Source organism: Nelumbo nucifera, chromosome 5 (assembly GCF_055504915.1).
Source record: "Nelumbo nucifera cultivar China Antique chromosome 5, China Antique-T2T, whole genome shotgun sequence".
Lineage (NCBI taxonomy): Eukaryota > Viridiplantae > Streptophyta > Magnoliopsida > Proteales > Nelumbonaceae > Nelumbo > Nelumbo nucifera.
In genome coordinates, this window is record NC_142653.1 from 36,638,451 (window position 1) to 36,690,435 (window position 51,985).

General features: G+C 36.2%; 3 protein-coding genes across 3 annotated transcripts; 2 read left to right on the forward strand and 1 right to left on the reverse strand.

Moving 5' to 3' along the window:
* Positions 1-4,203: 4,203 nt before the first annotated feature.
* LOC104606758 (bidirectional sugar transporter SWEET1-like) lies at positions 4,204-6,522 on the forward strand. The gene is made up of 6 exons (XM_010272122.2): positions 4,204-4,498; positions 4,598-4,634; positions 5,064-5,159; positions 5,465-5,744; positions 5,837-5,956; positions 6,068-6,522. The coding sequence occupies exons 1-6, from the start codon at positions 4,465-4,467 to the stop codon at positions 6,263-6,265; spliced, it is 765 nt and encodes a 254-aa protein (XP_010270424.1). The 5' UTR covers positions 4,204-4,464; the 3' UTR covers positions 6,266-6,522.
* Positions 6,523-8,898: 2,376 nt separating this feature from the next.
* On the reverse strand, positions 8,899-9,645 carry LOC104606757 (uncharacterized). The gene is made up of 3 exons (XM_010272121.3): positions 9,512-9,645; positions 9,360-9,422; positions 8,899-9,206 (listed from the first exon to the last, which is right to left on the reverse strand). Exons 1-3 carry the CDS (start codon positions 9,599-9,601, stop codon positions 9,075-9,077), a joined length of 285 nt encoding a protein of 94 aa, XP_010270423.1. The 5' UTR covers positions 9,602-9,645; the 3' UTR covers positions 8,899-9,074.
* A 6,548-nt stretch (positions 9,646-16,193) lies between these two features.
* LOC104606756 (BTB/POZ domain-containing protein At2g13690) lies at positions 16,194-22,367 on the forward strand. The gene is made up of 2 exons (XM_010272120.3): positions 16,194-17,198; positions 21,293-22,367. The coding sequence occupies exons 1-2, from the start codon at positions 16,452-16,454 to the stop codon at positions 22,223-22,225; spliced, it is 1,680 nt and encodes a 559-aa protein (XP_010270422.1). The 5' UTR covers positions 16,194-16,451; the 3' UTR covers positions 22,226-22,367.
* Positions 22,368-51,985: the final 29,618 nt, after the last annotated feature.

Genomic DNA, 51,985 nt, shown 5'->3' on the forward strand with positions numbered 1-51,985 from the left:
CCCAGTTACAGGAGATTTTGAAAAGGGAGATGTTTTCACATTGGCCATTTTGTAAAACGGCAACGGGAATATCCGGATCCGGATTCTATTGCAAACTTTCCACGAAAAGAGGTGTAATTAGATGTGATGTGATTGATTAATATACTTATGCTGAATGTTTAATATAGTTTGGTCGATTTTGGGTTGGAGCGTCCAAATAAAATCAATTTAAACGGATTGGACAAATTAATAAGACATATTGAATTGGATCAGTCTTGGGCTCTTGGTTTAATGGTTATTGATAGAAAATAAGAATATAGGTGTCAATGAACCGGGTGTGAATTATCAAAAACAATGGACCAGGTATGGATTGTACAAATCTAAATTAAAATTAATTTGAACAAATTAGATTGTCTAAATCAAAATGATCCAAAATATCCATTGGATTGGATTGGATCTGTTTTATTTGTAATGAATTCATATTGGAGTGGATCGTATCATTTCAATTAATCTCATGAAATGGAATTTTATACTACTTGATTACAGTTTGGATAGCATTTTTTATATGCAGTTTGAATAGTAATTGAGGCTATATATTGTATTAGAGCTTGGCTAGAATTTTGGACATGATAGAATCGGGCCTTTCGTAAATCGACTTCAAGGCCCATTTGGTTTCCAGGAATAGGGGTCTGGAATCAGAATCGGAATGGGCCATTGTGATTCTAAATATTTGGTTGGACGAAATCAGAATCCCCTGCTCATTCCTGGTGGAATGGCATTCCCCCTCCCTTAGAATGAAATCTCATTCCAATTTCCACTTTGATTCCTGTATGAAGCAAACAATGGAAATAGATCATTCCAATTTCGAATCCAAAGGATTATCCACCCTTATCTAAAAAGCCCGGCAGTTGACAGTTTTCATAGTTTATATGTTACAACACTGGTAGGTATAAGTGAAAGTTCAATCATACCAATTTATATATTTTAGTGTACCCTTAAGTTTGTTACAATGCTTAATAAAAAAGTCCATAAATAAGGGTCCGTTTGGTTCATAATCGAAATTGGAATTAAAATCGGAATGGTCCATTCCCATAGTCTGTTTGGTTCAGGAATGGAAATGAGAATTAAAATCAGCAGTAATGGGATTTTATTCCCAAGAGAGGGGTAGGGAATGGCCGTTCCCTCAAATGGGGGAATATCATTCCTGCAGGAATGGAAATGAGATTCCGATTCCGCCCAACGAAATAGTTGGAATCAGAATAGTCCATTCTGATTTCGATTCCAAACCCTTATTCCTGTAAACCAAACAGACCCTAAAACTTTATTTTTATGAGATAGGACTGCAACTGCAAACTGATTTAGAATATTGAATCGGCCAGACAAAAATTCAACTTTGTATGCAATTCTGCTGCCCAGTGCCCACAACCTTGCTTACAATGCTTGTAATATAATGTAAATGAAATTCTGTTACTCCTGCTTGATATAATGTTGGTAACTATTCGAATTCAAATTGAATATATTAACCCCTGGATCCAGAAGAGGTCAAAATTAAGTGGAATTCCTCTTCCGTGACCCAAAAGCGTGCTAGGGTTTTTTCCCTGTTTCTATTTTGAAAAGCCTTTGTCAGGTGATCAAACTAGTCCATATTCTGTGGAGCTATTTTTTGGGGACAGACGAGCTTACTTGGGAAAAAAACCTAACACAATGTGTGGTATAGGACAGTATAGGGCTGGCATGGACCGGACTGAGAAAACAACCCTTTGTCTGATGGACGATACGCAACTTGAGTGTGGCAAAAAAAAGAGTGGGTTATGTAGAAAAAGAAATGAATTAATATGGCAGAAGAAAAGGTGCTAGGGAAACATGGGAAGCATCCCAATAAATGGACGACGCTTGTCCGCCCAGAGTTTTCCAAGGTATTACACCATTTCAATTTGTGAATAACCCTTACCAAATTTGATGTTGCCATCCTGGCCCATGTGGGAGACCCTTATGATGTTGGTATCCCAAATTCCCAACTATCCCCATTTGGGGAGTCTTTCCCTTTCTTTGGACGGTTGCTGTCCTTAGCCCTACGTGAGACTCCAGTCCACTGCCCTTGCCATTGTGGGTACTTTGTCCTTTCCCCGAAGTAAGCCCACCTCAAGCTAGAAGCCCATCATGTATGGGCCCAATACGAGTCCAGCTCGAGGTGGAAGTTCCTCCACCCTAGAACAAAAGGTCAATAATATCTTGGAAGAAAAAAGAACACAGCCCAGCTTCAGTAGGCTTTTTCTACACATACATTGTAATTAGCTAATGATCCCATCCAGATATCGTGGACCAAACCCCAATATTTACGGGTAGAGTAAAAATGACATTGAAGTAGTAAGTTTTAGACAGTGGATATAATTTTAAATAGAATGAATTGGCGAAACCATATTCATTATTCATGTAGCCGATCCCATACAATTGGGATAAGACATTGATGATGATAAAATTTGGTCCAGCCCTTGGGCTATTTTTATTGGCCTTAAAACTAAAGTAGGGACATATAATCCATGCGGTAAATGCTCTTTTTTATTTGACTTACAAAACTATATTTGATTAAATTTGTATTTAAGGCTCAGTTTGGAAAGGAGTACAAACACAAATTCAAACCGATTTCATCCACCATTCTAATTTGAATTAACCAATTAGGAAATAATACATTTTTTGGTGTATATGGGATCCACACACCATTTTATGTGGTACTCAAATATTTAAGTGCTACTTGTTGATGGTTGAAATGGCTTAACTGAATGACTTGTTGATTTATAGCAGTAAATCATTTGATTCAGACATTTCAGTTGTTATCACACAGCCCCTTAATCCCTTTTTCTTTTTTTAACAGGGAGTCCTGGCCATATGCATGAAGCAGAAGCTCTCCTGTTTGAGGGTTTTGTTTATATAAAGAATAAGAAAGAAGAAAAACATTTCTCTGGTCAAGGCCTGACCAGGACCAAGCTGCTCAGAACTTCAGGTGGGTGGATTTGGTTCGATTTGAACCAGAACCTAATTTGACTATTGTAAAAGGATGAAAAGATTAAAGCCTAATGGTTTTATATTGGTTTTCCATAAAATCTAGGTTGGCAATTTCTGTAAACATTCTTTACTTCTTATAAATTAACTTGCTTTCTTTTATATTTAATTTTTTTGTATAATTATTTTTAATAGTGAATGTGATTTATAAGCAATAGTTCCATTTAAATTATCACACTATGGAAAGGAATGATAACTCTGTTTTGATTGATCGATTTCAACATTCAACAGAACAACATCAATTTAATACCCTGTAACCCTACGCTCTTCATATTTTAGTCCCTGGTTAGATGATTCCATAACCCTGTGTTTGGTTTCAAAGAAAAGGTACCGTTCATTTCCTTTCCCTACTTTTTCTTTCAAACCAAACACAGTTTCTTCTACCTGCTACAAATCCATCGTGGCAGGGGCAACTAATACACTGCATAGACTTAATTACTGAAAGGACTGAAGTATCCCCACTAGTCACCCTCCATTTAGTTCTCTGGAAATTCTGCTGGTGTCGAAATCCCTTATTAGATTGCTTCTTATCCTTATATCATACTTGATATCTAACCCTAACGCCCTAACGCAAGGCATTTACACAACTCCTCAACGTGGCCATTGAATGGTGTAAAGACCTGTTCATGTCTGCCACGTTATCTACCCAAGAGATTAAAATAACTCAACAAATCTTGCACTTGGCAGCTTAGGTTGTTGAGTGGCCCAAACGGGCCCTAGATAGAGTCACTAACATATATGATAATGTGCTAGCTAGATATGACTGAAATTCGCCTGTTTTGAGGGACCCAATAAGCCCAAAGGGCCCCTCCATAGTCCATTCTTGCAGAATCAGTCAGTAGGTAAATGCTAGACCAATAACTTAAACCCAAAACATGTTAGAGACTTGAGGTGACGAGGCTATTTGATAATGGTTAAACTGACTGAATTAAACGACTTATCAAAAACAAATGTGTAGTAATCAACCCAATATCCCATTCAGACATCAACGAGCTTGCAGCGTTCTTAATGGCTTTTAAACCAGAGGACAAAGTAAAAACCCATTAATTAAGTTAAGCAACTTCAGCTATCAAGCAGAAAGATAGCTAATTCCTTTTCAGCTGTTTCTTGAGTGAACTCCTTTGGATTAGAGTCTATAAGAAAGAAAACTTTTTCTCTACCAAACCCATTTGCTTTTCTCCACGAATCATTTGTCAATTCAATGCAGTTTGCAGAGAAGAAGCGGGGAGGGTGAGGGGAGGATTCTCATTACAGTAGTTTTGGATAAGCATGACATCAACATTGAATGCCATAAAGCAACTTTATTTGGTTCTTCTGTTCTCTCTTCTGTATAAATACCACCTCAGTAGTTCAACTCTCCTTTCAATCTAGTTTCATTCACTTCTGAACTTGCTTGACCTTCTAAGTCCTTGGACTGCAGTAGTAATGGACATTCTTCATTTCTTGTTTGGAATTTTTGGTGGGTTTTTGTTTCTTTCATCTGGATCAGTGTTTCTCTTTAATTAATTAGTTTCTTTTCACTGATGGGTTTCTTTGTTCTTCTGAGTTTCTGAAACAGGGAATGCCACTGGTTTGTTTCTCTTCCTGTCTCCAACGTAAGCTTCACCCCTCTTTCCCGTTTAATACAGATTAATGAGTTCTTCAGTCAGCAAGAAAACGCAAAGAAGTATATTAACATATCTGCTTTCCTTTTTTCTTTTCTTCTGAAACTCCTGGATTTAAAAAATCACTAACACCATTTTTCATTTCTTCTCTCTCTTTCCTTCTCTGTAAAGCTACAACAGTCTTCTGATAGTTATGTTGCAGGAATTGCTGAACTGCAGAATTTCTATTTCTTTATTGTTTTGATTCTTTTGGACAAACTGTAAAAAGAATCCATGCATTAGCTGAAATGCTGATACTAACCCATCTAGAGATTTCATTTCTGCCTTTCTTCTTTTTCTGTTAATTAACCAATAAATCTATTAATACTTCTCTTTGGTCATTATGTTGCTTGATTTTGAATTATGTAATGGTGGTCACAGAATAACATTTCGTAGGATCATAAAGAGCAGATCAACAGAGCAGTTCTCGGGTGTTCCTTACGTCATGACCCTCCTCAACTGTCTCCTCTCTACGTGGTGAACATTCTGACTGCCATTATTGCCCTTCATTATTTTTGTCTTTCTCCCTAAATACTTCCTTTTAGTGGTTTTCAAGGAAAAAACGGAGGGCGATACAGTCATTTAACTTTTTTGCACCAAGATTTGCGGGCGCTTCCAGCTCCAGCTCCGATGGTTTTGTAGTTTCAGACTATAACCAGTTGAAATGACATGAATAGTCCTGGTCTACATGCAACTTCGGACTAAACTGAAACCTATCGCATTCATTCCTGATCGTCTGATCTAATTACTAAGCTGAATTGGATTATCTTCTCACTTCTCAGGTATGGACTTCCGTTTGTTTCCCCACACAATATCCTAGTCAGCGTAATCAACGGTGCTGGAAGCGCAATCGAGTCAGTCTACGTGATGATCTTCCTGATATTCGCCTCAAAGAAGGAGAAGGTCAGGGTGATGGGACTCCTCTTTTTAGTTCTGACCATCTTCTCGGTCGTGGTCTTGGTTTCACTCTTTGCCCTGCATGGCAACGCCAGGAAGCTCTTCAGTGGCTTTGCTGCTTCCATCTTCTCCATTATAATGTACGCCTCACCTCTATCAGTCATGGTAAGCCCCAGATTCCATTTTGTAATTCCCGTTTTGCCCCTTATTTGTATAATTTATTTACAAAGCTGGGAGCTGTGCTGTACACCGTACAGAGATTGGTCATCAAGACAAAGAGCGTTGAGTTCATGCCGTTCTTCTTGTCGCTGTTCGTGTTCCTGTGCGGGACGTCCTGGTTCATCTACGGTCTTCTCGGCCGAGACCCGTTCCTCTTTGTAAGTCGTAATTAGTTAGTTATCTATCTTAATCACAGGGAGGTTGGTGTAATCAAAGTTATCGACAGCCGTGTGATCTTGATCTAACGGAGCGATGGTATGGTGTGGCAGGTTCCGAATGCGTTTGGATGCGTATTGGGGACAATGCAGCTGATACTGTATGCGATTTACAGGAAGAATGAAGGTGGAGCCGACACAGCAACCAAAGGTGGAGATTTCATCGAGATGGGACTTGGTAAGCCGCAACATGAAGAGATGCAACGGTCGAGGTACAATCTTGCAAATCATGAGGAGCGTCCTCGTGTTTAGACAGGTGGACGGAGGAAGTTTAACCTACGTCACCCTATGACCTATCTATCATCTGGTTGCCTCTTGAGGATTTAGATCAGTAAAATAAGGGGAATACTAGTAAACAACTCGTTTATGCAAATCTTGTATTGCGAAGCATCCAAGAGTTGCATAAATTCGTTTCCCAAAGGAGTTTTTGTAATTTTTTTTTTCTTTTTGTTTTCTCTTTGATCTGCGAAATCATGGAATGCACATCTCAAAATTCAAACGCTAAGGCTCATCCTTTTTTTTGGTAATTAAAGTGATACGGCTCAGTTTGGAAAGAATATAAAATAAATATGTACGGTACAAAATCTTGTGTATTGTATTTGTAGTTTGTAGTTTGTACTGTATAATATTTATATTTTTTTCCTAAACTGAACCTAAACAATTGTGTATTGATTTAAATACAAAACACCTTATATTAGTTTTTCCGGTCCAATGCTGAATCAACTACAAAAATTGAGATTTCAACCCACCATGGTATCAAATACCATTAAAAATGCCAATAAACCAAAATAAATGATAAAACTTAAGAAATTTTACTGGATTGGAGTTTTCTTGTAAGGCTTAGTTTGGAAAGAGTACAAAAGTTTGAAAGTAGCATTATTGCTACCAATGACGTCGAGGGCAATAAGGTGATTTTATTAGTGTTCAAGGCCAATAGGTACGAACAGGAAAAGAGCACACGTCAAAGGCCTTGAATGTTATCCCAAGGGCGAAAGCTCCGACGATTAAGTTAGCCAAATACTTAAAGAAGATTGGACCAAGCAAAAGACGAGGGCTTTGAGTCTAATCCTTAATAGCTAGGAATGATTTTTCTTTTATTTATTTTTTTTCTTTTTTATGTTGAGGTCTTTTTATAGCTAATCTTGCCTTGGGAGTGGTTGAAAACAGTGGTCTGCCAACGCCACATGGTGTGGTGAAATCCACTAAGTATCCCTACATCAAGTACACATACAAATATGTAGAATGTAAAACCCTGTATTTTGTATATAATTATATTGTACATATTTATATTTATACTCTTTCTACAAGACTGTGTTTGATTGCATTGCAAATTAATTTGTATTGATACAAAATTATGACAATGCAAATTATTTGAGTGTAAATTCTAACTTATTTTTGTTTCAAAATTAAAGTATTTTATTGGATTGAATACAAATGAAGTAAATTAAAACACAAAATAAAATAAAATAAAACCCAAAACAAAATTAAAAGAAAATTTACAATCCTATGCATTCATACTAATACAAATAAAATTGCACTGCAACCAAATACAGCATAAAGTTCAGTTTAGGAATACAAATACAAATATGTAAATTACAAAACTCTGTATTTTTGTATTACTAAATCTTGTATTTTGAACTTTGCATATTTATATTTATATTCTTCCTAAAAGGCTTAGTTTGAAAAGACTGCAAATACATGGTTTAAAAATATAATATATAAGGTTTTGTACTATATTCTTTCCAAATTGAGCCTAAATTTTTAGGTAAATAACGGTTTCATACCAAACACTGCCCCTGAAAAGATGCTCCAATGCTAGGTCAGAGAGGTTCCACCAGGGGTTGACCCACTGAAAAGATCAAGTTCGTTCAAAACCAAGTTCCAATGAGTGTTCGGGTCAGCAGTTCATCAACTGCCGGATGAATGACAATTTGGAAGAACTGTGACAAGTGACCCACTGCTGCAAGAGGTGAGGTGGGTGTGATGTAAGGACCAATTTTGTGAGCAGTAAATCTCATTTTTTTTTTTTCTAAAAATCGGATTTGTTAATCATACGCGCCTCACAGCCCTTGTAGCCATAGATGTTCATGTGAGGTGGGGATGTGAAGACCCATATTGTTAGGAGCAAACCCAATAAAGTTCTGAGTTTGTTAGGAGCAAATCCTCTTAATCAGTGCTAATGTGGCATTGTAGGAGTTCAACTTCTTAGTTTAGATTTAATATATATTTGATTTGGTGGACGTTTATAGATAAGTTATTTATTGGTTTAAACGTTTTTTTTTTTACAATTTTTTTTTACTTTGAAAATTTCTTATTTTTCTTGTTTAATTGAATGTTACTTTAAACATTTTTTATTTTTCACCTTATATTATAAACATTAAGGATGTTGGAGGAAAAAAAATTGGCATTTCCCTATGAAAAAAATTTGGCATTTCCCCATTTGCCCATATACATATATCAAGGCATTTTTTTTAATATTTAATATGTAAATGTAACTGCGTTCAGACCCACATAACCAAACATAGCCTTATTCAGCCATGTTTCTGAAGATATCCGATTTCTCGATTTGTTTACAAATAAATCGTTATTTTTCTCTGCCACTAAAACATGATGACAAACTCAAAAAAGTGTTCAGCTAGCTTATTTCACTTTTCAATGTGCACAAGGATCGGCGTTGCTTCAACGCACCCCCCCTAACATCATATTTGTGTTTCTTTTTGATCATTGATCATTCCCTGCACACAAAACTAAGCAACTCATAACTGTGTTAGTGTTTTTTTCATAAACAACTTGGATCATGTCTGCTTCTGCTAAAACGCTGACGTGGCAAATTATTTAAATGCAAAGGCCCAGAAACATCAATATTTATCAACTAGTTACATACATACATCTAAAAATTTTGGCGGTTCTTTTAATATTTTATTTGAAATTTATTTTGTTATATTTACAAAAATTAAAATAGAAAACAGAAGAACATAAAGAACGAAGGCAAAATTCCATCCTGTACATCTGTGAAGAAAGTAAGCAAGCCCAGAAACAGGAAGTGAACGACCCAACCCACTCAGAAAGGTGCTGAGACTACATCTCTTAACCGTGGGAGTTTCAATTGAGTTGCAAAGCACTCAAATTCTTCATCTGAATCCTTTTTTATACTTCTCTTTTGACACGCAGAGCTCACCACCGGCTTCAAACCCTACAACCATGAAACCAATGAATCTGTACAGGTGAATAGCTTGCGCAAATACTTTGTAATTCATTCATTTCCATTAACCAATCCAAAACCATTCATCTCTTAACTCTCACTCAGTAATAACATTCAAAAATGTATATATCCCAGAGCTCTTACCTCTGTGAAAATGCGAATAGCTTCTTCTATGCCCCTGGTATTCAACACACAGAGCGCTTCCTCCTTCAATCAGAAAACAAAATAGAAATCAGCGAAATGAAACAAACCCAGAAAAGAAAAAGCATATATACGTACGAATCGGTTGGTCTTACCCTTGCAAACTGAAGTTGATCTATCGTAAGCGTCCGAGGCTCATTTTCAATTGAGGACTTCCTCTCAATCTGCAGAGAACATTTATCCATTTTTTTCCTCTTCTTTCCTGATATTTTTTACTGGGCTATTTTGAAGTGGTTCGGAGGTTACGTCCAACGTCCTTTAAATATGGGGTTCCGGTGATCAAGTAGATCACGGCTGAGACACGTGAGGAGGAATGGACGGTGGATATTTGTTCGCGCGGCAACATGGGTACGGTGCTATGAGACACGTGGCAAGAAAAAATAATTCCGTCGTGATTTGAGGGGGAAACACTGGGTCAGAGTACGTGATGTGGAGCATTTCCTCGACATCTGGAACATTTGGCCGGTCTACTTTTCCGTGTTCGTTTGGAGCTGCCATGGAAATTGGAAACCAACCCCACTAGGGTAAAGTCGTTTACGGAAATTACCACTTGATGCCACGTCTCATACACTGTTTTCATTCATCCTTCAATTAACGGTTTGGCGGGTAGGCGGGTATCACCTCCTCCTGATGACTCGAGCCGGTTCGGATCAGGTAGGCGTAACGTTGTAAACACGTTCAGTGAGCAATTGAATATTTTTTTTTTACATGTTTTTTAAAATACCCTCAGCCCATTAAAAAGATTAAAATTCATTTTTGACAGTTAAAGTGCTCATTTAATGTGCTTATTTGTATCAACCCGTTTTTAATGTGATCTGCCTTGAGTAGCAAACGGATTCAGAACCGTTTGGGAGGATTTTTTGGATTTCTTGTATTGATTGAGCCGCATCGAAGAAATTATCTAATATCATTGAGGTTTATGTTTTTTTTTTTTTTTTCTGGATCTTGAGAGGGGAAATTTTCTATTAATCAAGATATTCATGTTTTTTTTTTTCCAGTTTATGTAGGGGTCTATAGAAAATTTATTTTCTCTAGGATATGTCTTAGTAATTTTTTCACCTGGAGGAAAAATTGCTAATACTTGAATGCATAAAAGTGTTGATCTTAATAATGGCTTCTTATAGCTAAAACAGTCATTAGTCATTATTTACCTAAAAAATAAAAGAATATAAATAAATGAACTTACCTAGGTAAATGCTTTCTAAGAAATACTTAATTGGATAAATACATTTATCCAAATAAACAACTTCCCAAAATTTGAAAATTTGATTTTATGACTTTTTTAAGTCCAATTTTGATTTTTTAGATTTTTTATCAAATACATTTCCATGAGTTCCAGATTCCATAGCTCATATAACAGTAGAAGCCGCTGCATAAAAGCCCTCCCAAACGGAAACTTAGATCACCAGATTCAGCACAACGAGTAAAGCAAACTAAAATTCGGGTAGTGTAGGATCTTCCCCAATATGATCCAAGTCCAACCCATATTTGTGCCCTCGAACAACTTATGGTTTCCATATCTCACATAAGTAGGTATGAGCTCGACTGAGAAAGGATAAGCACATTAGCATACCCAAGGTGAAGATTTGGGAATAAAGTTTGGAGATTATAGTTGGAGTTGTTTAATCTGTGATATCACGGTCTCTATTATATATATAATTGAAGATGCTACCTAAACTTGTAATTTGGTAATTGGTGAAAAGTGGTGGGGATTCTCTAAATAAACCTACCTACATCTGCAGCTTTGGTGAGTTTTATAAGGTTGCTTAACTCTGACATTATGGTGTTCTTAGTTATACAAACACATACACAACTGACATTATGGTGCACATGAGGCCCACCAGTTATACCTTGGAGAGTTTGTGGTTATGCAGTAATGCAGATTGGATTCTATTTATATATATATATATATATATATATATATTTTATAATGATCTAAATACTCTTATCCGAAGTTGATGGGAACATCTCTTTTAGGATAAATCCATTTACATATCAACTGAACCACCACTCATGAGTCTCCACTACAATCAGCCAAGTCAAAAAGTTGAGGTGATACAATTTTGACATTTAGTCTGAATTAATACACAAAATGTGTGTATTTTAATAAGAACCACCCACCAGCTGATGATGGCTCGGTTGTGAGGTCTCTGGCTAGCTGATTGTAGTGGGGACTCATGATCAAATCCCATTGCCACTATATTCGGGTATGGGACAGGTTACCCCAATTGTGTAGCCCCATGAAGCCATTAGGTGATAAACGAAATAAAAGTGTCACCCCAGCAATCCTAGTCAAGATTGGTCGAGATATTCACAAGACCCATGCAAAAGAAGGCCATTAAAGCAGAAACAGAAGAAGGTCATGAATTCGTTCTTTGATATGTGGCAGCACATTTGGCAGTATGAAAGGGGTCCATTAAGTTTTGCCATCTCATCTCTAAGAACCCATTTTCCTATAGATGCCAAGTTTATTGAGTTAGCTCATAAGAAGAAATTTTCCAAGCGGCCCACATCGGACAGCCAAAGGGGTGGTGGCTGTTCCAACAGGTGTCGAGAAGAGGGCCACAAATCTTTTAGCACCTGCAGTTCCTACAAATGAAAAGGAAAGGCCTCGGGGCACCATCACTCCATTTCCAGGTTTGTGTTTCCTGTGAGTAACCCTGACTTTAAGGTCAATTTTGCCGCCAGGGCTGCCTTCACAAGAACCCATGGCTGCCCATTATGAGGGTATGAAAAGCATCTCTTGATGTGCTTTCATTAGTGAAACATTCCAAAGCTAAGGGTGTGTTCATATCAATGATCAAAGCACATTCAGTAATGCCTTTTTCACACTATATGATTGGGAGTTCACATCTGCGCCTCACATGCATCGGGGTCCTCCGGTCCTGTTTGGGAGAGCTGAAGTTTTCATTAAACTGCTTCAGCTTTAATTGAGTTGTATTGATTGAGATGCTTTGAAGAGGCTACTAAAAATCAAGGTTTTTAAAAATAGATCGGGCAAGGAACCATTTAGGGGTTTGGTTCCTGGGTCGAACGGTCCGACTGTTTGGACCAAACAGACGGCCCATTCTAATAAAAAATTAAAAACAAATAACAGAAAACGGCCAAAAACCATTATCCGGTTCAACAGTTTGACTGTCCGGGTCAACGATTCGCTGATCAAATAAACAGTTTTGGCCAGAAAGCCATTTTGGGGTCAACGGTTCCCGATTTTCTAGTCTAACCGTTTGGTCTGGTCTAGTTTTGAAAACATTATTAAAAATAACTTTATAAGAAATTTGATTTCATAGCTGAATTACAGCATGCATATTCAGGGTTTTTGGGTTTTTCATCAAACATAACTTCTAGGCTTTCTGTGTGGGACCCACTTAGGCTATATTTGATTAGGGAAAGGAAGTGAAATACATGCAGAAAAACCTTTATAAACCTTGTATAAATTTTTTCTACCTTTTCTTACTTTTTCCTTCAAACCAAACACAGTGTAAGGGCCGAATGGGAGGGCTGAAGTGTTGGTGCAGCTGCTTATGTTGAGCTGTTTTGGAGAAACCTTTAAAAGAAACTTCAGCGGAAAGCCATGTTATGGGTTTTGACACAGTCATTTTGGACACTCCGATGAACAGCCTATAAACTATGTTTGGTGAAAATTCGAGGTTATTGGAATGGGCTGTCATTCAATTATTTGAAGGGCTATTTACTTCAACCTCCAGCTGAATTTCATCTCAGCCCTCTCAAAAGGACCCTCACTCACGGGTACTTCCACTGCCCTTGACTTTTCAATCTGAAATATCCCCAGAGGAGCAAATTCTAATGATCACAAGGGTTCATTGTATATAACATGGTATTCAATAGAGGACAGATATAACCCTATTCAAATTTGAATAATACTAGACCCAACTACCCAACTATGATTTAGCTTTTACCTACCTACTTTTTGTGAAAGTGATGGATGGCATCTCTTAGAATGTTTTGTGGCATTGTAGACATATGGAAATCAAACAGATGGCATACTCTCTTGTGAATCTAGTAAAGCTTGTTAGGTGTTATATACTAGAAGGAATTGACAAGGAAACTGATTGGGAATAGCATCATCTTTATCTAATAACAACAAATGGAGCTACAATTGCCTATGTATAAAAAAACAAATTTATTTATATTTTAGTCAAAGAACTGATAGGACTAGAGGTATTAGGGTAGGAGTATACATATTAATAAATGGGTAGGGTATGGTATTAGCCTGATTATTCTCGACTCATATATTATTGGAAAGTATATAAATTTTATTTATTAAGTATTACTTGAATTTAATAATATTTTAAAATTTATGTGTAGGATAATTGATAGTTTATGTGCTTTTTATACATATTAATTAATCAAACAATTAGAAATTCTGATGTTTGGTTGTTTATTTTACTTGTTTATTGCTTATATATAACAAGAAATAATAAGAAATTAGATGTGAATTTTATATCCAATCCATTATACCTTTGAATGTAGGGAGGATTTTGCATTTTCATGTGTGGAGAGGGTTTGAATTCTTAAAATCCAACCCATTACAGGTTTAAGGAGGTAGATAGAGTTTAGAATTTATGAAACCCTCCAAGAACTCGCTATGTTCTAGTGTAAAGTAACTAACTATGGTCTAATTTAATTTAGTTCATAGCTTTTAATATTTGATAGAAAAATGTAAAACCCAATTGGATACTTTAGATGATCAGACCTTTTCTGGCAAGGGAGGGAAGGAATGAAGTGGGCAACCCTTTCCATAAAAAATAAAAAACGATTTACTAAAGGGAAGGGAAGATTAGATTTGAAGGAATCTCATCTATAAAATAAAACATTGTTTTCCATGGCATTTTCGATATAAATAATTCATTTTCTTCCTTTACTTTGCAACCAAAAGGAACCTAGTGAATAAAACAATTGTTTAGCAACATGAGAACGCAATGGCAGATCTAACAATATTGGCCTCAAGTACAACCTTGTAAGTGACGAAGCTGATGGAAGAAAAATGCCACTTTATTCTTCAATTATAATTGGGATCAGATCTCTTAGTCCTATCGTTTAGCAAGGAAGCTGAACAAGCAAGAATAATATTCCACATTGAGAATTGGCTTGGGTCCCAAAGAACCAAATATAAAACCCCCAAAACCCTTGCCACGTGGTAAGAATAAAGGATTTTTTTTTTTGCAAATTCAAATATTAAAATTTAAAACATTAAGCTAGGCCATTGTTATTTGTGAAAAACACTAATAAAAGGTAGAAGTAGAATTGAAGGTTGAATGGGTCATGGGTGACCAATCCAGAGGGTCCCTTAGTTGCTGGATGATTCGGATTTGCCATTTCATGCTTTCACGTGGCAAAAGTAGGATAGGTCGTGTAGGGAAGTTTCCTACCTGACCTGATTAATTAACCTTTTTTATTCTTATAATTTTTTATGAACTTAACTTGAAAAAAGAGCTATTACAAATTTCAAGAAGTAGCTTTGACCAATTTTGTATAAAATTTTAGGGAAGTTTAGATTGCGTTCGCTTCGAAACATGCAAACATGCTTCTGTTTTTTACTTCTTTTGAGATAAAAGAGACAAAAATAAAGCTTCAAAAAGAGCTTAACTATGCTCTTAATTTAACCCCTTTAATCCTCAGTCTAGGGGTGCTTATTTAAGCGTCCCACACCAATAAAGCATTTATGCGTACTTATGTAAAAAAACCCAATAAGTGTTTATTCAAAAAAAAAAAAATACCATTTTGAAGAAACTAAAATTTTTGCCTTATTTTTCAAGTGTTTATTGCCTTTCTGGCCCATCTTGACCCATCACCTAATTTTCAAAATACCTATAGACCACCGTTTGAAACAAGTGCTTTTCACCAAACACACTCATAAGCACTTATTTTATGATAAACACTTATTAATAGGTACTTATCCTATAAACATTTCATTACTAGTTTTATTAAGTTATTAAGTGATTATCTCGACTTAATATGGTATTTAGTTACGGTTGCTTTGTTTAAGGAGCGCTGATTTGACCACTTCATTAGTTCATTTGAATAAAGCCAGCCTCATTCCCTGTGAAAGACAATTATAACCCTATTAAAAGTAAATAAGTAGAGGTCTTTCTGTCTTTCCAAATTACTGTAAATAAGTAAATAATCAATCACCATTAAATAGATCGCCTGATCTCAGTAATATAACTATAACGGTCCAGGAGTGGGGTCCCATTGTCAGGACTGGGATCTGTGGATCAGTCGACGTGTCTTCCAATAATTGTACCGCATCGAATAAATTATAATTGATTAAGCAAAGGGGCTGTACCATCACGGGTACATGATAATCGATTCATTAGGCCGAACAACAGATCGTCCTTGTAATGTTGGAGCCGTTCGATCTGGATGGGTGTTGATAGAGTATGGTAGGCTTCACCGTTCTTGACCACTACAAGTCATGTACGATCACCTTTTTCGTGTTTGGATTCTTAGATCCTGACGCTGAAGTTTCAAAGGGGAATTCAGTTTTACCAATTCTACATTCCAACAGTTTGCTACCCACACCCTGTTTTGTCTTTCTGGTCCCAGCATTGTTGGGCCCCACTATGCCAGGTAGGTTAAATAAAGTCACGGGTCATCGGGTCAGCTGTACCCAGTTCATACTTTATCACAGCTCCCACAAGCACGTCCAAAAAGAGAGAAAAGGAATCAAAGAATCAAAGAAGTCGCGCATGCACCCACCCGGCGCAGATTAGCTTACGTACTTTGCTTCCATTGTACTACTAGTCTTAGTCTACCACAGACTACAGTATCCTCTCTCTCTCCACGTATCCTCCTCTTCTTTCTCTATCTCTGTGTCTCATTTTCTTCACCCAACCGAACGTACAGAGCAAGAATCCAAACTCCACGAGAATCGAGGGAGCAAGAAGTAGGGGGCTCTGAGCGAAACTCCAAAAGCTCAGTGTTCTCTCCAATGTGCCTTCTCACGGATCCAAACTTGACCGCCTATCGTCCTCTTCGACCTACTCTGTGAGGCTTCAGCAATCGTCATTAATGGCGGCTCCGGGCCACCGGAGAACTCTTTCTCGCCGGGACAGTCGAGGGTTCCGGCGTTCTTGGTGTTGTTCTTTTGGCATTCCTCCCGAAAGCCCCGAAAATCTGAGTTGTGCTCCCTCCAAGACGACTCACAAATCTGAGATCCTTTCGAAATCTGGTAATTCGTTCCCCAATTCTCCTCAGAGCAGCAAAAGTGGGCTAGGGTTGGTTGGACTCATCGACCGTCGCCGTATCTTGTCTCCCGGGCGAGTTTCTCCGATCGATTCGGATAATGCACCTGATCCTGTTCGGGATATAGTGCCGGACACTGCTTCTGTTGGTGATAATGGAACTCAATTGGGATCCGAGACCTTTCGTTCCACTGATGAGAAGTTGGTTGCACCAGAGGTATCTGAGGCTTATCAGACTCCCGCGCTTGACCGTTCTTTGAGTACTGGCACAAAAGCCGAGAGTTGTTCCCCGGTGTTTGATGTGAGACTAAGCTTGAAGGGCAAGAACGGGGGTTGCTTGGTCTTGGAATTGGACTCGGAGGTGCTTTCTGCGAATAGCTCTGTATTTGCCGATTTGATCTCAGACTGCCGAAGGGGTTCGGGCAGCCGTGCGGCTGCAAAACTTTGCAGGATTGAGGTTCCTGATGTTGAGAATTTGACCGTCTTTCGTGAAACCATTGAGCTTATGTTTCTGGACGATATCACGAGGCGTCTGTTAAAGATGGGCGTCTCCCGTTCGATTGATGTACTCGAGGTGAGTGTTTCAGAATCTTTTTTCTGCTTTCTTTGTTCTGTTGATCTGTCACTTCTTCAAGGAAAGACCGTGCATTTGGATTCTGTTGAACTGTTAGAAATTTCTATTGAACTTCGAGATTTGCCCTTGTGACCCGTACACTTCTTTTGACATGGTTTGATTTCTTGTGCTCCCATGAGCAAGAAGCACGAGTTTATGTACGAAAATATAGGTTTTATATTGCCACGTTTCAGAAAATTTCGCAATTTATGATTCAATGTGTCTTTAGGAATGTTCTAAGTTGTTAAGTTGGGAAAGGTCATACGTTCTTAGCAACATTAACTGGCCAAAACAACCACAAAACTTTAGATTTTCTGAAATGGATCATTGGTTAGGAACAGGAACTCAAACTACATTACTACTGATATAGAAAGATGGACTATGTTTAACGAAAAATAAGTAAATAAATAAACGAAAGATGGACTAATTACAATAAAATTTTGGTGGTTTAGAGTGTAGGCAAACGGTTTAGAACTTGCATCCAACACTTCTAGCATCATGTCTGGACATTGTATTCTCCCACACCATCAGTAACCTTCTCTGCCAGTGCTTTTTCGTTTCAAATATTTATAACCTTTAACTCAATGCATAAGTCCTATGCTTGCCGCAAGCCTCCTAGCAGGCCTTTCCCCCAAACTTGAACCAGTGACAAAAGCACCTCTCTATACTGTAGAAGTTATGCACTACTGCATGGAGTACAAATGGTGATTCTCCTGGAGTAGCACAGCTTTCAAATGTCAGGGGAAGCCATCTTTACGAAGTATCTAGGAAGGTATTGAAGGGGAGTGGTTATTGAAGGTGACTGCAAAGTAGTGATTTTGTGGCTCAATTCAGAAGCATAACCAGCTTGGTAGTTCAGAGTTTTGGTAAGCGAAGCCAAAATTTTGGGAAAGAATCTGAACTGCTCGTTGAAGTGGGCCCCAAGATCAGCTAACTCCCTTGCTAATAGTTCAGCCCGAGATCGTATCAATTCTCAAGGGTGTAACTGGGGTTTGCTTGGGCCAGGGGTCCATTTGTAATCGGTTAAAATTATCTGTATCTGTTTTGGTGTGCTCAGCTTATAGCTGTTTGATGTACACTCCCTCCTGTCTACACAAGACAGCCTAGGGTTCTTTTTTCTATTCTAATACAACTCTCTTATAAGAAAAGATCTAGGGATTTATTACTTGTATTCTAGGTTTACTCCCACAAAAATGTGAAAGGTATTTCTACCCTATATTCTTGTCTCAGCTATGTGATGTTGCAATTGGATGTTATAACAGGTAGATAATTGTATTCTAGTGATGTCATCATCACCATCATTTAAGCTTTGCCCCAACTATATGGGATTGGCTACATGAGTCCTGTTTCAGGATCCCATTCTGTTCAGTGTCATATCAATTGTTATATTATGAGCCCTTCAATCATTTCTTATCATTTCAACCCATGTCATTTTTTATCTGCCCCTAGCTCTTATAGGCTATAGCCCATTCAACTTGTAATAGATAACTTCTTCTTATGGGTTCTGTAGTCTTCTCTGCACTTGAACAAACCATCTTTGTCTAATTATTCTCATTTCTTGCCTATTGAAGCTACTCCTAGGTTACTTCAAATGAGTTCATTTCTGACCATGTCCTTTTTAAATGTAGCAATGTAAACCATAATAATATAAGTTCTGTATACAAAAAGGTAGGATGAGATAATTAGTTTGGTCCTGATTCTTGAGGATGATTCTGTCAATCCCACTAGGTATTTTTAGTTACTTGTCTTAAATTTTGTATGACTAATTTACTTTCTATTCAAATAGCAAATTAAATTTTGATATGTATTCGCTTTTTCCATCTCAGTTCCCTCCACGGTTGGTCTTTCTGCCCTTTCATTTTATATTTTATGTACTCAATCCTCTGCAATGGGGCTCAACCTGTTTTTGAGGATATCCTACTGAAAGCTTTGGCTTTACATTTTTCAAGAGCCATGCCCAAAATGAAGAAACTTTTAGATAATATGTGCCATAGAGAAAAGCTCTTTTTTTCTTTGCTTTTGGCTTTGCTCCCTTCCAACTTTTACACCATAATCTAACTATTATCTTAAACTTACATATATCCAGAAAGGGGGAAAATGTCCTTCCATCTAACATTGACTTAAACAAGATGTTCTCTTGCCTGGATTCTCTTTGGATTCTGGAAGTAAACCACAGAATCAAGTTGAATAAAAGTGAGGCTTGGAAAGACCTAGAGGCTCTTTAGAGGGTAGTAGGGCACCTCATTTACTTTGTCACCACAAGGATATAAATCTGTATCCAACTATTAGTATTTTTATGCTAGTTTTCATTACAATGCACCATAGTTTTAATTGGAATATTTTTGTTTCAGTAAGCTACAACTAAATATTAAACTTAATGTTTTCCCAATTTTTCAGAATATTTCAGTTTACGTCACAATATTTAAGAATATTTTTAATGGAAATTTCATCATATTCAAAAATAATTAATTTCTGTTGGCAAATTTTAGTTTTTAACAGATTTTATTTTGGATTTTAAAATATTTTAAAAAATCCATTGCACTATTTAACAATCAAAATAATAAAGACCATACTATTTTTTGCCAATATAGATGATATATTGAGACTTTTTTAATGTATTGACTATACTTTAGTTGATTCTAGCAATTTTATTAGGTGCATCTACAGAAGGGGAAATGTAAGCACTAGAGGAAGTTAAGTGATCCAGCTAGTCCTTCCTTGCCTTGATGCCCAGAAAATGAGGTGGATCTTTAATGTAAATGATGCATTGGAAGGAAACCCTTTTGGCAGTGTGGTTATGTTGGTTTATTTTCATTTCCCTCTTGTTCTATTCTTTCCCCCACCCCCAGTTTTTCGTACTAAAGTTTCACTACTGATAACCTCAAAAGAGGAGGAATAGAGAATCTGCTGGCTGCTACATGATTGGTGCAAATGATTTCTGAAGTTGATCTTCCCTATTAATGTCATACCTAGGTGATAGAAGCTTTTGAATTACAGATCCGTGATATGCCACTTTAGAAACTTATTTTTCTATTAACCCTAAGATTCGTGGTAGCAAGAAAGCTAGAGTAGTTTGGAGCTGCATTCCCTTTGCGGTGTGTTGGGGTATTTGGAAGGATTGGAACAGAAGGCTGATTGAAGGCAAGGTTCAGCAGATGGAGAGACTAGTGCTAGTGGTAGATATTGGCAAGTTAATTGTTGATTGGGTGATGGGGCTTCCAGATTTCACACAGATTGTTAGATCAGAGTTTGGGAAGAGGTTTTGGGAGTTGTTAGAGATTGCAAATTTCTGATCATATTTGTGTTTAAAAATAGTTTGTTGTTAAGGTGCTGCCTTAACACCTTTTTGTGGATGCAATCGTTTTCCTATTCATTTTTAACAACTTCTTTTCTTTGCTATCAGTTTTTTTTTTTTTTTTTTGAAAATGCTTCGCATGTTTATCATTCTGATTGGTAAGTTAATATTTTGTTTTCTGAACCGTAATATTAGATTTATACAAAATAAAAAGAGAGAGAGAGAGAGAGAGATTGTAAAAAATGAGCAGTAATTATTATTAAGAGAAGGAAAAGAAAGCCCATCCTGAATGTATATTCAAAACAGCTGTAAAACTTATGGAAATGGCATTTAATTTTTACATTCTTTCCATTGCAATCCATGGATCTTTTCAACCCATCATCTATAGAATGCACCTCCATTGAAATCCATTGCGAAAAGGAAAAAAAAAAGATACTTGAAACCCAAAGCTTGATATCACTTAAACCAACAAAAATAGTATACAAGAGTGGTGGAATTCAAATTTTACTTCAGTAGTGCAGAAAATATCATCTTTTCTTTCTCCATTGAAGCCCAGTTACTGCAAAAATATTTCTGTGGTTTTATATTCCATACATTCAGGCCAACAAGTTCCTTTATGGTCTGGGGGTCTGTTTGCCCTTAATTCTGATATTCTTCTAGAGCAAATTCAGTTTATTAAATTCTTTTTCTGCTTCTCCTGTTGATGGCTTAACATTCCTAAGACTAAGAGTGACGATCTCCATATTGTATCACATATCAGGTCTCAGCAGGCATAGTGTTTACCAAGGGCGTTTTGTCTTGTTTGAAATACCTTGAGGCTGTTCCTTGGAGTGAGGATGAGGAAGAGAAGCTGAAGAGATTGTTTACGAAGTTCAGTTTTGATAATGCAACAGCTAGAGAAGTGTTGGGCAGGCTGTATCCACTGGAGCAAGTTGATTCTGAGCAACATTTGGCCATGCAACTCATTTGGTCAGTCACTAATGGTGCTGATGCTGGTGCAAGGAATGAGCTTAAGTCTTTGGTCAAGGGGCTTTTGTCCAAGAGCTCAGTCTATGAGAAGGAGACTGAGCTCAACAAGGATGATCTGTATGTTGTTTGTCAGAGTTGTATTGGTTCCCTGGTTGGGCTTTTTGAGGAAGCCTCCGATTCTGTTACTGAGAAGCCATCAAAAGAAGATAATGGTAAGCCCTTGATTGAACGGGTTTCTAGGCAAGTTGACAACATCAACTGGCTTCTGGAGATCCTTCTGGAACGTCAAATGGCAGAAGAGTTTGTTGACGTGTGGGCAGATCAAGGGGAGCTGCTGAGGATGCATGAGTTGGTGTCTCCAATGATCAGGTATGAGTTAAGCCGAATATCAGCATGCATATTCATTGCACTAGGGAGAGGGAAGTTGCACTGCCGATCAGAAGCCAGGTGCGCGGTCCTGCAAGCATGGTTTGGGCCAATGCTAGTAGACTTTGGGTGGCTGCAGAGGTGCAGGAAGGGGCTAGAAGTGAAGACGCTAGAGGAAGCCATGGGTCAAGCTCTGCTTACACTGCCATTGAAGCAGCAGCACTCTCTGTTCATGGAATGGTTCCGGTGTTTCTCCAGGCATGGCAGTGAGTGCCCTAATCTTGGCAAAGCCTTTCAAATCTGGTGGCGCAGGTGCTTCTTGAGGGCCCCTGAAATTCGTACCGTTGAATCACGATAGCCTTTCACAAAGCACCCCACTTACCATTTGTGTAATATGGTCTGTAATGTAGCTTTAGAGGCATCATCTAAAACAGATTGACGTGAATAATGTAGAGTAGCTTTTCAGGTGTTTAAAGAGCAGTCAGTACTGGCCTTAACCATTCATTGATGCAAACTAACATTAACAATGAGCTTTAACAATTCATTGACGTAAGCTACCGAGGCGTGCACGAGCATTATCAAGCAGACCCACTTACAGTCAATTGTTGATCAAGAATAGAATGTTACACTTATGAAAATATTCATGAATGTTTTTTTCCCCTTTTCCTTTTCCTTTGGCTCAATTTGGAAGGAACACAAATGCAAATATGTAAGATTGTAAGGTGTAAAAACCTTGTATTTTGAATGTACTTGCAGTTTCTTTCCAAACTGAGCCTTTCGGGAAAAAAATGCTATGAAGACAATCTGTCTGTCTAGAAACACTGTCCAAGAAAAATTGGTTTTATATTCTATTCCCCATTTCATCAGTTATTTGATCCTAATTCACAAAAATTACGATGACCTTGCTATCCGTCCGTCATGGACAGATTACTGTTGAGTCGGCCAACCAAATACTGACCCTAGCTGAGCTTGAACGAAGTCAGCAAAGACCCACCCTTCAACGATACGCTTTTACTTTTCAGTGTTGCAACCACGATTTAATGAAGGCCAGGAATGTTGGTAGGAAATATTTTGGATCTCTGCATTAACAAAAGTAAATGTTGGCTTTGATTGATTCATTTGACTCATTCCTGGTTAGCTGGCTTAGTACCACTCCATCCATTAGTACCACTATCAACCACCGAGGTTTTACCATTGCACACCAAGCAATGGTTTCGGATAATCGCTAAAATTCCTCGTTATTATATTTATTTGGCTACTGAGGAGTGAGAAACATTCCACCAAATTTCCAAATTTAATCCAAAAATTAGATGGTCGATGGTCATCCAACTATACCCTTTTTTGGTACATAAGAATCAGTTAGGTGAAAGACACCATCAAGTGGGTCTCAGTTACTTTGTACATAAAGATAGCCAGGATTTCAACTTGAGCCATTTATAGGTGAGTCCAGGTGTGGCCCAGATTGATTCAGCTGATCAGCGTTGGCTCAGCCCACCAAGAAACTGAGTTTAGAACAAATGGTGATCATCCTTTTCTAATCAATAAAATGCTTAGAAACATGTAAAGTAGAACTAATATCATGCTTATATGTGCAATGTAACTTTGGGTGGAGTAAGAATCTGCCGCAGCCCAGCCCGAACTCATTATTTCTTCTTAAAAGTTAAAACTGTGTCTGGGCCAAGCCTAATAGACATTGCTCCGGGCCAGCACAGCCAAGCCAGGAGGGTTCAACGCTAAAATGGAGAGATGTGAATTTTCCTTTAACAAGAAAAATCACAGTTCCTACAATGGAGCACCCTAGAGAAATCATAGCCCAAAAGATGTTATTGGTCAATTTTTGACAAGTTCCGGCGCAGAAAGAAAAGTTAAGGGATGGTTGTCCTCTGATGCACAGAAAGAAGAAAGCCCTACCAATATACTATAGACTATCCGATTAAAGCAATAAAGCAAACCAATTGGATATATTTGCTAATTGCTAGGTGCTACCCGCATAGGCCGGCAAAGCTAGGGTGACAGGAATCAACTTGGCTGTTATAACAAGTTCCCATGCTTACTCAATGAATAGTTGAGCAAAAGCCATGAACTAATGGACACACACACATTCTCAACTGCCTTGATGAGTTGATTCACATGGGCATCAGCGGTGGCACCAGCTCTTTGCCCAAGATTTAAGCTGTTATAAAGCCAACAGCAGAAAGGGTTGGCGCAGCTTGGCATATAGCATTTTGTATGGGTGTGACACATACTGGGTAACTTGCCTTCACCTTGAGGCGGATGTTCTTGAATGGTAAGGTCTTGTGGCTGGGTCTATGGGACATGTATACACGTATGGCAGTATGGGACCCTCTTAACTTGCCACCTGTCCAATGTATCAAGAATTGGGACCCATCCCACTCCCAACCAGTAGCTAGCAGTAAATGAAGTTCTTACTTCTTACATTGTCCTATTGTGAAAGCTGCTTGTTTAGTAGGTTTAATTATGATAACACTTGACATCATCTATCGACTTATAAGTCTCCGAATTATCACCGAGAATAGGACTAGTTAAGCTGCCGTTCAAGAAAATCAGATTAACCCAGCAAAACCTTGATTATTGCAACTACAGAGTTTGGGCCCAGAATTACCTTCTGAACATCCAAAGCCTCTGTCTTCTCCATGTCTGTCGATGAGAGAACTGAACCCCATCTAGCCAAAACAAATCATCATTAAGTCCGGCAAGAACACCAAAAGATCCAGGTCTGTATCTTCAAAACTCCCCATAACAATTTAACCTTTCCCGCCCCTCGGGACCAAAGATTGAGCCTCATGGAATAGTTATTACAACTTCACTTTTTCTTTTCGACTTTTATTTTATGCTTATTAATAATGACCCATCAAAGGAATGCAACAAACAATGACCTTGACCATTCTAATTTTCCACTAAAATTTGGTAACTTGCCCCGGTATTTGGGAGAAATACTTTAGGGAGTGTCATTATTTCTTTTTGTTTGACTTTCCTTTTCTTTTCTTTCTTTTTAATCCACAATAACAATAATTCCATTTGGTTTTAATTTTTAAATCAAGTCGTTTTGCATCATTCAAACCATATCTTCCCCTTTCTTCACAGCCTTGAATGAGTCTCTGTTTTCTAATATTAATATAAAAGAAATTGGGGTTGCTGACTTGGTAAAAAATTTGGAAATAAAAAACAATGAAAAAAAAAATCAGCATGATCTTGATCGTGGTGTAATGGAATCTGTTGTTTGAACATACAAATTAAAACATGTTTTATGATTCACCAGAATTGTGTTCTGGTGATCGTTGGAGACAAGCTTCTCACCTATATTAGCTACTCGGAAAATCTTATTTAGCAACAAATCATCGATGAGTTCAGAGAGTTTGGTATACAAACGTCTATCAAGAAGTAAATGAGGAAGTGACAGGCAAATCAATTCAGTGAGTAGGAACTGACCAAACATCAAATGGTAGAGCTCGGAGCTCTCTATCTTATATGCAAGACCCCAATGCTCCACGAAGTTTGAAGAGTATTGTTTGTTGCAAGGAAGGATCACCAAATGGTAAGAGCTATCTATCTGCGGTGAGAGTCAGAGAGGAGACCTACTGTAAGCATTGAACCATATGAAGCCCCCATAACTTGTGCTGGAAAACTCCATTATTTTCAACTCTGGTAACACCAGTGGAGTCCACCAAACATGAGGCCCAGCTCTCAAGTAGATCAATGGTTGAGTGCTCTTCCCCAGATGACTTTGTTTCTGCAAGTCAGGCTGTGCTTGGCTTGCTCATCCATAACTTTTCTTTATATGGATAAGGCTTGCACAGTACAGATAAAGTTGGGTTGGCTGCCTAACAGATTATGGACAAATTTCGTTGCTGTAAAAGGTCATAGGATACTAATAAGAGTCTAATGGTATGGTCGTAAAAAAGTTGTTTTATGTTGGGTTTGGAGAGTTCTGCAGATATTTTCTGAACTTAGTTAAAGTTAGAATCTGCACAGATATGATTTTAAAACTTCAATACGGAAAAAGAGTTTTCATGGGATAAGAGAAAAGGAGTTTTCATCTATAACTTTTGCCCATCTATCCGGATAATAACCAGTAACCAGCCTTTTCTCCTTGTATTCTGCCCAACCAAGGAGAAAAAGCCTTATTTTCGGGAGAGTCAAATGCAACCTTACAAGAAACATTACTCAAGTTTGTTTTTCAACTTATAAACATTATTATTCCAAGTCAAAGTTCAGAAAGAATGTTGCAGAAAACACTTGATCTGAGATAATGAAATATGGAAACAGGTTTGCTAGTCAAGATGTTTAAGCTATGTTTGGTTTGATAGAAAATAAGAGCGAGCTATAGGAGCTAAGAACTTTTCCTTAACCTTCTGTTTCTCTCTTAATTTTCTATCAAACCAAACACAACATTATGGAAGTTTAATCCCTATACCAAGGATTTTTTTCATATGTTAAATGAATTTGGATTAGAATTTCAAAAAATTGCCAATATTACTCCCCCATTATTCTATATTCATGGGTCAATTTCAACTCAAAAGTTCTTGTCATGTTCTCAGAATAAAACTTTTTTTAAGTAAACTTTGTAATTAAAACTGAGGGGTCAATATTAATTGAAAAAAAATTGCATCTCAATACAGAGTGGAGTGCAAGGGTGATGTGGTTAGAGGGTTAAACATGTGGCAACTTTAGAGGGTGGAGAGTTTGGATGATCAACTGCACCATCCACCCACATTGCAGAAATAGAGTTGGTCGTGCAGAGAAGCTACTAGGAAACCTTTTCCCACGAGTCATCACTATTTGGATAATCTAATTCATAAAGGTGATACAGGGGCCCACTTAATGGACGGTTGGAAGCAATAAAAGGACACCTGAAAACCAGCATGAAGTGAAATCATTTGATACTGGCACTCTAGCATTCAAATTTACAGGTTCATCATATAAAATTGTCATGGGTAGAAAAGAAAAAACTTAAATTTAGATCATTTCCTGAAGCCTTGAAGGTAGCTGTTTGGATAAGCTTTTGCCTTTATGCTGACCATTTGCTAAAATTTACTTCAGAAAACATTATATTCTGAAGTCAAAATACAAGCCCCAAGCCACAAAGCCTAAAATTGGGGCTTTATCCTGATGCTCATCCAAGCACAGCCTAATCTGCATACAGGCCAACAGGGGGGTGCAACTTCTGCGGGATTGGATTGAAGATTTGTTAAATGGGCTCAGCCCAAAGGCCAAAACATGATCTTGTGTAAATTCTTGCCTGATTTGCAGCCACATCTGCAAACGCCACAGTAATTTGCACTGAGTTATTTGTTAGTTACAAAGTTAAACCAAGTCCCACTTTGGTAAAGTCCACATCCAACTCCAGCACTCGGTAATAAAAACCCAAATGTGCAACCTTTGACAGCAGACATTTAAAAGGAAAAAACATAAAGAAACATTTTTGGGTACTTAGGATTTGGGTTTATATTAATGTTCTTGCAACCTGATAAAAAGAAGAATTAATATGTTGTGTTTCACAGAGCCCATTTCTGGATTTTGGGATGGCAACAACTCTTGAGCCAAAAGGATTACCGTGGGGCAGCCCTAATAAAAGTAAACAATTACTCAAGCTAGGCCCAGCTACCACGCCTTATGGACACAGAACCTTCTATTCTTTATTCAGATCTTCAATCTTATACAATAGAAGTAATTCTAGCTAACAACATAAAAGAAGGAGCTGATTGGTTAATGACTTGATTTCTCACAAAAAATCCATCCACTAAAATGAATTCTTTCCATCCATTAACTGTTCAGAAGTCAGAACTCCGAAGCCATCACTGAACCTGTCCATTTTTTATGGTTATGTTTAGTGTAGAACTCTTTTTTTTGTATTCTAAGTATATAGTTTCTTGCTAACAATTAAGGGTTTCTCTACATCATTAAAAATAAGATGTGCCAAAATTACATTCAAAACTCAGAAGATATTACTTTATGGGACCGTTTGATAACAGATGATATAGCTGAATTGAATGACTTAGCAAGTAAGCTATTAAAGAGGGTTTTTTCTTTTTTTATTATTTTTTAATAGGACAATGTATTAAATAGGTTCTGACCTCGTTATAGCTGAAGTTGGGTGGATTATTATACGTTTGAATATTTTATTATTTTATTATTTTATTTACTAAAGGACAAAACAACAAGTCATTCTATTATAAAAAAAAAAAAAAAAATAGCACCCAAGAAAAGAGCTTGGGTCTCCAAACATACGACACATAAGCGGTCTGGAATCCCAAAACTTGCTATTTGCCCTGAGATAGGACGATCAAAGGCAACCATAATTTGTCCCAACTTGAAAGTTAATGCAGGCCAAAATCATTTTAAGTTCCGTTTGGTTTGTAATTAGAATCGGAATCGAAATGATCCATTCCTTTAATCTCAGATAGGAATGGAAATAGGAATCAGAATGAATATGAATGGGATTTCATTCCCAAAACAGGGGCAGAGAATAGCTATTCCCTCAAATGGGGAATGCCATTCCAGTAAGAATGAAAATAAGGTTTCAGTTCCACCCAATCAAACAGTTAAAATCAAAATAATCTATTTTGATTCTAATTCCAGACCTTTATTCCTGTGAACCAATCAGGGGCTTAGATTCTTACACACACAAAAAAAAAACAAGTGATTTGTAATGTAAACATGTAGAAGGTGGTTAAAAGTTCCATTTAAAAGATCTAAAAATTAAATGTTTCAACACATCTGATCACATGATCTTTCGTGAAGGCCATGCAATTATGGGTCTTGGTCTCCTAATATCCACAGTGCAAATATAAATATTTTCAATACAAAATCCTGTATATGATCTATATTTATATTTTTAAACCCTGCATTTGTATTGAACATATTTATATTTGCATTCTTCCCAAATGGAGCATAAATAGCAATTACCTTTTTAATTTTTGACAGAACAAAAACTGTTAAGATTTCGATTTTGAAGAAAAAGAAGTTAGGGATGCAAACGGATTGGATAGGATTAGAATCAATGTAAATTTAAATCTAATCCGATCATATAAATCTCATATCCAATGGGATCTGATTTCATTTTAAAAAGGCGGATTCAAATTCGAATCTATTAAGAATGTTAGATATTTGAATTTAATCCGATTCAATTTATTTTCTTTAAAACTTAATAAATTATTAAAAAGAAAAAGCATAATGATCTATATAAAGAAGAACAAAAGGTGCAATCATTTCTTCAACTATTTTTATCACACATATATGTATAAACATATTTATATAAAAAATACAAAAAAATGTAATATAAATATATCATAAATAACTAATACCCCTTAGCAAATTCTTTCTGATGGAATAAGGAATATCTAAAATCGATATAATTTTTTATCGAATCCAATTATTCAATCAGATCTGATGTAAAAATCCGATACGAGATATTCAAATCCAACAAAATAGGATCGCAATCTAATTTGGGTTCCAATTCATTTGCACCCTAGAAGATGCAACATTGTATTTATAGAGAACCTATCTAGGATTGGGAGAACCCACAACAGAACTACCCAAGAAGTTCCTTTAATGAATAAAATTAAGAAGGCATGAGCTATCTCTAACAAATTAAAAAAAATAAAATGTATGGTGAAAGTCAAACATCATGATGTCCCCTTTCAAACCTAGACAACTCCTACGCCACGTAGACTTCCTAGTTCACCATTAATTTTGGTAGGTCGTGAGGTAGCGGATCGGGCCTCAAATGGAATTCTATTACGTCCACCAGAGAATCTTCTTTTGTGGGGGACCAACTTAAACCCACAGTCCAACTGTCTGCTCCAAACGGCCCCGTTATTCTCTTTTCCGCTTAACGTTTGCTTTAGCCGTCAACGCCCGTAACACGTGCCACATTGCCACGCATGACATAGCTACATAGCCATGAGGATGGATGTCATCATGCCCATCCATCCATCATGAAGGCATGTATGTAATAGATGTACATACATGTCATCCATACATATACATATGCATAAAGCATATCATGTCATGTAATGGAGAGGAGAGAGACAGGGGTGATGAGTAGATGCCAGGAATGTTTATCTGGTTAGGGTTTTTCGTGTCCGACTCTGGTTGTCGTCACATAGATAGAAAGAGAAAATCGCCAAGTTCCCGAATATGCCCCTATTTTGTAATTACTAAAATGCCTCTGCCTTTTTCATTAAAATAAAGTACATCCCTTCTTCAATGTAAGAATAAATATAAGCTGTGCCGTTGCTTAATGTATCCTACTTTCACGACCTCAGATCTACCATCTACTTTCGAACGGATAATCCAAATGATGATACGAACATGACCCACTACATGAAGATGATCCACAAGATCATATAGAGTCGGATGGTGGGGTCTCTCTGGGTCGGCTGCCTTATTCAAAACCGTTCCAATTGATGGTTGGTGATGTAACTGCTGCTATCTATCTGTGTATGTATGTGATTTATAATGAATTTGGTTGCAGTTTATATTTTCTCTCGTGAGAGGTTGTTAAAGGCTGGGAGAATGATCTAACTGGCAGGTAAGGGTACTTTTGTCATATCGAAAAGTTTAATTCCTTTGTTCTGATCGGAAATTCAGAGAGAATCTGTGGGCTGATTCCGCCATCAAAGATCTGTGTTTATTATTCATTTCAATTTCGATTATCTAAATGCCCATGTCTCACGCATAAATTACACCCTCTATTTTGTATCGTACAAAATTTCTTTTTTTAATTATTTTTTTTTCCTGCAAATGTCATTTGTACGGTCCAATCGGATCAGGTCTGAATCACAATTCAACCGGTCCAACCAGCTCATCCGGTCCAATTATCTAAACACCCTATATTATTTATTAAAACACCCCTTATAGCTCCATGGTTTTAGTGAAATCTATCATATAGTTTTGGTTTCACTAACATACCCCTTATAGTTTGTAATTGATTTACTTAACGGATTTTCTGTCAAGAATCATGTATATTGCTGTATGAAAATGGTAATTTGACCACCTAAACTGAGTGAAAAATGTTAAAAGGCACGGGCTTATGGCATTTTATTCCAAAAGTACTTTTAACACTTTATATCGAACTTTTAAAATGTAATAATGTAATTTCCAAATTTGCAAAACAATATTTGCTTTCAATAGAATGAACTAGATAAGAGAGCAATAGCATCCTTGGGTTCTTAGTTTGCAACAACGTGTCTTCCTTATTCAGATAGAAATAAAATTGATTGAAAATAGATCTTACCCTTGTTTTATTAGGGATAAGAATGATATTTTCATTTATAATTTTTGTAGATTAAATTTGTTCAAACAGATATTAAGGTCAAACTGTCATTTTCCACTTCCATCTAATGAAAAATCAATTAATAGATGCAAATTATAAGTGATGTTTTAGTAAAATAAGATAGGTTTTAATAAATTCATTAAACTACAAGGAATGTTTTAGTAAATGACCCTTAAACAATCCAAAAACTCTTGATCCCCTTTTAACGTATTCTCAGCAGTGTGGGATTTACTCTCCAACATGTGAAAAAGAACACATTAATCGTTTGATTTTGAAAATCGCTAGTTTATTATCGCACCTCCATTGAAGGACTCAAGCATCCTTCCAAACATTCTACTGACGGAGGAGCAATAATCAATCAGGTTGAAGGTCAGCCTCAAGTTACGGTACATTACTGATTTAATGTGCCATGATGCTTGTGTACTTCATTCTAGGGGCAAAAAATTTTCCCTGTTTGGGTAAGTCAGTTGGTGAAGCAATGTTGCTTCTACCTTTGTGTTATGGGTTTCGTGAGAGGGAAAAATGCATCTGCATCGATGTAAATGCAAATTTGGTCAAACACAAGTACAAACTCGATTCAATTTTGCTCTCATACTTTTGCTTGTCTTGTTTGGTTGTGATTGAAGCAAACATGAATATAAATTATCTGCTGTTTGTTCGTTAGATGTTAATGACTAAAAGATTTAGCATATGATGACTCAAGAATACTGAATAGATTTCTGCATCTGGTTAATAAATGGGGTTGTATTTGATACAATTGTTGTTTTTACTTAAAATGTTTTTTTTTTCTTAATAAAAATGATCCACTAAAAAACATCACAGATACGTTTGAGTTCCTTTTTTACAATTTTCCAAAAAACATGCAACTAAGTATGTAGGGGAGTGAGTACTATTTGCATAAGTGTTTTTAAGCTTATTTTCAAAAAGTAAAAGTAATTCAAGTATGTGATCATACAGTGCTTGCAGCTTCTAAGTAATGTTTTTTTCGGTTATAAAGCAGGTTTTTTGCTATCAGATACTTAAAAAGTTTTTTGTGTTACCACATAGCATATTAGTCACCTCAGCTAGAAAAACGCATGTGTGGAATTGATTATAAGGTTTATGGTTGTTTGAAAAAAGTTAATTGTGATGTTCTAGGTAGAAACACCAATTTCTATTGATCAATCTAGAACATTTAAGGTAGAAATGGCAATGGTATCAAATACAACCTAGATCTATATGTATGCAGATCCAGGCATTGAAGATACTTGATCAACTATTTCACCCAACGCCATGTCGTTGGAGACTAAGGGTCTATTTGGTTTGCAATCAATATCGGAATCAGAATTGAAATAGGAATGACCTATTCCCCCTAGATGAAGGGAGGCTTGGCTTTGAATTAAAGAGAAAGAGGGTTTGGGGGAATCACTTTTATTTTGTCAGTTGGAATGGAATTCTCATTCTTGATAGGGTGGGGGGATGGTCATTCCATCAAATGGGGGAATTTCATTCTAGAATGGGAATTGAGTTTTGCTTCCACCCAATTAAATGGCATGAGTCATTCTGGTTCTGATTCCAAACCTCTATTTCTATGAACAAAAGGAACCCTATATCTCAAAAATCAAACATGGAAGCTTAAGAAGGAAAAATCAAGTCAGCCAAAAAACTGGTTGTATGATGGTCTTCAACGACATGTAGAATTCATCCATCACCATTATGTACTATAGAAGATCGAAAGTAATCTATGGAAATGATGGAAAAGTTTCACTTTGTTTACATTTAAGGAGAGATTTAAGTTTAGGGAAAAATTCAGATTAGTACTTTGTACTTTAGGTATAGTGCCACTTTGGTCCTTGAGCTTTAAAACACGACAATTTAGTATTTGAGCTTTCAAAACATGCCAATCTAGTACTTGTCATTAACCAGCCGTTAAATGTCGTTTGAAAAGACAAAAATATCCTTCGAGTGTCATCTAACCCCAACTTTCTTGAATAGAAGAGGCAAGGATTTGAGACTGTTCATTTTTATCAATATGTGGATGGTTGATGAAAAAAATTAGATGATACTCAAAGGGCATTTGTGTCTTTTTAAATGTCACGTAACGGCTGTTTAACAGATTGATTAATGTCAGGTACTAGATTAACACATTTTTTTAAAGTTCGAGTACTGAATTATCATGTTTTAAAGTTCGTGGACCAAAGTGGCACTAGGCCCAAAGTACAGGGTACTAATTGGGAACTTTCCGTAAAGTTTATATTGAAATTTTGGAAGCAAATTTTTTTCCTATTTTCAATCATACCCAACCTTATGCTCCATTTGGGCAGAGTGCAAAAACAATTATATATGTTCAATGCAAAACCTTGCATACGATCTTTGTATTTCTAAACCTTGTATTTGTACTCTTTCCAAATAAGCCTTATTTGTAAATTTGCACTCTTTTGTGAAGCATATTTCATCCCATGCAAACACATGCAGTCAAAACTGGACCAGATGAGGTATTTACATCAAGTTGCCATTTATACTAGCGGTGAGCAAAAAAAAACCGAAAAACCAAACCAACCGAAACTGGACCAAAAAATCGATTAATCGAATCGGTCGGTTTGGTTTCGGTTGGGTGTTTTAAAAAAACTGATGGTACCGGTTCGGTTTCGGTTAAACAATACAGAAAACCAGTGGTTAACCAAACCGACCGGTATGCATATATTCCTATATATTTATGTATATTATATATTTTTTATATACTATAAATTAATAAATATGCATTATATATATATATATATATATATATATGATATATTATTTATTATTTAAATATAAAATTTTATATATATTTATAAATTTTTATAACATATTTATATATATTTTTATAATATATATTGTAAAAAATTAAAAACCAATGAACCAAACCGATCAATCGGTTAACCGATAGGTTTCAGTTTAATTTCGATTACCAATTTTCCAAAAGCTGATACTACCGATTTGGTTACAAAATGAGCAACCGAACCATGAGCACCCCTATTTTATACTCCTACCAAATGCAGCCAAAATTGATGTTTCATTCTTGATTCTTGAACCATAATTTTTGATGCGACACATTCAAAGTTGAAAAATATCATATCCTTTTTTGTAAAACACCTTAATAGGCTAAGCACCCACCAAATCACAATGGCTTGGTTTGTTTTATTGTTTATAGTGCAGTCTCATTTGCACTGGTGTGAAAGTATAGAAGTGCAAATGTGTTAGTAAATTCTGAGTTCTCTTTGTTTCAAGTTTTACTTAGTTTTATTTGTTTGCAATTCAAACAAAGAAAAGCTCGAAGCAAAGTAATATAAAACCTGAAGCAAAAGTAATTAAAATTTGCGTTCTCATGCATCTGTATTAATGTGCATGGATGTGCAGTACACAAATAGGACCAAAAAGTGTAAATTTTGGCACTCTTAAAGTGTAAGTGCACCATTGCAGGCGTGGCTAGAAACTTCTTAGGCCAAATTTTGGACCACAAAGTGTATAGTGTTGGAGAAACCACTATCAGTGTGGCTAAAGCCTGGAAAGCCCACAATATGGCTTTGAACTTCCCAAACAAGAATATTATTATCGATGGTGACTCCAAGCTTGTTATTGACTGTTTGAAGAAGCTCGTGGATCTCGCATGGAGATTGATGCCAAACATTGAGGATTGCATATTGTTGCTCGAGAGTTTCGAAGGCAAAGTGGAGTATCAGCACACCTACAGAGAAGGAAACATTGTAGCGGACTGGTTGACAAACTTTGCTCACTCAAACGATCTATTTGGTTCTTTTGTTCCTAGACCCTTAAGTGTGATTAGCTGTTTAGATTTCTAGGGGCATGCTACCCCCGTTCTATGTAGCCCCTTTCCTGGATTCATCAAAAAAAAAGTATCCAATATTTTTGCACTTAGGAAGAGTACATTATTTGTTTTTTTTTTATTCAACATGCATTTGTATCTAAATAATGCTCCAGTTAACAGGTAAAATACACTTCGGATTTGCTACCCACAAAATGTTCCCACATCTATACCACTCATGTATTGGGAATAGACCTGTTCATGGGTCGGGCTCGGGCCGGGCTTTCACTCTGGATTAATAGAATTTTCTAAGGCCCGAGCCCGAGCCTGGCCCGACCATCGGGCCTATAACTTGGGCCCGAGCCTGGCCCGAATAAAAAGCTCGAAGCCTGGGCCTGGGCCTGGGCATGGGCCCGAGCCCGAAATTTAGCCCATACTATTAGCTACTGAATAGAGAGAGAGAGAAAGAGAGAAATTATAAAGAAAAGAATACAAATGTATATATTAAATTATAAATATATATTTTAATAAATATTATATTATTTATATAATATATAAAATACATATTACATATTTTATAAAATATATAATGCTGAGTCGGGCCGGGCCAAGCTTTTTTGACAAATCCCAAGCCCGGACCGAAACATAGTCGGGCTTACTGTGTTAGGCCCGAGGTCAGGCCTACGGACCTAATTACATGACCAAGCCCGACTGGGGTGCGGACCGGGCCATCGAGCTACCCGGCCCATAAACAGGTCTAATTGGGAGCATCCCCCTATTAATGAAAAGGGAGATATTCACAATGCACTGTTGTTATGTCCCACGGATAGGGATGTGGGAACCAGTGGGTAACAAATCCGAGCCCCATCTATATCTATAGTATAAAGAGGAAAGAGGGGAGGTAAGGGGACCTCTCCCACATGCCTCACACGGACTCCTCTCAATTCATGTACAATGCACATGTGGCCTCAAAAGGTAAAAATAAAATATTAAAAATCATAATCACTTCCTCTCCATTACAATTTAGTAGTGTCCAATTTAATTCCCACAATCCATTAGTTTCACTTTAATCCATCCTAATAGTATGTTACACCATAGTATTTAATTCTCACCACCCCATTAGTTTCACTTTAGGGGGCATTCTTTTTTTGTATTTGGAGAGGGGGAAAGTTGGTCAATGAGATTTTGGTTTCCATTGACCAAGAATCTCATGTTCTTTTTTCAGCTTCATGTGGTGATTAGGGAAACTTTATTTTCCTATGTACTACTTATCGAGGAAAGTGATACCCATCTCCTAGGTGGATAAATAACTTTCCCACATAGGGGGAAAATTGCCAACACTTGAATGGGATAAAAATGTCCCTTTTAATAATGGATTTTTATGGCTAAAATGGCCATTGCCTTATTTACTTGAGAAATAAAAGAACATAGGTAAATGTACTTACCTAGGTAACTGTTTCCCAAGAAAAACTTATCCAAGTAATTGCATTTGCCCGAATAAGTAACTTAAGAAAAAGCAAACGAGGCCTTAATCGTTCCTAATTAATCACCTAAAATTAGAAAGAGTCTTTAGTTTTTTACGTTTCACCCTCTCTCTCTCTCTCTTCCTCTCTCTTCTTTTTTAATCTTTTGAATATTATAATTTTATATTTGCTATTCGTTACCATACTATACTAGTCCTTCTATCAAGACCAATGCTTACTCTATTTTTTTTTTATTTTATTTCTGTTAAAATGGCGACTACTCTCTTATTAGTTTAAAATAATTATTGCTACACAGAACTTGCTAGATATTACCATATATCGACCATCACAGTAAGTTTTGTATCTTTTTTTTCCTATTTTTATTTTACTTCATGGAGTCAGTGGCTATCCTTTATTGTGTCAAAGTGATTTTATAAAACCGGTTACAAGGGAGAATCCAGTAGAAATCCTAAGTGTTTATGTTCCCAATTTCCTTTTTCTTTAATTCACTAGAATCATTAGTTACTGTTTATTTCTTATTTATTTTATTTTGTTGGAATTAGTGATTACTGTCTTATTTTTTATTTCATCTTATAATTAATTAATTTTATTTTGTTGGAATTAATTTTCAGGTTCATTTTATCCGAATCACTTTTGATGTGATGATGGTAGGATTTGGGTGGTGTATGATGGAAGGGAAACTAAATGTATTTTATTTTCTAATATTTGCTAAACTTTTTCCTTGAAAGTGCTTCATCAAAACCGGCTAGGTTGCTATTTTATGGGGTTTAGTTTGGTTTAGACTCGGTTATTTTATTTTTATTTTTTAATTTCTCGATTCTTTACTTTATTATTTCCTTTGCCATTTTCTCATAATTTTATAGATGTATTTATGCATTTCTGTTGTGATTTTTTGTATTTCCTTTGGCATGGGATGCACTTTATTCTAATTATTCTTTACTCTTGTCCTTTTCTTTCTAGCAAAATATGCAGAACTTCTTGTTGTCTTCATCAAATCAAGAAATCTAAATCCCATGGTTTTGATTAATATTTACCTTTTTTTCTAATCTAATTCCTTTTACATTCTTTTATAATTATGTCTTTGTTTTTTACTGAAGTGGATCCATACAAGACAATTATGGATTTAGTTTTTGGTGCTAGTTGGTTGGTATCTCATTTTCCATTTTCTCATAATTTTGTAATTTCCTTTTATAATCTTCCTAGAAATGTTTTGTTATTTTCTTTCTAATTTGCTATTACTTTCCCCCATTTTTCCTTTCAGTTTTTCTGTTATTCTTTCCTTGTTAAAAATTAGGACAAGCTATTCAATTTCAAAAGAACCTTTTTTTTACGGCCAAAAGAACCCATTTTAATATAATAGAAACTTGTCTCTTAACATAAGCCTTTCTCTTTCTACCTATTAGTGTTCTTTTTTAGTAGGGATTTATTTTCCTTAATCATCATGTTTGTAATTGGAGGTTAATTTAGTATATGTTTGGCACCGATGCTGTAGTTGAGAAAATGTTGCTGCTGATGTGTGGCTTGGAGCACCGTTTTCTTAGAAATGATGCCTTTATTTTTGTTTGGAATCGTTGCTGCCAGTTAGGACGTTTCCTAGAGAAACAACAACTTTTTCTATTTGGTACCATTGCTCTAGGAAACGTTTTCAACACTAGTACAAATTATCCAGTGCCACATCAGTACCACATCACTACCCTATTGGCAGCAACGAGCTACAGCTCTAGGAAATGCCAAATTTGGCGTTGCTCCAAGCCATTGCTTCCCGATTTCCGAGGCATGGCTTGGAGCACCATTTTTTATGGAAAATTTGTTCCAAACAAATGCCCATTTCCTGGAGCACCATTTTTCCGATGTGGCGTCGTTACTCCAGGAAACGACAACGATGCCAAATGGCCCCTTAAGTGTTGATCTTTCAAGATGCGACCAATGCACTTGTTTCTTCATTGAAGTCTAATCCAATTTGCTACAAGGTCTACACGGATCCATGCACAGTGTAGTGGGGGTGATTCCCAATTCACTGAGGTGGTATTTATAGTGGGGGTGGGAGACTGAGAGTAAATACATTTGAGAAACCAATAAAACAATTATGAGGGGGACTGAACTTTAAAAAGGCACTTCTTTAAATGCTTCATTTATTAATTTAAATATAATAGATTTGATTTGATTTCATCTATTAATTGCATGGTTTTCAAAATCGGATTAGACCTGACGGTCTGACTGGAAAAAATGGGAACCGGTCAGGTGACCGGTTTTGTTTTTCTAGAAAATTGGATTTTCCCCAAAAGCCGTTGATTTTGGTCAATAAAACACTGATTTGGGTGGTTAACCGTTCGAATAATTTTGACCATTTTTTATTTTTTTTGTCAAAACGGACCAACCATTTAGGTCAAATGGTCAGACTGTTCAACCCAGAAATGGGACCCTGACCGGTTCGTTCTCCAAATTGGTTTTAAAAACCTTTGTTAATTGTATAATTTTCTTTATCTTCAGTGCATCTCACGGCCTTCTCGCTAGTTTGCATACATAATTGGCAAACACAGGCCTGGAGTAAACAGGTCGATCAAATGATATGTCCACGCCATCACAGGATTCAGTTTGTTCATATACAAGGCAACATCTAGCATATTTTCCTCATTGTGAATATGTGGTTGCATTTTCAGGCACAAAGCAGTGTAAGTGCCCACTACCCAATTGGAAGGGTTTTCACAACGGCTTTTGGTGTTGCATGAGCTATGAAACCCATGAAGTTGTAAAATCTCTAATAAAAATCTGGGAAGGCCAAAAATCAACTTTCCGATTAAGCTATGATAGGTTGGTAGCTTCTCAGAAGCGCCCAATAAGTGCAAGTGTTGCTCAATCACCACAGTAAGCCCTCTGATCAAAGGCTTTAAGTTATACCAGACTGGCTTCCCTTCAACCCTTGGTCCAAAAAAAAAAACTTGAGTAAAAAGGGAAGGTGGGAGTTCCTTTCTCCTCCCAATAATACCGAACCCAAAATCCAGAGGCTGTCATTGATTGAAGGAGAGCCAAGGCTCTAGCGCATATACAATTCATATAAAGCTAGGGAATGGAGAACTACAGCCCTAGCCAAAGGAAGGAGGAAAGAGACGTCATAGCACCTAAATGGAATTCCTTTTCACTCACTAAATGGTTGGAGCTTATTGGCATCAAACTCGATCAATGAGTGTGACAGCGTCTCTCTGCTCGTCCCATGAGTCATTTGGGGAGGACTACGTGTAAACTCCCTGAGGACTCAATAGTCAAGACCTTTTCTGCATCCCTTGACTGGTCAATTTTGGCGGACCCTCTTGCCCAACTGGATCATCCAGGCACAGTTACTTTTGGTTGTGTTTAGTTTGAAGTAAAGAATATGGGAAGAAAGGGGAAGCATTCCCTCTACGTTGGTTGGGAGACCGGATCTGCTCCTCACACCTGGCGCCTCACACGCACATCCTATCATGTATTAGGAATATCATCTCTATTTATTTGTTATTCACGGGAAATGTTTCCAATGCATGGTGAATGTGTCTTTGAGGCATCCATTTGTAAGGAGCAGATCCTGTCACCCACGTCAAGATTGTATAAGTACTGTATTATTCAAAGGAAGCATACTTTCAGATTTTAATAGATTTGAAGAAAAACCAATATGTATTATACAATATGCATCAATACATTACAAAATTTTGTAGGACACCCATGACCTACAATTTGTTGTGTTGGACTTTGGACGTGGAGGGTGTCCACACCAATCATGAGCATGATTAGATAACTTTAACCATCTGTTTTTTTGTTTTGGACATGGCTTTTGGAGCATGTCAAGCATTTGTATCTCCAAGTCCAACTGTAAAGTCATCAATCATGTTTTTTTAGCTGAGACCGGTCCATTTATCTCCCCATACGAGGGCGGGGGTCCCACTCGATGATCAATCCTAACCCTCAAATGTCAAACACAATTAGCGGACAACCATCACTGTTTGGTGATCAGGTGAGCCGGATAAGTGGACGCAGTTTGACAATCCAGATCGGGTCGATAAAATTAGGGAATGAAATAATTAGGGGACGTTCTTTTTTTGGAGAGGGGAAAAGTTGGTTATCATTAGACTTGTTTATGGGTCGGATCGGGCTGGGCTCGGGCCGGACTTTTATTCATCATTAATGGAAATACACTAGGCCCGAGCCCAGCCCTGATAAAAAGCCCAAAGCCCGAGCCCAAGCCCGAAGTCTGACCTAATAAAAAAATTACAATTTTCCCTATTCATATGGTTTTTTTTTCCTATTTAAATGAACAATGAGCCTATAAGATGGTTTTTTTTCCTTTTCTTTTACGTTTTAAAACACAGTTTTACATTCTTAAATCAAAAAATTTATTCAAATGGACAATAATCACATAACCCATTTTAAGTCTAATTTTAGGTTGGGCCGGGCCGGGCTATTTTGACAAAACCCGAGCCCGGCTCGAATTTATTGCGGGCCAAGTTTTTTGGCCTGAGTTTAAGCCCGCGGGCCTATAAACATGTTCAAGCCCGTCCGGGGGCCGGGCCGGCACGTCGGGCCACCCGGCCCATGAACAGGTCTAGTTACCATTAACTAAGAATTAAAGAAAGTTGTCAACACTTAAATGGGACAAAATGTCCTTTTTAATAATGGGGTTTTATAACTAAAATGGTCATTGCCTTATTTATATGAGAAATAAAGAACATGGATAAATGCATTTACCTCGAAGTAACTAACTGAAAAGCAAACGGGCCTTAAGGGTAAAATACAAAAACCTCCACTGAAATTTCTGACAATAATAAAAACCTTCCATTTAGTTTCATATTAACAAACAACTCCCCTGAACTTTTAAAAAAAGTCAACAAAAAACTCCTTTCTCTCATTAAGCCCAACAGAAAATGTATAAATAAGTTACAGAAAATGGGTGGGTCATGAATCTTCTCATCAACAAACCATCCCCTCTCACCTCTTCTACTCCTAGTTAATCTTTGGCCTATGGTTGGGATTTGGGCTATAGCTTTTCTAGCACTGTTGTTGTTCTTGTACTCACACCTCCCATGGAGACGGTTGTGACTGGTTTTATCCTTGGGTGTAGCATGGTAATAATTTGCAGTGGCATGGTTCTTATTGCAAGCAAACCAGTGCATGAAGGGTGTTGCCATCCCAAGACCGGCCAACCTAAACTTGACTTCCTTGTGAAAGTTCTCCAACTGCCTTACTCTAATGATGAAAAGGCTTTTACATAGTGAAATATGAACCCATTCTATCTTGATGAGGTTGGTTTACACTTTACACATCACATGCTCTTGAAGTTCAAACTACGTCTATATATGATCTCATGACTGGATTATTAATGGAACTAATTAGCAGAGTTAATCTAGCTCGTTGTAGCCATTAGCATACTTTTCAAGGAATTTCTAACTAGATTGTACACATAATTATATTCTCTTGTTGATCCAATGCAGCTCTCGGACTTGAAGGACTTGTATAGCTACTGGCCTAGCATTAAATACCCAAGCAACGAGAGTTGCCACCTGTGGAAAAATACATGGAAAACATATGGTGTTTGTTTTGGCCTCAATGAGCATGACTATTTCAGCAAGGCATTGAATCTTCGGGCAAAGATAGACATGCTCTCAGTATTTAAGAGAAGTGGTAATTAATTAAATTCTTTTATTTAGAATGATTTTTGTAATCAAGATGTCAAATTATCCAAACTGGTCCTCTGTTTCTTCAGTCCGAGGCTAGAGTTGATCTGTCCAAAGTGAAGAGAAGTCCACATGTATACTATTAGTACTCTATACTAATTACTATCCTCAATGTGGGTGTTTGTGTTTAAGAGAACTGACATCCAGTAAAGAAGCTGGGATAGAAGGTGCAAATGAGGGAGCCTTGTTGGCAGGGGAAAGTTGTGGGGGGAGAAGGAGCCCGGTTTTTAGTGTCAGGCATAGGAGCCGATTAGATCTGATGAGGATCTAGAGAAACAGTGAAATCAGCAAAAAACATCAATAGAAGAACAGAGATAGAGAGCGCACTAGCCTCTTGCCATGGTCTAGGGCCTCTGACCATGAAGAAACATGAAAGAGGATAAAGAGATCGAAGGAGGTTTTGGATAAGTTTCAAACAGGGGTATTTCAGTACAAATGTATGTAAAATAATTTACAAAAGTGTAAAATGGGTATTTAAAAAACTAATGCTTTAGTTTTACGTTTTCTGTCCGGATTAGTGATGGAAGGATGGTATATGTCAAATTTTTTGAAAGTTCAGGGGAGGTATTTATTAAATTGAAACTAAATGGGAGGTTTTTATGATTGTTAGAAGCTTAAGGGAAGGTTTTTATATTTTATCCAATAATTACTATCCTCAATGTGGGTATTTGTGTTCAAGAAAACTAACATCCAGTAAAGAAGCTGGGATAGAAGGTGCAAATGAGGGAGCCTTGTTGGCAGGGAAAAGTTGTGGGGGGAGAGGGAGCCCGGTTTTCGGTGTCAGGCACAGGAACCGATCAGATCTGAGGAGGATCTAGAGAAACAGTGAAATCAGGCAAAAGCATCAATAGAAGAACAGAGATAGAGAGCGCACTAGCCTCTTGCCATGGTCTAGGGCCTCTAACCATGAAGAAACATGAAAGAAGATAAAGAGATCGAATGAGGTTTTGGTTGAGTTTCAAACAGAGGTATTTCAGTACAAATGTATGTAAAATAATTTACAAAAGGATAAAATGGGTATTTAAAAAACTAATGCTTTAGTTTAATGTTTTCTGTCTGGATTAGTGATGGAAGGGAGGTATATGTCAAATTTTTTGAAAGTTCAGGGGAGGTATTTATTAAATTGAAACTAAAGGGGAGGTTTTTATGATTGTCAGAAGCTTAAGGAAAGGTTTTTATATTTTATCCAGTAATTAAATAAATAGGGTCCATTACTTAATGTAATAGTAAAATTTTGACATATCAATGATCATTTTGTACAAAAGAAAATGTCAAAAGTTAGGATCATAACTAGTAGGCCCCTCCTAATAAGATGACCTAGACGGCTTCAAATTAAGGTTTTAAAAACTAGATCGAACACGAAAACGTTCTAGCCACCACTTCCCGGGTCAAATGGTCTGATTATTTGGTCTGTATAGATGGCTCATTCTGATTTAAAAAAAAAAATAGTTAAAATAAAAATGGCCAAAAACCATTGTCCAAGTCAACAGGTCAATAGTTTGACCACCTAGGTCAATGGGTCATTAACCAATTCAACAGTTTTAGGGTGAAATAGAACCGGTCTGATCTAGTTTTCAAAACCATGCCTAGAATAATTAGTTAAAGTCATCTTCATCTTCATAGGAGTTGCACCCAAACACTAAGTCCTAGTTATATATACCCTCACAACAAAGGAAAAAATAGAACTCAAAGCATTGTTCCTTCTCCTTATGAGCTCTATAAACCCTTGAGGACTACTCAATCCATGCAGTAATTGTCAAGTTACATTACCTTTGTTAAGAAAATTAAAGGAAATGCTAATGTAATCATAGCACATTAGTATTGATCACTCTCTTTATTTGTTTAATATTAAGTATATGTTTGGCATGATTTTTATTTATTAAATAAATATGTGTACTTGATTTGTCTTTAAAACTAAGAAAATGTGGATAGTAAATGTTTTTCTGGGATTTTGTTGACAATTAGATGCCACTAGGCACCACATCAACGGAACGGTGAATAAACGATTAACCATCAGGAGAAACATTAAAATGAAGCTTCCCCCAATAGTTGACGTGCACATAAATCAAGACCAACTTTTATCAATACCTATGCGTACGAACTGGCATGATGGGACAAATGCTGATTTGCTGATGACATGGCACTGTTTATCAAATAAATAGAAATCATACCAAACATTGCCTAAACCAACAAGAACAGAATCATTTCACTAACAAAATTACAATTTCATCATCTCCTCTTCAAAAATATTAAGGGGCCATTTGATTACAGTCCAATCTCTCTACATGAGGGTCTCTCTCTCGGCAGGAGGGTTTCTCTCTCACATCTATGAATGTGAGATTTCATTTGTTTCTCTTCATATCAGTGTTTGTTGAAGAGGTTCTTTAGATAGATTTGAGAGACAACGGTTTTGATCCAAGCCTATGGAGTAGGCTTGGGATCTTTGGTTCTATTCATTCTATCTTCATTTTCCCTCTGCTCTTTTTTCTTATTTTTGTTGGGCCTTGGTCAAATTTGTGTGTGGTGTGCCTTTGGGGTTTGCCATGGGTATCCATTTGTTTTGTAATGATGTTATCGTTCCTAGCAAGCCTTTTTTCCAATGATCTTCGAGTTCTCCCTGGTGACATTCAAGCTCTAAATGTTTTAGTTTCTATAACGACATGGATAGGTGTCTTTTTTTTGCACATTTTACGTCCCTACAGTTACAAGTTTCAACTTCCTTTGTGTACTTTTGGCTTTCTATGGGGCCCATTCCTTGAATGTTAATTGGACGATGGAGCATTAGGGAGAATTTTGTAACAGGAGGCGATCTTGGGCCTCTTCCACTTTCACATTTTCAATCATGCCATGGATTGGGTGCCATGGTACCTGTTTTCTTTATACTCCTTGAGGGTTTTGCATAGTTGATATGGACTCATTTGGTAGGGAGACACACTTGTTGGCCTCACCTCTTTGGAGGCATTTAACCGACCTTTTTGGCGTTTCTTAAATTTGCATCAGTTGCAAAAATTTCTTAAGTCATTTTTCTCCCGGTGCTCATGGTTACATTTTTTGTCTCAACATGCTTAGCATGCTTTTTTGGTTTGTATTTTTCATTGCTTTTAAAAACCTGAGCATTAAAAAAAAAAAAAAACTGAGCTGAGCTGAAAGATTTTTTGTTTGCGTTCAAGTTTTAAGTTTAGTACATGTGGTTTTAAACGAATTCTTCTCAAACGCTCAATATACTTGTTTAACTTTTTTTTTGTGCGGTTAACTTTTCTAGTAATTTTTGTTTCCCATAATCCAAAGCTCTAAAACAAAAGCCTACGTAGGAGACTATAAATGAAATTGAGTTGATTATCATGCCCTCAAATATTTTATTATTTAATTATTTAATATACTAAAAAAACTAAGTAAGAAGCCACAAACAGTCTCTTATCCACTAAAACCCTACCCACATCTATCTATAAGATACTACAGTCACACATTGGGAACATCTTGCATACTTGTATGTTGTTCTTAGATTTGCTGATGTGGTGTCCCATGGGTAGGAGTCTCCTCCCTCACAGACGGCCTTTAGCTAACAATAGTGGATTTTGTTTTTTAAGGTAAAACTAATTAATTATAGTGGATGAGTATTTCTTTTTATTCATCAAATGATCCTTTGCAAAAATATATTGCTATTGATAGGCTTTTAAAATCTTTTTTGTTCCTCAGATGTTTCTAGATGAAAGTGCCATGCCTTGATTTGCCTTTTCTTCTCCAATCACGGAATAAACAAGAAGATAACCAATGGACCCGACGATCAGCCGTTGCTACCTTCTAGGGTATCATTATTTTTCTATAAATTATCTTCAAAACTTATATTAAGCTTATGTTTGGTTTGAAGGAAAAGGTGGGGAAAGGAAGGGAAAGGGAGGAAAACCTATACAATGTTTGTAAAGGTTTCCCTACCTTTCCCTACTTTTTCCTTCAAACCAAACACACCATAAGTGATTACTGTCCGGTAGGCTGAGTTTGGAAAGAGTACAAATGCAAATATGTATTGTGCAAATACATACAAAATAATGCAAAATATAAGGTTTTACACTCTACATATTTGCATTTGTACTCCTTCCAAACTGAGCCGTAGGGGTGCAAATGGATTGCATCATGATCTGAGATCCGGTCCTATTTGGTTGAATTTGGATCACCCCTATCTGATCCGATGTGTTATATATTTATAAACATAAATATATAATATTATTTATTTATTTGTTTATAAATATATTATATTTTTATAAATTTATTATATTATTTATTTTTTATAAAAAAACATGTATATATATGATGAAAATAATTAAAAAATATTTGTATTTTTTGCTTTTTCTTTATTTAAATTAATATATTTTATTTTTTCTTTTAATACTTTGTTAATTTTTAAAGAAAACAAATCGGATCAAATCAGATCCGAAAATCTGATAAATTTGAATTCAGATAAAGTCCTATCAGATCTTGTTGAACCGGATCCAACATAAATAATATCAGATCGGATTTAAATATACCTTAAATCCCTAATTCAAATTCAATCTGATCTATTTGCATCCCTACTATCAATTCCTTTTGTCTTGATTTTTTTTTTCTTTTTTGGAGGGTGGGGGAGGTAAAATTTGTCCTTTATGATTTAGGAACTATCACAGAGGGTCCAAAGGTGAACTTGTCCTGCGGCTGCTGCCACCTGAGTTTGGTGTAGAAGATTTTAGGGCTTTAACCAGCGACTGGTCCACCAATAATCTTGCCCTCTTGTGAATTTGTTCTCCTTGTTAAACAATATAAAGAACTTTCCAGCTTTGGATAAAAAGCCACATTTTTTTTTCTTTGGCAGAAATTTGAAGACCACATGCCAATCACATATTAGTATTAATAGATCAATTTTTATGTGTTTCCAAAATGGTATTATAATTATTTATATGGGTTTCTTAAACATTAAGTTTTAGATTTCCCCACTTATCATTAATTAGGTAGCTTCCTATTCGGCATCTTTAGGCAATCAAGAACAAATTTGGAGCCTCATGGCTTGTTGGTTTTTTGTCATTTCAAATTCGATATTAAGGTTCAAAAAAATCATTACATATCAATCTGTATTGGCCGATAGGCATTGTATCGGGCCTTCCCGTTATGCCCCTACAGAAGTTGTATTGGGTCAGGGCTTAGTTCATAGATTCATCTGAATCGGTTTTAAAAAATAAATAAATAAAACTTTAAAAAATGGACTGATAGGGCCAATACGCCCTAACAGTGTATCGCCTGTACCAATACTTTAAACCTTGATCTATATATTATTCTTCTTAATATTTATTTATTAATTACATCTTAACTTATTTACCCATAGAAGACCTTATTTTGGATTCATAGATAAAAGCTTTTGGGATCAAATTTGTCCCATGACTAGATTAATATATAGGGGAATATGCATGTCTTATTTGGCCAAATGCTCTCTACACAATTAGATTTGCTGAACTGTTTATGCTTCAATTGTGTTTGCTAAAAAGGGAGATTAGTTTCTCTCTTTCTCTCTCTCTATCTATCTATCTATATAGTAAGTTTATGGCTATAATTTCAAGTTTTTAACCCAATTTGCCCATACTCTTCTAGCAACTTTTTTGGGTAAGTGTTGTGTCAACTAAAATGCTTCTGTTAGTACACAAAAATTATGATTTTCTTTTTAGGAAATTGTCGCACTTATTCAATTAGCATTTTCTGTCAAAAAGACATGACTAAATACATTTGTGTAAGTAAATATGTTCCTCGCAAAAGAATAAGGCCTTCAGTTACGAACGTAAACTTTGGCATTTATTTTTCAAAAAAAATAAAGTGATTATTCTTAGACTATTTCTCGTTCTTTTAGCTACTTATACCAAGCAACGCTCCCTAGCTAGTAGATGCTTATTTTCCCTTGAAATTACAATTTACAATCATATCATTTTGAATGTTGACCTAGTGTTTAGTTACCAACAAAATGTTGGCCCAGCTAATATATAATTTTACGGGAGATGCATTAAACGCTGGTTTTAAAATTTTTCTTACATTTATGGTAATTTCTTTTCATTTAAAAGGCGAGTCCACATATCATGCCCACACAAACTCTGCCCATGTATACTCATATAATATTGCAGTCACACATGGAGAACATCTCATTCTCCTATATATTATTATGCAGGGGAGATGTTCCTAATTCACGAGGGGTGATGTGTTGTGGGTAGATATGGGCAGAGTTCTCGTGGGCAGGTGATCCAGAGTCTTAAAAGACAAGCAAGATGATGGTTCCCTTTCAGGAATTGGGATCTGCTCTTCACACAGGGCACTTCACATCGATCTCACATGCACATTTCACCATGCATTGGAAACATCTCCCGTGAATAATGGCGTATAAGTGCAGGAGATGTTCTCAATGCATGGTGGGATGTGCCTGTGAGATCCGTGTAAAGCGCCGTGTGAGGAGCAGATCCAGTCTCCTCCTTTTAGAGCTAAGGAGGGAGTGATAGTATTTCCCTCAACATCACATTTGTATTCTTGGAGGCATTTTATGCAACTCAATTTTTTTTTTCAAATAGGTTTTCTTTTCTTCTTTTAAGCACATCAGCTCACACCCACACTAATAAAATGACACATGTATAATATGTTATGTATGGCAATTTTGAAACAACAACAACAATAATAATAATAGGGTAAGTTGCTAAAACCTCCCTTGAAGCTTTGTAATTGCATTCATCTCCCCTGAGCTTTCTGACATAGTTGCAACTTGCAAGTACACCCCATTAGAATACTCTAAAAAGAGGCATGAAAATGTCCAAAATACCCATGCATTTACTTTTGAAGAAAATGTTTATTTTTAAAAATTTTCCTCATATGAATCACTAGACCAAACCCTTCCAATCTCTTTTTCGAAATTAATTTTATCTTCTAAATTTTCCCTTCATATTAATCACTCAAATGTGAAGGTGCAACTTTAATTCCCTATTTTTTTTGTTGTTTATAAAGTTTGTATTGTTTTTCTTAGAAACTAGCTTCAATAGTAATTGTATGAGTGTTTTGGACGTTTTCGTGCCTTTTGTTAGAGGGTTTTAACATAGGGGGTCTATTTGCTACTATGTCAAAGAGTTTAGGAAAAGTTATTGCAATTACCAAACTTCGTTGGAGGTTTCAGCAACGATTAAAATTCAGGGGAAATTTCAGCAATTTACCCATAATAATAATAATTCAAAGACAAGAAAAGTGGGGCTTTTGAAGAATAATATTTTAATTGGTTAATTATTTATATATATCATGTACATTTGAGAAACAAATATATATATATATATATATATATATATATATATATATATATATATTCTGAACTTTTAAAACAACTTAAATGTACCTTGTTTTCACATTTCCAAGGTTAAGTTTAACAAATAAAATGTTGAAAACAAAAAATATCATTAATTGTACATTAAATTTTCAAAATATGCCATTTTGTTTCTTTTTTCTTTTCTTCTTCTTCTTTTTCTTCTCTCTCTTCACCTTTTTAGGAGAAATTTATGTGTTCCGGTTTGAGACATTTGTGTTAAACAGAATGTGTTGCAGTTTGAGACATTGGTCCATCTAACCCATCCATTGCAAATGGACCAGGTCCTTCTGTAACTCATCTAGTGGCACTTGATGGTCATTGATGCAGAACTTGGCTTTTTTTTCTCTTTATCTTCCCCCATATATTAGCTGAGAGTTGGTTGACAGAGTTCTACCATATTTTAAATAACAATGGCATTTGGAATCAAGGATTAAGGTATTGATACGATACTCTCAATATGAGGCATATCATATCCCGTATCCATGGTCATGGACACAGGATATGCCACGATTGGATACATATCCCATGAGTCATGCGTATCGGCACAATATGCCTCTGTATCGGGTTGTATCGTGTTGTATCAGTGGATACATTCCAATATACACTAATACAGAGGCATATCCGTGCCTAGTTTGACAAAATTGCATATTGACAACTTTTGGATTATTTTTCATCTTAATAAAAATTAAAAAATAGTATTATAAAAACTGAAATAAATAATTTAAGATTTCATTTTTCCAAAAAATTAATAAAAAATAAAAATTATAAAAATAGTATATTTCATCTTCCTTAGATGATTTATATATTTTATTTTACACATAGTCATATGTTAAAAATGAAAACATAGTTATTACTTGAAAAAATAGTTATTATATAAAAATACTAAATAAATAAAATTCCCAATAAAATTAATGGAAAACAGAATATTACTATTTTAAAAACTGAAATGATTATGATTTAATTTCCTCAAAAAATTTAATAAAAACTGAAAAATCATAAATAATTTATTTTATTTACCTTAATGATTTATTTGTTTTATTTTACAATTATATGTAAAATAAAAGCATTATATGTTAAAAATGCAAACATATTTAAAAAAGAATTTTTATTTAAATAAATTAATTAATGAATATTTCCAAAAATTAATAAAAATTAAAAGAGTGATAATTATTGTATGATGTTTGAATGTTCTAGGGTCCCGGTATTGTTTATTGTAATATTTTTCTTCATATAACCTACTGAAGTATGCATTTCTCATGTGTTCATATCTTATTCATAGATAATTCAGCTTTTGGTTTAGTATTATTAATGTATTTATGTAATTTGTATGCATTTCTCTCGTATCTAAACATTTTTATACCTTTTATTCGTATCCATGTGTTTCCAAAATGTATTTGTATCTGTATCTTACTTATTCGATACGATACCTGATACCGATACTTTGATCCTTTTTTGGAATGAGTAGAACAAATATGAATGAGAGAGAAACAGAGTGTAGTGTGGTAACTGATGGCATTTGAAGGGGTTGTAGTGGTAATTAACCAATGAAAGGGATTTAGAGAGAGAGAGAGAGAGAGTTGTGTCACTTGTGTGATCTAACCCAAAGAACTTAAAACTCAAGAACAGCAATAGTAACATAACCAAAAGAAAAAAAAAAGAAGGAAGTCGTGCATCATCGTCTCAGATGAAGCACAAAGAAGACATCACTTTTTGGTACTTAAAAACTAGGCAGACAACGATGATGACCATGATGTCACTCTAGAGATCGAGACTGACCCTATACGTTTAAGAAACAAGGGGGTTGCCACTCTCGTTTGTTTAGGGACGATGAAGAGAGAGGAAATGATTTACCCAAAGATTTGAACACTTAAAGCTATGTTTGGTTTGAAGGAAAAAGTAGGGAAAGGAAAGAAAAGATAAGGAAACCTTTAGTATATGTTTTCCTACCATTCTCTTCCTTTCGCTACCTTTTCCTTCACACCAAACATAGCGTTAAGGGGCAACTTTAGTATTATAGAATTGTTAATGGCTCTAAATGGTGACATGATAGAGGTCCTATTTATGCTATGTGGGTATATATAAGTAGTTTCTAATCCATCAAGAATAATCATAGGAATGACAAAAGTTGGGTTGGACCCCTGATCCCCAATCCTCGATGGAGACAAGTTCCCCATTAGGGGCCCAAAACCCTGAATTCAGTTTTATTTTTAATCAAAATTGTACTTTGAAAAAATAATTAAAATGTGAAAGATATCATTAATCTAAACTGCTTTAAAAATTAACTAGCATTTGTTTGAGTTGGAATGAATATAAATCTATTTAATAACTTATATACAAATAATATTTAAAAATATTAAATATATGTATATATTTTTTAATATTTTAAAATATTTAATATATAAAATATAAATAATACTTTAAAAATATTTAATATATTACAATTAGGCATGGTTTTCAAAACCGGACTGGAAAAATCGAGAAAAGATCAAGTGATCGGTTCCG

Excerpts from the sequence above, each read along its gene's own strand:
- LOC104606758 (XM_010272122.2), top strand. The coding sequence starts at position 4,465 with ATGGACATTCTTCATTTCTTGTTTGGAATTTTTG. Across the intron at positions 4,499-4,597 it reads TTTCTTGTTTGGAATTTTTG|GGAATGCCACTGGTTTGTTT; the intron begins GTGGGTTTTTGT and ends TTTCTGAAACAG. Across the intron at positions 5,957-6,067 it reads GCCGAGACCCGTTCCTCTTT|GTTCCGAATGCGTTTGGATG; the intron begins GTAAGTCGTAAT and ends ATGGTGTGGCAG.
- LOC104606757 (XM_010272121.3), bottom strand. The coding sequence starts at position 9,601 with ATGGATAAATGTTCTCTGCAGATTGAGAGGAAGTCCTCAATTGAAAAT. Across the intron at positions 9,423-9,511 it reads ATCAACTTCAGTTTGCAAGG|GAGGAAGCGCTCTGTGTGTT; the intron begins GTAAGACCAACC and ends TTCTGATTGAAG. Across the intron at positions 9,207-9,359 it reads CTATTCGCATTTTCACAGAG|GGTTTGAAGCCGGTGGTGAG; the intron begins GTAAGAGCTCTG and ends TCATGGTTGTAG.
- LOC104606756 (XM_010272120.3), top strand. The coding sequence starts at position 16,452 with ATGGCGGCTCCGGGCCACCGGAGAACTCTTTCTCGCCGGGACAGTCGA. Across the intron at positions 17,199-21,292 it reads GTTCGATTGATGTACTCGAG|GTCTCAGCAGGCATAGTGTT; the intron begins GTGAGTGTTTCA and ends ATCACATATCAG.